This window comes from Schistocerca americana, chromosome 2 (genome assembly GCF_021461395.2).
Source record: "Schistocerca americana isolate TAMUIC-IGC-003095 chromosome 2, iqSchAmer2.1, whole genome shotgun sequence".
Classification (NCBI taxonomy): domain Eukaryota; kingdom Metazoa; phylum Arthropoda; class Insecta; order Orthoptera; family Acrididae; genus Schistocerca; species Schistocerca americana.
Genome location: NC_060120.1, coordinates 657854207 through 657926295, shown reverse-complemented (window position 1 = coordinate 657926295; position 72089 = coordinate 657854207). Strand labels below are relative to the sequence as shown.

At 41.0% G+C, this 72089-nt stretch overlaps 1 protein-coding gene across 1 annotated transcript; it reads right to left on the bottom strand.

Annotated features, from left to right (window-relative positions):
* Positions 1 to 38863: 38863 nt before the first annotated feature.
* On the bottom strand, positions 38864 to 66688 carry LOC124589926. The gene is made up of 3 exons (XM_047131609.1): positions 66562 to 66688; positions 49697 to 50579; positions 38864 to 41394 (listed from the first exon to the last, which is right to left on the bottom strand). Exons 2-3 carry the CDS (start codon positions 50558 to 50560, stop codon positions 40999 to 41001), a joined length of 1260 nt encoding a protein of 419 aa, XP_046987565.1. The 5' UTR covers positions 50561 to 50579; positions 66562 to 66688; the 3' UTR covers positions 38864 to 40998.
* Positions 66689 to 72089: the final 5401 nt, after the last annotated feature.

Genomic DNA, 72089 nt, shown 5'->3' with positions numbered 1-72089 from the left:
TTAGCCAGCTTTCTGTACCTATAACTCTTTGAGCTTGAGTGCTTTCGATTAGGGCTTGGAGCTCTGGTTCTTTCCCAACACAGCTACGACAGTTTACAACTACAATACCGATCATTTCGACAACTGACTTACTGTGTTTTACCTGCCCCCTTTTAGACGGACGTCCTTTCTGTGGTTCCCTGAGGCCCTCTAATCTAAAAAATTGCCCAGTCCCTACCACACAGCCCCCGCTTCCCGTGTAGCCACTTCCTGTGGGTAGTGGACTCCTGACCTGTTACGCAGAACCCGGAAACCCACCACCCGAAGGCGCAAGTCAAGGAATCTGCAGCCTACGGGTCACAGAACCGCCTGAGCCTCTCATTCGGACCCTCCACTCAGCTCTGCACCAAAGGACCACAGACGGTTCTATCGATGATGCTGCAGATGGTGAGCTTCGCCTTAATCTCGGAAGCAAGACTGCCAGTCTTTACCATTTCCACTAGCCGCCAGAAACCACAGAGAATCTCCTCCGATCCAATGCGACATAAGTCATTGGTACCGACCTGAGCCGCCATCTGCAGTTGGCTGCACCCTGTACTTTTCATGGCACCCGGATGCAGTTCTTCATCGTGAAACACTTCAACAACCCGACTTTGAAATATCTGGAACTGCCTTGCAATATCACGGGTACTTCACCGTGGTGATTGGTGAACGGTTTCAAGAATCACGTCCCACGTTCGTGGATTACAGTTACTCCTTGGACGACCTCTATCCATTACTTGGGGGGCGAAGATTGCCGGTTTGCTGATGCTATTGCTCCAGGCGATGAAAAACATTCTTATCGGGATGGCGCCTTTGAGGGTACCGTGCAGCATACGCACGAGCGGCAGCAGCACCTTGGTTATCCAGCACTAAAAACATATCTACGTATTCATTGTCTGTGTTCTCCATCGGGTAGCCGACCTACATTAACCTGACAGGACCAGTTATGGTTATGCACTACGCAGTTAGTAGACAAATGCATGCAGTTTAATGGATCACACTAACATCGGATAGGCTGTTGTCATGTGACAAAATGATGTCCTGTTTATAAACGCCAAGAACTAAGGAATGGACGTCTAAAAGCAAAAAAGGAAAAGAGAAACCTGGCGAGGATTTGAACCATAGGTGGGTGGGGGTTTGATGTCACAGCAGCTTACTCAATAAGCTACGACGGCCGGAATGGCAGTGAGAGGTGACACATGTTCCTCTGTAGACTCCTGTGCGCTCTGCGATATGACAGTGTTGCCAGCCCCTCGTTTTGATATATGCGTTTTAAAAGTGCACCCGATCTGATTTTGATAGGTGAATTTTTGTCTTGGATCTGGATGAGGAATCTCATGCCGACCTCGAAGTGGGGCGTTTTCCTTTACCCGGTATATTTTTGTACTCCTTTCAGTTTTACAAGAACAACCACGTTGCTACCAATGTCTACATTTCCTGTACACTTAATCAGTTCCTTTATCTGGAGCTTTGCATATTGAGCAAATCAAAGGAGCGATCTATATTTTAGTTGTCATGTAAAAATCATATATAGTAAAAAGCACCTTGTGCAAATGGGTATGTTCACACATAGCACTCCACTGAGACTTATTAGTTATTACAATGCAAGACATATGGTAAAACAAGCAAATTTGTACAAATGCTTACGTTTACATGACATGATGTCATTAAGCACCGCGTAGCTCTTCTCGCCCCCATGTGCCAGAGCTTATCCCTCGACAGTCACGTGCATAGAGCCAATTTACGCAAAATTCATATCATTCACATACTTTTGAAAACGGTGCAAAATTCTGATCGCTGGATACTTTCGAACATGTCAAAAATTTACTCAGAATTTAGTTCTTTCGGACACTTGGGGACATGGCGCGGACTTGCTTCGCTAAAGGCCAGTGAAATGCGTAAAACTGTACATTAGGCTTCATATTTGTCTTATTCTTTACTGCTTTCCAGTCATTCACCTAGAACAGTTTTTAAAAATACAATGCTACAAGACGCTGATCCTATATAGCTGTTATGGCCACTTTGTCTCCCTCTGTCTGTTTAAACTCAACCTGCAGGTGCACATCGCCTTGACTAAGTTTCCTATTCATTCTGGCACCGACTCGTTGATGCGTAGACGCTCTTTGATGCGTAGACGCTCTGTGTATAGAATACGAAAATGGCTGTGACTATGACTGTGCCAAAGAAATACTGGAAATTTTGTCTAAATTTCCGGATGCATACGATCGTATTCCGCAAGGATGCAGCTAACAGACATGTTGAACACCCTGAAACCACTAAACCAGCTAACATGTCGATAAAGCAACCATTTCCTCCGTCGATATAGTAAATGACGTTCTATCAGTTGATTGCAGCCACTATTCGAAGAAAAATGCTGTCTAGTTGGTACCAGCTGCCATAACTAGACTCCATTCTTGCCACAGCTTCATAACGTTGAGACCATCTCTGAAGGGAAATCACCAAGCTAAGAGACTTACAAAATGCAGGACGAACTACCACTGGTTCACCACATGTCTTATATTACGCAGAGCGCTCTGAACCTTTACTTTAGAGACATAAAATGCATGGTGGGGCAAATGCTTCCTTACCGAAAAGGCATTGAATGGTTCTGCCGAGAAACACAGAATGACTATAACATGCTGTGGTGTACGAAAATAGGAAATTTCTGCAATAAGAAAGTTCTACTGTTACTTAAAATAATGTTCCTTTTAACACCGACAAATACTGTACGGACTTTAAACAATGAGAACACAGAAACAAAAATTGTGTTCATTCAAACAGCTGCTGTCTAATTCTGCTATGAACCAATGCACAAAGTAGCACTTAAATTAGCACGCTACCTGTCCCGTATATTTAATCATCAAACTGTTGCCACTGCATCTGGTAGTATTAATGATCTCTCCAAAGTGCTGGTATTGACAGTACTATTGGAACTACGCTCTGGTGCCGATGGGCTCTAGAAATGAAAGAAGCAGTTTAACGGTAAAATTTATGTAAAAATTTTATTATGATTTTCTTGTTTACTACACCAGTACGAATACTGTTACCCTTAGTTTGAAATTCACCGATGAGTCAATTACGACCACCCTACCTAATAGCGTGTTGGTGCATCATTAGAACACAACACAGCAGTGAATCTGCCCTGCATGTGTTCGAGATATGCATAGTAGATTTCCGGAGGTATGTGTCTACGTATAGGTCACACAATTCCCGTAAATTACGTCATTGTGGATACGATACTGGCTTCCAGTAGGGTCCCAGATGTACTCCATCGTGCTGATATCAAGCGAATTTGGGGATCAAAACATCAACGTGAGTTAGCTAGCACACTCCTCAAACCACTCCGACGCCTTATTCGTCCGCGACCATTGACGTAGTGCAACAAGAAACGTAATCCATGCGAGCAGACAGCATGTTTCCAACCATCTTGTGTCTCACTGCAACCGTAACTGACGACATTTTTTGGTCAACAAACGTACACGATGTCTGCTGCGGAAGTGTGCACTCAAATCTGTGCTCGGAAAAACTTGGGCCTTCACCTGCATTATACTTGGTCGTCAGATGCGCCACAAAGCGCCACCTCTCCTACTTTACAGAGCTGGGAAACTTTTAATCTCCACGTTTTGTAATGAGGTGTGGACGTCCACACCTTGTCACTTACTCGTGATTTTACATCTCTTCAACAATTTTTCATAAATTCTCATCCCAGCAACATACGAACAGCCGACTAGCCTCACCGTTTTCGGGATGCTCATTGTCAGACATCCAGCACTGGAAACCTATCCTCTACCAGAGTCGCTTATGTCAGTGTATTTTACTATCTGCTCGTCACTAGAATGTGTCCTCATTCATCTATACTCCGAGTGTAGACCTTCCTCGTTGCATGTTCCCGCAACGCTAGCAGCCTGCAGAAAATTTTGCGGTGGGTAGTGATAGTAATCTTTTCGCTTATCAATGTATGAGGGTGAGGTAAATGAAAACTTTAAATATACTTTAAATAGTATTCATTGCGCAGAAGTGGTACAAAGCTGTATCACTTTTCAACATAATCTCCCCTACGCTTAATGCAAGTCCTCCAGCGCTTACAAAGTGCATAAATTCCTTTAGAAAAAGTTCTTTTGGTAGTCTGCGCAACCACTCATGCACCGCGTGGCGTACCTCTTCATCAGAACGGAACTTCTTTCCTCCCATTGCGTCTTTGAGTGGTCCAAACATAGGGAAATCACGTGGGGGCAATGTCTGGTGAGTATGGTGGATGAGGAAGACACTCAAAATGCAGGTCTGTGACTGTTGCAACTGTTGTACTGGCAGTGTGGGGCCTTGCATTGTCATGATGCAAAAGGACACCTGCTGACAGCAATCCACGTCGCTTTGATTCGATTGAAGGCCGCAGATGATTTTTTAGGAGATCTGTGTATGATGCACTGGTGATAGTGGTTCCTCTAGGCATGTAATGCTCCAAAATGACGCCTTTTTCGTCCCAAAAGAGAGTCAGCATAACCTTCCCTCTTCGCAACTTCTTTGGTTTTGGTGATGAGGAATGGCGTCATTCCTCGCTCGCTCTTCGTTTCCGTTTGGTGGCAGTGAACCCAGGTTTCATCCCCAGTAACCATTTTTGCACGGAAGACATCACCTTCTCGTTCAAAGCGCCGAAGAAGTTCTTCACAAGCATCAACACGTCGTTCTCTCGTTTCAGGAGTCAGCTGCCGTGGCACCCATCTTGCAGACACTTTGTGAATCTGGAGCACATCATGCACAATGTGGTGTGCTGACCCATGACTAACCTGTAAACATGCTGCAATGTCATTCAGTGCCACTCGGCGGTTTTCCTTCACTATGGCTTCAACTGCTGCAGTGTTCTGTGGAGTCACAACTCGTTGTGCCTGATCTGGACGAGGAGCATCTTCCACTGAAGTCACATCATTTGCGAACTACCTACTCAATTCGTAGACTTGCTGCTGTGACAAACATGCATCACCGTACTGAACCTTCATTTGTCGATGAATTTCAATAGGTTTCACACCTTCATTACGCAAAAACCGAATAACAGAATGCTGTTCTTCCCTGGTGCAAGTCGCAAGTGGGGCGGCCATCTTTATACTGATACTGTGACGGTATGAGCGCATCTGCACTGTGCTGCCACCTACAGACCATTCTGCATGCTGTTTGTAGCACACTTACCAACTTACAGGATAACGGCGCGAAATTTCGATTTGTTACTTCAAATTTAAAGTTTTCATTTGACTCACCCTCGTACTATTTGTCACGTATATCCTTATCTCTTACACATCATGTAATTTTTTATGTCGTTACATTTTCATTATACGCATTAATTATGAATTTGTATCACAACATAAATACACTGTCCAGTCACAGTGTGATCTCCTGCCTAAAGCACGAAGAACCATCTTTTTCGGCACGGGTCGCTACGAGACGTGCAGGAAGAGACTCAATGGGTTTCTGGAAGGTACCGACGCGGATGTGGAGCCATGCCGACTCCAGCGCTGTGGCCGGCTGCGCTAGGTTTCTCGATTGAGGATCCATGAACTGAACTGCCTCATCGAAGTGGTCTCACAGACTCTCGACTGGGTTTTAGTAGGGGAGTTTGGTGGTCAGGAAAGTACGGTAATCTCAGTCTGGTGGTCTACGAGCAAAGCACATTCACTGACAGCTCTGGTAGATGCCATCGCGAGGAGCAAAAACAAACTGCGTGTGGGTTTGGATTTGGTCCCCAATGGTATATAAACGTTAATCAGTTATACCTTCTAGAATTAGAAGCTCACCCAGGGAATGCCACGAAGATATTCCTCAGACCATAACCCTCCCTCATCTAGCTTGGACCCTCATGACGATTGCTGTTGACGCCAACGACCATGTGTCCAATCGACCATTCACCTGAAAAGGCCGCCACTCGTCACTCATTCAACATCCAGTTGTGGTACTTGCGTGAAAAGTCCAGCCTTCGTGACCGATGAATAGCAGTCAGTGTGGGTGCATGAATCGTTTGCCTGCTGCAGAGGCCTATATGCAACAACGTTCGCTGAACGGTCGTGGAGGAGAAACCGTTGGTAACCTCTTGCTTCGTTTGGGCGATCAGTAGCTCAACGGCTGCATATCTATTCGCCTACACATATCTCACCCCTGTCATCTATGACTAATGGTGCGCCACAGTTGCCTCGGCGCTGGTTTTGTATAGTGTCACTTTGCCATGCACCATATACTTCAACCAAGGCGACACGAGAACTGTTTACAAATTTAGCAGTTTCGGAAATATTTCCACCCTTGGCCCGAAAGCCAAAGATCACGCTCTTTTGGACCTCAGATAAATCGACCAGTATCCTCGTGACGGCAGCGACTGCACTGTTGTCCGCATCCCCCCCAACACACGTCCGACACACTCAACTGCTAGTGCTGCCAGCTGCCGTCTGTGAGTGATCATTGCACGTCGACGTGAAACATAGGCGATGGTCACGTTAGTGTAACTGTACAGTGTAAAAAACGCCTTGCGCAGGGTGGTCCGTTGATCGTGACCGGGCCAAATATCTCACGAAATAAGCGTCAAACGAAAAAACTACAAAGAATGAAACTTGTCTAGCTTGAAGGGGGAAACCAGCTGGCGCTATGGTTGGCCTTCTAGGTGGCGCTGCCGTAGGTCAAACGGATATCAACTACGTTTTTTTTTAATAGGAACCCCCATTTTTATTACATATTCGTGTAGTACGTAAAGAAATATGAATGTTTTAGTTGGACCACTTTTTTCGCTTTGTGATAGATGGCGCTGTAATAGTCACAAACATATGGCTCACAATTTTAGACGAACAGTTGGTAACAGGTAGGTTTTCTAAATTAAAATACAGAACGTAGGTGCGTTTGAACATTTTATTTTGGTTGTACCAATGTGATACATGTACTTTTGTGAACTTATCATTTCTGAGAACGCATGCTGTTACAGCGTGATTACCTGTAAATACCACATTAATGCAATGAATGCTCAAAATAATGTCCGCCAACGTCAATACATTTGGCAATACGTGTAACGACATTCCTCTCAACAACGAGTAGTTCGCCTTCCGTAATGTTCGCAAATGCATTGACAATGCGCTGACGCATGTTGTCACGCGTTGTCGGTGGATCACGACAGCAAATATCCGTCAACTTTCCCCACAGAAAGAAATCTGGGGACGACGCATCCGGCGAACGTGCGCGCCATTCTACCTGTCATGAAATATGCTATTCAATACCTCTTCAACCGCACCCGATCTATGTGCCGGACATCTATCATGTTGGAAGTACATCGCCATTCTGTCATGCACTGAAACATCTTGTAATAACATCCGTAGAACATTACGTAGGAAATCGGCATACAGTGCACCATTTAGATTGCCATCGACACAATGGGGGACAATTATCTTTCTTCCCATAATGCCACACCATACATTAACCCGCCAAGGTCGCTGATGTTCCACTTGTCGCAGCCATCGTGGATTTTCCGTTGCCCAATAGTGCATATTATGCCGGTTTACGTTACCGCTGCTGCTGAATGACGCTTCGTCGGTAAATACAACGCGTGCAAAAAATCTGTCATCATCCCGTAATTTCTCTTGTGCCCAGTGGCAGAACTGTGCACAACGTTCAAAGTCGTCGCCATGCAATTCCTGGTGCATAGAAATATGGTACGGGTGCAATCGATGTTGATGTAGCGATCTCAACACCGATGCTTTTGAGATTCCCGATTCTCACGCAATTTGGCTGCTACTGATATGCGGATTCGCCGCGACAGCAGCTAAAACACCTACTTGGGAATCATCATTTGTTGCAGGTCGTGGTTGACGTTTCACATGTGGCTGAACACTTCCTGTTTTCTTAAATAACGTAACTATCCGGTGAACGGTCCGGACACTTGGATTATGTCGTCCAGGATACCGAGCAGCATAAATAGCACACGCCCGTGGGGCATTTTGATCACAATAGCCATACATCAACACGATATCGACCTTTTCTGCAATTGGTAAACGGTCCATTTTAAAACGGATAATGTATCACGAAGCTAATACCATCCGCACTGGCGGAATGTTACGTGATACCACGTACTTATACGTTTGTGACTATTACAGCGACATCTATCACAAAGCGAAAAAAGTGGTCCAACTAAAATATTCATATTTCTTTACGTACTACGCGAATATGCAATAAAAAATGGGGGTTCCTATTTAAAAAAAACGCAGTTGATATCCGTTTGACCTACGGCAGCGCCGTCTAGCGGTCCAACCATAGCGCCAGCTGGTTTCCCCCTTCAAGCTAGACGAGTTTCGTTCTTTGTAGTTTTCTCATTTGATGCTTATTTCGTGAGATGTTTGGCCCTGTTACTATCAATGGTCCACCCGGTATATTTGAATAAAATAATGTGGTGTAAACCGTCGGGCTTGGCGCTCAAGCGAAGCAACACAATATTTAGTAGCACAACATGGAACTTTAAATTTCTGTGTGGTCACAGGAAAGAATTAAAAGGAGAAGAACAGTTATTTTGGTAAACAAAAGGAAAACATGGTGAATAAATGAGCGTACAGCAACACGGGGACAAAGCTTAATCCAATGACTGTCCTGGGAACAAAATAACAAAAATGTAAACTTTCACGGCCGGAAATATCATGTCCATTATAATTATGCGGGCTGTTATGCCGTGGTCGGTTGATGAATTCTGTGGTGATTCCCAACGTTTCGTCTCCGACTGCGGGAGACATCTTCAAGGGGGTCCGTAGCTCGATGGAAGGTCCAACACACCCACTGGCTCGCTAGTGACTGCCGGTAAATTCCGTGTCCGCGCGCCCCCGCGCCTCGGCGTGACGTCACGCGTTTTGAAAACGTCAGTGAATTGGCCGCTGTCCGTCGCCGTCGATCGCCGTTGCCATCACCCAGTAGTGGACGAGTGGTACTCATCTTCTTTAACACCGGCATCCATATACCGTTTAATTTGACGCCCTCCTCCTTTCGGTTGAAATTATTTGGGTGTTTAGCGATTTCGATTGCCTCCCTGTAGAGCCTTTCGTAGTATCCGCTCGTGGCCGCTAGTACTTGCGTCTCCTCGAAACGAATATTGTGGTTCCCTGGCTGGAAAGCATGCTCCGCAACAGCTGATTGTTCCGTTTCTCCTCTTCTACAATTTCCCTTGTGCTCTTCCAAACGTTTAGAAACAGTTCTTTTGGTGGCACAAAATAACAGCATTTGGCTTTCGTGCTGTGTCTCAATCACGTTCTTAATTGAAGTACGTCACGTAATCTTCTAAGAAATTGCAGCTACAGGCGATGCTACCAGCCCTGTTGTTGACAACGGCTCCAGGCGTGTCTAATCGAGTAACGACCTACAGAGAGAACAGATAAACAAGCAAGAGCCGGTACTAATGAACGTTCATTCACTGCCAGTCTATGATTGTCGTCGTATTTTCGCAGAGCATATAATATCCTGCGCAGTATATCTCGAGTTTCCGAATGTGACAGACCAGAATCAGGAGGAGGGAAAAAGTTGTTTAATGAAGTTTTTTCACCTACATGTGATTTCAACATTTGAGAGCAAGTTTATTCTTTGTATGAAATTATTGTCGTCTGTAACGGCACCATTTCAGAAGTGAACTGTGGCTGGGAAAAAGACCAGTCCCACAAGAACCCTCAACCATTGTAAATGTACTAGTTTCACTTTTCTTACTTTTATTGAGTCACTAGGTGAGTACGCGGCGTTGCCGGTTATGCATCTATTCCACTGTTCTATTAGTCCATTTTCTTCTTCCCCCTGTCCCTATCCATTTCCTCTATCACCCCCTCCCTGTCCACCTCTTTCCCCCTTCTCTCACACCAATCGGAGGCTGGTAGTTTTAATCCCGGCAGTATTTCTTTCCAGATTGCAACTAATATATGTACCAAATTTGACTGAAACCTTTCCAGGAGTTTAGGCTTGGCTTTTTACCTGTGAAGTTGCCCGCGTACGCACATTTCAAATTCAGTTCACGTTTATGTAACATATTTCACACGTATTGGTACACATATTTACTTGTATCTGTGGCGAATTTTGCCGTGCAGTTTCATTTTCATGCAACTCAAAATTTATGATACCTTATCCCCTGAAATATGTGTCATACAATGAAATATTTTTCCAGGTAAATTCAGCGGCATATGTTGACACTGTCTGCGAAATGTGCTGCAAATAGATTTACTACCTACGAAGTAATAAATTAAAAGGTCTTGTATGATTCAATATTTTTTCACTCATACCAATGTTTATGATTTCACATCTTCTGAACTATGTGTCGTACAGCGACATAATTTTTCTGGTACACTCGATGATATATTTGAATAGTGTCTGTCAAACGTGTCGCGAAAACCGTGAATGGTAAAGAAGTAATAAATTAAAACGTCATATTTCTGGCGGCAGTTTTATTTCATAACCAGCGAAAATTTGTTCTGCAACAAATTTTTCATTTCATCATTTTGTGTGGGTTTTCAGCAAAAATAGTTCCGTAAAGGTTTGAAATTATGTGTAAAATTTTTTGAAAGTCACTGAGTGCTCTAATTGTGAAATACCGGATGAGTAAAGTGTGGGTAGTTGCTCGTCGAAGGCTATACAATGTTTTTTCGCCCCCACTTCTCATACCTTCATTAAGTAGGTCGTTCTCATGCCAGCGGCCTTTTTTTTTTTTTTCAGACAGTAACTGATATGCGAACTAAGTCTGGTTCACATCGGTCTGGTGGTTTACAGTGGTTTATTTGATGTGGAACATACATTCACTTTTGTTGTATGTATGGATGAATACAGAGGCATTGTGCAAAATCTGTTTACGAGTTCTAGAAATACAGTGTAGCCAAATTGCCTCGAAAATTGAGTTATGGCGTCAGTCCCTCTCTGCTTATTCGGCTTTCCATGCATTTTTTTCCAACGACTGGTTACTTGGCTGGGAACATGATAGTATATGTGTGAATCTGGATCGGTCAGCTGTTCCATCTCAATAGTCACCTCGTCATCATTCTGAAAACGTTGATAGCTGAAAGAAGCAGCATGAGCGATTGTCTCCTTTGCCAAGTGATTAGGGGCATTGTCCTGTACGAAAACCTTCCTCATGGAAAAGTTCTTGCCACACTTCACCATGACAGCCTCCCATAACCTCGTCAAGTGATTTCGGTAGTGTAGTGCGTTTTATGTAAGTTGCAACTTTTTATCTTTGACTCACCGGAGGGGTAGCGACGACGTTGCCCAGGTAACGCCAGTGACGAGCCGGCTTTCCTACCACGTCGCCTACGGTTCGGCTGGTAAAGCGCCCCGTTGCCACGCGGTGGATAAAATAACGCGTGATGTCACACGTTAAATCCATCGTGTGCGTCAGCTCTCTTTGAGAAATGGCAATTTTTAGTGTCGAAGTGTTATGTAGTCATAAGGTGCTGTGAACGAGTGTTTTTTGTTGGGGTAGCATTAATAATAACAGCGCAGCATGTCTGAACACGAGATTAGAATAAAAGCGGTCGTTCAAGGACACTTTCATCGGCTGCGAAGATATCGAACACTGGAAGGGGAATTCCGCTCCGTGGTCAAGGCTGCAAATTTGTGTGGTTGGCTTGTACACAGTTATTTTGAACCTGAGGGCAATAGTGGGAGTCCGATGACAGATGTTACAAGAGTAGTGGACAGAACTGCTGTGAAATGGGAAGGAAAAGGAAAGAAGGTTATCCACTAGAAACTCCAGGTAAGAATATAAGTTCCAACAGATGACCAATCAAGAGGGACGTATTCCAGCACGATGCAATGATCAGACATTTATATCCTTATTATCAATGCAAGGGATCCCTCACATTCAGTAAACCTCTTTTCAGTCTCTAAGAAGGGGAGCTTTAATAGGAATAAATCGTCACTAGAAAATTATCTTCACATGCTTCGTTTCCGGTACGAAAAATTTTTTCGTCTCGGACGTTTATCACTGAGAGGTGTGACATAGTGGCCCGCAGATGCCATATATACGAGCCGTGACGGCATTTGGTTCAAAGAAATTGTGTAGTTGGACGAGACTGGATTCATGCGTTCACACGTCGACATTTGGATGGACGAAGCGCACAGCAGGAAGGACGACAAAAGCATCGTTAGACAATGGTGAAGTCGAACATGGCACGAATAAGATGGTGTTAAAGTAACGCTGTACAAGACAAAAACTCTGCGCCACCTGGTCTACAAACTGCCTAATGCTAATGGGCAGAGTGCAGTCAGGCTTCCTCCATGTCACGCTCATCTGAATCCGATTGAGTATACATGGGCCCAGGTAAATGCTAATGAGGCAAGAAACAACAAGAAGTTTACCTCCCAGTGCGGTTGAAAGGATGTTAAAGCAAGGCGCTGCAAATTTTACCCCACACGACTGCTCTCGATTTGTCACCCATACCAAGAATGTACTTTAGAGACATGGATTCATGAAGGACTGCTGAAGTAATGGTCATTTCAGTCAGCTCCCGTAAGCTCCAGTACCAGTCTAGTCCTGAGGAAGATGACCGTCGATTCTTCAATTGGTGTCGCTCCATTTACACTATGATTATGAGTATGTATACAATATTCATTGATGTAATTGCTCTGCTCAGTATTGTCGTCTCCCAAGAATGTTTGCCTGGCGAGCTGCTAGCAGCAGCGACCTAAGGTAGGCATGGTGTTATCGCTGCCTGCTGGCCTGCTCGATAAACACTGGCAACTACACTTCCCTGCACTCTCACCGTAGTGCACTGCCGGAAGTCGCAACTTAATTTAAACGCACTACAGCCTCGGTTTGTCCCTTACGAGTATACCTTGTTGGCACCACGCGATGACAGTGCAAAAAGAAAAACCACAAGCATCACCTTGCTAGATGACGGCTGGGTCTTTGCCTCTTTCAGTGGTGGTGTACCAACACATTTCCACTGCTTGCCCTTCTCCTTCGTCTTCGTCACCCAGCATTCATCCATGGTGATTAGGCGACTGAAGAAGTCATCTGGATTGGCCTGACGCAGATGCGACATTACCTGTGAAACCTCGGTTTGGTGGGCTTTTTGAACGGCTGTGGCTAGTGGCACAACCCAGACAGAGGCAACCTTTGTCATGCCCAAAATGTCATACAGGTTTCCCCACTTTCGCCTCGATAGAAGTACGCCAGTCTTCGGGTACCAGGACCTCTACCTAACTTGAGATTCCTGGTTCTTCACAGAGTGATCATCTGTCACTTTGTTGTTCGTCATTAAGATGTACTCATTATAGTGTTCATTACATTCGGCATATCATGTAATTCTTCTTCACTTTCAATCAGGATAGCAATGTCATCAGCCAATCGTATCATTGGTATCCTTTCACCTTAAATTTTTATTTTACTCCTGAACCTTTCTTTCATTTCCATCATTGCTCCTTCGATGTACAGATTTAACAGTAGGGGCGAAAGAATACATCACTGTCTTACATCTCTTTTAATCCGAGAACTTCGTTCTTGGTCGTCCACTCTTATTATTCCCTCTTGACTCTTGTACATATCGTATATTACCCGTCTCTCTCTATACCTTACCCGTATTTTTCTCAGAATTTCTAACATCTAGCACCATTTCACATAGTCAGACGCTTTTTCCAGGTCGACAAATCCTATGAACAGATCTTGATTTTTTTAGTCGTGCTTCCATTATCAACTGCTACATCATGCTTGCCTCTCTCCTGCCTTTACCTTTTCTAAAGCCAAACTGATCGTCATCTAGCACATCCTCAGTTATATTTCCCATTCTCCTCGATACTACTCTTGCGAGCAACTTGGAAGCATGAGCTGCTAAACTGACTCTGTGATAATTCTCGCACTTGTAATCTCTTACAGTCTTCCGAATTGTGTGAACGATATTTTTCCGAAAGTCAGATGGTATGTCGCCAGACACATACATTCTACACACCAACGTGAATAGTCGATTTGTTGCCACTTCCTCCGGTGAGTTTATAAATTATGATGGAATGTTATCTATCCCTTCTCCTTATTTGGTCTTAAGTCCTCTAAAGCTCTTTTAAATTCTGATTCTAATACTGGATCTCTTCTAATACTGGATCTCTTCTAAATAGACTCCTGTTCCTTCTTCTATCACATCAGACAAGGCCTTCAATGTTCTCTTTCCACCTATCCGTTCTCTCCGCTGCATTTAACAAATGAATTCCCATTGCACTCTTAATGTTACCACCCCTTATTTTAATATCTCCAAAGGTTGTATTGACTTTCCTGTGCGCTAAGTCTGTCCTTCCGACAATCATTTCTTTTTCGATTTCTTCACATTTTTCATGCAGTTATTTCTTCTTAGCTTCCCTGCACTTCCTATTTATGTCATTCCTAGGTGACTTGTATTTCTGTATATACTGCCCACTGAGCTATCCCTTATTGCTATATCTATAGCCTTAGAGAACTTCAAGAGCATCTCGTCATTCCTTAGTACTTCCGTATCCCACTCCTTTGCATATTGATTCTTCCTGATTAATCACTCAAACTTCAGCCTACTCTTCATCACCACTACACTGTGATCTGAGTCTATATCTGCTCCTGGATATGCCTTACAATCTCTGACTGGCCATGATGTACTCTAACTGAAATCTTCCCGTATCACCCGGCCTTTTCAAAGTTTACCTTCTCCTCTTGTGTTTCTTGAACATAGTATTCGCTATTACTAGCTGAAATTTATTACAGATCTCAACTAGTCTTTCTCCTCTGTCATTTCACGTCCCTAGCCCATATTCTCCTGCAACCTTCTCTTCCACTCCTTCCCCTACGACTACATTCCAGTCCCCTATGACTATTAGATTTTCATCGCTCTTTACGTGTTGTTACCCTCTCAATATCTTCACATACCAGCTCTTCATCTTCATCTTGAGACGTTGGTTTTCGGTGTTGGTTTTCGTCGATTCTGAGAACTGTTCTCAGTAATACACTCTCTGCCCTACCTTCCTATAAATAACGAATCCTATTCCCGTTATACCATTTTCTGCTGCTGTTTCTATTACCCTATACTGATCTGATCAGAAATCCTTGTCAGCGACCGTAGCGGTCGCGCGGTTCCAGACTGTAGCGCCGATAACCGCTCGGCCACCACGGCCGGCTGCTGATTATTAATAGCAGCTTTAGCAGTGGAGGGTTTCAAACATGTCACTGAGGACGTTTTGATTACTAATCGTAAACGCTATCCCTACACCTCTCGCAGTAATTACTGTACGATACCTCGAATTGCCATCAGGCCCCGTGCTGATTTAGGTTGATGGTGACCACCTTATATCTATTACGGCACATGTCAGAATCAGCCCTTTGAAAGGTCACAGACAACTTCCTACCTCATCCTTCCCACAGAGATTCTGCTTCGCCTCTAATCTCGTTTTCGACGAGCTGTACTGTAATCGTCCTTCCTTTCTTTTACTCTTAATATAACTACTGAGGGTAAGTGTCCCACAGAGGATAATTGGTAGTCACACTTGCCAGTTATCGGATACATTGTCGTTGACAATGGTAGTAAACTGCAGAAACGTCCTTCGTCAATGACTGTTTGTTTCCTGAATGTAGTGGCTCATTTATCTCAAAGCTATCGTACTTGAAACGATACAACTCGACTTTCTCGGTAGCATTCATTATACATAGGATGCAGGTGGTTCGAATTGCCTCTATTTCTTTCACCCTTTTAGTAAACACAGACTGAACACAACGTCACAAATGTTAGACTTTACTCCGTTTCTGCGAACGACAGCATTCATAACGTCACAAATGAAAATATTCAAGTTGTCAAGGCACAAGCTACGCTACAAAATAAAATAAGTCCATAGTTAAATACACTTACAGCAACTAACCATAAAAAACCGCCACGGAACGTGTTAAAACATACTATTATATAATACGCAACGCTACGTAATGTCCATTCGCAACTGACTGAAACAGAGTTTGATTATTTTTTTACTATCAGAGGCGGAAGTCGATGCTTGCACAAACTCAGTTTCTAGCACTCTTTCTTACACTGGTAATGTTATTTTAGTTAGTTGAAAATATTGGCACTGGAGTGGGATTCGATCTCTGAGTCCAGTTTTTCAGTGGATTTGAACCATTGGAGACGATGCTACTGCATCATTTCGTTGCTTCCTCCCGATGCCAATCTCCTCCATGTCTCTATGAATGGCGCGATCCTAACTACTAGTGAAAGAGAATTTGATAGTTGACACCTCTTCGTGTGGGGTCGGCAATGCCAGTAGGGTTGCACTCCGAGGAGCACAGAACTACACTCCTGGAAATTGAAATAAGAACACCGTGAATTCATTGTCCCAGGAAGGGGAAACTTTATTGACACATTCCTGGGGTCAGATACATCACATGATCACACTGACAGAACCACAGGCACATAGACACAGGCAACAGAGCATGCACAATGTCGGCACTAGTACAGTGTATATCCACCTTTCGCAGCAATGCAGGCTGCTATTCTCCCATGGAGACGATCGTAGAGATGCTGGATGTAGTCCTGTGGAACGGCTTGCCATGCCATTTCCACCTGGCACCTCAGTTGGACCAGCGTTCGTGCTGGACGTGCAGACCGCGTGAGACGACGCTTCATCCAGTCCCAAACATGCTCAATGGGGGACAGATCCGGAGATCTTGCTGGCCAAGGTAGTTGACTTACACCTTCTAGAGCACGTTGGGTGGCACGGGATACATGCGGACGTGCATTGTCCTGTTGGAACACCAAGTTCCCTTGCCGGTCTAGGAATGGTAGAACGATGGGTTCGATGACCGTTTGGATGTACCGTGCACTATTCAGTGTCCCCTCGACGATCACCAGTGGTGTACGGCCAGTGTAGGAGATCGCTCCCCACACCATGATGCCGGGTGTTGGCCCTGTGTGTCTCGGTCGTATGCAGTCCTGATTGTGGCGCTCACCTGCACGGCGCCAAACACGCATACGACCATCATTGGCACCAAGCCAGAAGCGACTCTCATCGCTGAAGACGACACGTCTCCATTCGTCCCTCCATTCACGCCTGTCGCGACACCACTGGAGGCGGGCTGCACGATGTTGGGGCGTGAGCGGAAGACGGCCTAACGGTGTGCGGGACCGTAGCCCAGCTTCATGGAGACGGTTGCGAATGGTCCTCGCCGATACCCCAGGAGCAACAGTGGCCCTAATTTGCTGGGAAGTGGCGGTGCGGTCCCCTACGGCACTGCGTAGGATCCTACGGTCTTGGCGTGCATCCGTGCGTCGCTGCGGTCCGGTGCCAGGTCGACGGGCACGTGCACCTTCCGCCGACCACTGGCGACGACATCGATGTACTGTGGAGACCTCACGCCCCACGTGTTGAGCAATTCGGCGGTACGTCCACCCGGCCTCCCGCATGCCCACTATACGCCCTCGCTCAAAGTCCGTCAACTGCACATACGGTTCACGTCCACGCTGTCGCGGCATGCTACCAGTGTTAAAGACTGTGATGGAGCTCCGTATGCCACGGCAAACTGGCTGACACTGACGGCGGCGGTGCACAAATGCTGCGCAGCTAGCGCCATTCGACGGCCAACACCGCGGTTCCTGGTGTGTCCGCTGTGCCGTGCGCGTGATCATTGCTTGTACAGCCCTCTCGCAGTGTCCGGAGCAAGTATGGTGGGTCTGACACACCGGTGTCAATGTGTTCTTTTTTCCATTTCCAGGAGTGTAGTTAACTCCATACATAGCAAAATTAAAAAGAACATAAAAAGGAGCGAGAAACGGTAGGTAAAACCGACATCAAAAAAGGTAAGTACGCCACTATGAAATACACAGGCAAAACATCAGATAAAATCGAACATATATTCCGAAGAAACGGGGTTAAAATTGCATTTAGGACTTACGATAATTTAAAAAGACTAGTGCGTCATACCTTGCCACGGAAAAGTAATAAATATAGTAAATCGGGGATCTACAAATTGTCATGTCATGAATGCGAAATAAGCTATATCGGACAGACAGACAGGTCCTTTGATGTAAGGTTTAAAGAACACACTCAAGACTTACATATGCAAGAGGAGGGTGGTGATAATGGTAACATCGACGAACAGCTCCAAATTCTACATGAAGTTACAAAAACTAAACGAGTGGATATTTTAGAACAACTGGAGATTTATGTTACGAGACGCAGAGAACCTGACAAACTCCTCAATGAACAGAATGAATTTGCAACAGACGCATTCTTCAACATTTACAACGATATGTTCATCTCAGCGAATCGTTTTTACTACATACGTGATTCAGCTGAGGATGGAGCCTTCCGGCGGTCGAATACTGCACTGTGCAGTGCGGGCCGCAGCAGATGTCAACAACCTGTAAGGCGGAGGAGCGTGCCAGCCACCTGCAGCAGAGCACTGCACTCGTCGTCCTGCCCGTGTCGTCCCTGCCGTACCTATGGACAACGGCATAAAAGGCAATAGCCGGAAATACAGCGCCATCGGGCGTCAGAAACACACTCTACAAGTGCTACTACTATTTTCATCTACAGTAATTTTTTCTCCTTGTACTCAAATGTTATTTTACTGATTTAACTATCTATTCCGTAATTTTAAATTTTATGTACATTTAACCTAATATTAAGAGTAGATTTGTATATTTTAGACTTTTGAAAAATTAAGCCTATCTTATAGAGGACGCGCGCATCTAGCGGAAAGAGAGTGAACAAATTGTAACAAAATTTTTATAACTATATACGACCGGTGTTTTACATTTTAAAGCTAGTTTGACAACACATAAAATTGTGTTCAGTGTATGCCACCTTTAGGTATGAACTATATGTATTTCGCATAAATTCAGTTAGATTATCAATAAGCGTGGTTAAATATTGAATTAATTTTTAGGTTTTTATATAAATTTTCTTTTGTATTGTTTTAGAATCTGAACATGGTCATTGTACGGCCGAAACAGGTATGACTGTGTCATAAACATGTGATTGCATCTATAAATAAACAAAAAAAATTTACAAAAGGATCAGTCACTTGGCAAACAAATGGTAATGAGATGGGGAGCTATTAATATCAATGGGGGCTACTCTGGGAAGAAGGTAGAGCTGGCAGAGGCTGCAAGTAAGATGGGTCTGGACGTTTTAGCTGTTAGTGACATTCGGGTAAGGGGTGAGAAAGAAGAGGAAGTGGGAGAATACAAGGTCTACCTGTCAGGAGTCAAAGCAGGAATAGCACAATGGGGTGTATGGCTTTACATCAGGAAAGAAATGTAACCCAGCGTAGTTGCAATAAGGTATGTAAACGAACGACTGATGTGGATAGATTTGATTGTGTCTAGCAAGAAAATTAGGATTGTGTCAGTATATTCGCATTGTGAAGGGACAGATCAAGATAAGATGGATAGTTTTTATGACGCACTCAGTGATGTAGTTGTTAGAGTAAAGGACAAGGACAGTGTTCTGCTCATGGGTGATTTTAACGCCAGGATTGGAAATCGAACAGAAGGGTATGAAAAGGTTATGGGTAAATTTGGAGAGGATATGGAGGCCAACAGGAACGGGAAACAACTCTTGGATTTCTGTGCCAGTATGGGCTTAGTAATCACAAACTCCTTTTTTAAACATAAGAACATTCACCGGTATACTTGGGAAGGCAGGGGAACCAGATCTGTCATTGACTATATAATAACAGATCAGGAATTCAGGAAGGCTGTGAGGGGCACACGTGTATTCAGGGGATTCTTTGATGACACTGATCATTATTTAATCTGCAGTGAAATTGGGATTGTGAGGCCGAAAGTGCAGGAGGTCAGGTCCATATGTAGGAGGATAAGAGTGGAGAAACTTCAGGATAAGGAAATCAGGCACAAGTACATAACAGCGATCTCAGAAAGGTACCAGTTAGTTGAATGTAGTCAATTACAGTCATTGGAAAAGGAATGGACAAGGTACAGGGACACAGTACTAGAAGTGGTCAAAGAATGTCTTGGAACAGTAGTGTGTAAAAGTAGGATGAAGCAAACAGCTTGGTGGAATGATACAGTCAAGGCAGCCTGTAAAAGGAAAATGAAGGCGTATCAAAAATGGCTACATACCAGAACCCCGGTAGATAGAGAAAGTTATGTTGAAGAAAGAAACAAAGCCAAACAGATAATTGCAGCATCGAAGAAGAAATCGTGGGAAGACTTTGGAAACAGGTTGGAGACTATGGGTCAAGCCGCTGGAAAACCATTCTGGAGTGTAATTAGCAGTCTTCAAAAGGGAGGCAAGAAGGAAATGACAAGTATTTTGGACAGGTCAGGAAAACTGCTGGTGAATCCTGTGGATGCCTTGGGCAGATGGAGGGAATATTTTGAAGAGTTGCTCAATGTAGGTGAAAATGCGATCAGTAATGTTTCAGATTTCGAGGTAGAATGGGATAGGAATGATGATGGAAATAGGATCACATTTGAGGAAGTGGAAAAAATGGTCAATAGATTGCAGTGCAATAAAGCGGCTGGGGTGGATGAAATTAAGTCGGAACTCATCAAATACAGTGGAATGTCAGGTCTTAAATGGCTACACAGGATAATTGAAATGGCCTGGGAGTCGGGACAGGTTCCATCAGACTGGACAAAAGCAGTAATCACACCAATCTGTAAACATGGAAACAGAAAAGATTGTAACAACTACAGAGGTATCTCTTTCATCAGCGTTGTGGGTAAAATCATCTCAGGTATTGTTGAAAGGAAAGTGCGAGTATTAGTTGAGGACCAATTGGATGAAAATCAGTGTGGGTTTAAGCCTATTAGAGGTTGTCAGGACCAGATCTTTAGAATACGGCAAATAATGGAGAAGTGTTGTGAGTGGAACAGGGAACTGTATCTATGCTTTATAGATCTAGAAAAGGCATATGACCGGGTTCCTAGGAGGAAGTTATTGTCTGTTCTACGAGATTATGGAATAGGAGGCAAACTTTTGCAAGCAATTAAAGGTCTTTACATGGATAGTCAGGCAGCAGTTAAAGTTGACGGTAAATTGAGTTCATGGTTCAGAGTAGCTCAGGGGTAAGACAGGGCTGCAACCTGTCTCCACTGTTGTTCATATTATTTACGGATCATATGTTGAAAACAATAGACTGGCTGGGTGAGATTAAGATATGTGAACACAAAATAAGCAGTCTTGCATATGCGGATGACTTAGTTGTGATGGCAGATTCGATTGAAAGTTTGTAAAGTAATATTTCAGAGCTAGATCAGACATATAAGGACTATGGTATGAAGATTAGTATCTCCAAAACGAAAGTAATGTCAGTGGGAAAGAAATATAAACGGATTGAGTGCCAAATAGGAGGAACAAAGTTAGAACAGGTGGACGGTTTCAGGTACTTAGGATGCATATTCTCACAGGATGGCAACATAGTAAAAGAACTGGAAGCGAGGTGTAGCGAAGCTAATGCAGTGAGCGCTCAGCTACGATCTACTCTCTTCTGTAAGAAGGAAGTCAGTACCAAGACTAAGGTATCTGTGCACCGTTCAATCTTTCGACCAACTTTGTTGTATGGGAGCGAAAGCTGGGTGGATTCAGGTTACCTTATCAACAAGGTTGAGGTTACGGATATGAAAGTAGCTAGGATGATTGCAGGTACTAGTAGATGGGAACAATGGCAGGAGGGTGTCCACAATGAGGAAATCAAAGAAAAACTGGGAATGAACTCTATAGATGTAGCAGTCAGGGCGAACAGGCTTAGGTGGTGCGGTCATGTTACACGCATGGGAAAAGCAAGGTTACCCAAGAGACTCATGGATTCAGCAGTAGAGGGCAGGAGGAGTCGGGGCATACCGAGGAGAAGGTACCTGGATTCGGTTAAGAATGATTTTGAAGTAATAGGTTTAACATCAGAAGAGGCACCAATGTTAGCACTGAATAGGGGATCATTGAGGAACTGTATAAGGGGGGCTATGCTCCAGACTGAGCGCTGAAAGGCATAATCAGTCTTAAATGATGATGATGATGATGATGATGATCAGTCACGCACTCCATAGACAAAATGTCTTTTTTTCCAAAAACGCTCACTGATCTCATGTGTTACGTACTCATACTACTCTGCAAGCAACATTTCTTGCAATAATTATGTGGTATGAATATAATATCATATTCAGTGTTCGTATTCTCTGTATAGCCCAAGAAGTGACAGAGATTCCTAAATGTAATGGGTTGCTTTGGATATAAGGGATGCATACGGACAATATAAACAGCGCTGCCAACTCGGGGTGAGATGTGCACAAAGATTCTGAGGTGTTCAGCATGCACACAGCATGGGAAGAGGAAAAGGATGAAATTTCACGGGTTGAGAGAATACGCGATGTTATTTGAGATACGACAACATCAACTCCCACCTACAAAAAACTTGGCAGCATTAGGTACTGGATGCTGACGCTGGGGACGAGTTGACGTCCGAGTTGATCGAGTACATGTTCTATAGGGCACAGACGGCCATCCTGCTGGTGTCGGGAGTACTTCAACATCATGCAGACAGTTCATAGGGAAACATGCCAGGTGTGGACGATCGTACGTATGTAAACAAACTGGTGTAATTTATAACCATAAAGCAAACCAACTGCTCACTTGCATTCTTAATATGTTTATTTAGGATGTAATTAACAACCCATAATTGTCATTTTAAGTACCGTAATTTGTGATCCAACATGGCCACTAAGTAATCTATTTGCGCACACATCAGTGAGTGTATTAGGAGCGAAGTAAGAAAATATTCTTGTTTCTTAAGGGCAATATATTTTCACGTGAATCTCTCGCATCAAGATCCTTGAGGTGTCTCGGCTGACATGAAACTGACCGACCAAAATTTGATTTGCTAAAATAAGATTGCAACATGAATTTCAGAATGACTTGAGTTTCAGGAACGTTAAGAACACTGTAACTGAAGTCAGGGCAACATGTAATTAAGCTAACCCTACAAAGTACGAAGACAATTTAATAAGAATTAACACCAAAATAATTTCAGACAAGTAAATGCAAGGTAAGTATCGTAGTTCAGAGGAAGAAAGGACAAGCATTTTTATGATTAAATAAGAAGCAGCAATTCTATGGCTTTAAAAGCAAATGAAGATACCACTGCCGTTATCGTTTTTGAACAGCAATTTGTCCAAAAAACGACAGAGTTCGGTAGTAATAATGATACTGGAGGCTATAAAAGATCATTTCAAGTAGTTTTGTGCTCAGACACAAAACATGATATGTGTAGATGCGTCATGTTTCTTGTTCGAGCCAGCTGATAGATGAACACTTAAAGAAAAGAATCCACAAATACTGACAGGAGGAGCGCAGATAAAGTTTCACTAAGAAAACAGACCAAAGCGCCTTGTTGGAAGTATCGGAGGGGTGAACCAGGAAATTAATAAATCGCTCGATAGCAAGTTGAAGAAGGTATCTGTTTTCAAAGAGTCACACAATATTAAAAACATTACTGTTTTCGCTCATAGTATTAAAGATAGCAAATTTTCGTCAGTAGCTATTTTTCCGTTAATCGATGTGGTCCATTAACTTAGGAACGTGCCAATAGACGAGATAGTCTATATTATTGGACATAATCTGCTTAAGCGTAACACCATGAGCATAAGGGTAGATTACTCAGGTAATGGAGACGGTAGAGTTGTCATATTGAGTTACTTCAGTTTTAATACCAACATTTAGCAACAGAAGGAGGTCTCTGTCGTGCATAATGGCTGTAAATATTATGAATGATTTGGACAGTAACGATCTCCAGCCAACACCAAGAGATTAAGGAAAAAATAAGCTCCTACTGTGTAACAATTAAGTCGACGTTAATCATATTGCAAGATGTTAGTGTAGAGAAATTAATGGAGGCTACTGAGAAGTTGAATACACTTCCAACTATAATCGAATTTACGTCAGAAAGAGAGAAAGAACAAGATATTAATTTCTTAGATTTCTTAGGCGCAAACAAGATAATGGCGTAGCTTCGTGGCCCACCCTCGGGCGACTCTTCAGATGCTATCAATAATGAGGAGTCTTATGTATCCACCGGAATAGAAGTGGAAATATTTATGGTGTAAGGTACACAGATTAGACAGTAAAGCCCAAGATCTGGACCAGTACAGTGACGAACTTGATACATTAAAACAGGTAGCAATGACTAATGGATATAAAGCAAATTACCTCACTGACATGTATAAGAAATTAATTAAGAAGTGGACAAATAATGTAAAAGATAAACTCGGAACCCAGAAAGCAACCACCTATCGTATGTCTAGTGTATGCCCAGCTTACCTGTGCCAGTTGATTGTTGGTTGTTTACTAATTTTCACTTGTCTCGCAGTCTACAGGGTGGTAGTAACTAAACTTTTGCTACTTCGCCACTTAAGAGGATACCCAAGGGAAACGAGTGATCGTAGGGCAATATAACCTTGTGGTATTACTTTTTTACTTTCTTCTTTTTATTTTTTATGTTTTTTAAAGAAATTTTCAGTATTTGACTGTTAAGTGCGTAAACATTTCTAAGCATATGCATAAGCATATGCAGAAGAGAAATAGCGAATAAACCTTTGAAAGAAATACGTTTTAATTTCTTCATGAGGGTAACATTTGTTAACTGTACATTACGTTTGTGAACTAGATCAGGAAAGTTGATCAGTATGACGACAATCTGCATCCACGCCAGCCTGGAATCGCACTAGTGACTTGCGTCACTTCCACCTAAAACATCCCAGGTGGGATGTCGGACCACTGAGTGTTCAGCTGCCGTCACACAGCTCGGGCAATGCTTGAATATCGCGTACTGCGTCCAGCATCCTCAGCCGTGGCAATAATAACTTCTTCGACCATTTTTGGCACTGCTTGTCGTCGGCCTCTGCCAGAAGCAATTCCCAAATCGCCAGTTACTTCGACCCTCCGAATCGTGTTCTTCAATCCCGGTGCGGAAACAGGACCTCTCAGTATTCTTTTAATGTGCCGATACTCGCGAAGAGGAGTGGCACTATTCCCTTTGGTCCGATAAAACAACTGTAAGTGAAAAGTCCTGCTGACCTCGGTCGGACGCATGTTAGCTGTCTACAACTGTAATGCACAATGATGTGTTTCAACCCTATGTCGCCGTACCAGTACTGGAGTCTAACGGCAAGTCAAGACACTAACACTGTTAACAACGCAAATTCTGCAACGCACGGTCTGAACATCATTTCTATGATGTGCTAAATAGCTTTGCGTCTACACTGAGTCAAATGCCTACAATTTAATTATAACTGTCCTGTATTCATATTGTGAATAATATTCAATCTTGTTTGCATAGTAAGAGTTGCCTGCTTAATACTGCCACGTAATTTATTGTAGTCTTTAAGTTTCAACTATACGAGTATGTTGTTCTGTTGATGTGTTACTATGTAACTCATTGAAGTTCATATACTTGTATATGCAAGTTGTATTAATTTATTTCTAAGTTTTCCACTATTTTAGTCTCTCACTTTCCTTTCTTCATCTGATGATGGTTTCCTAAAAATTTAAAAATAGGTAAAGATATTATTTATGTAACTTGAGTCAAATACAAAATAAACGAATTTTGTCCCCCTTAAGCAGTGTGGCAAGTGTGTGTAAACTAATAGAGCTTGGCCACCATGGCGAAAGAATTATTTGCTATTGTGCCTACTATTACGACCAGTCCATCACACGTCAACGACAAATTAGCGCTCTTCACTGTCGTGCCACCACTTTGCCCGTATTTCAATTGTCGTGAGTCGAAACGTGTTCAGCGTAGCTGCATTCCTTTGATATTAGTAGTGACCTCCACACAACCGAGTACTCAGAGTTAAGTGTTCGGAGCAGGGCCACCGATTTTTCATTTGCCAGGACAGCTGACGGTGGTAGTCCTGTGAAGCACCCCATTACCTGCACACACCTACTATACAGCCGTCATTGTCCAGTGCTAAAAAGAAAAAAAATGTTTCAGCACGACACAGTTACCCACGGAAATCACATATGGAAGGGATATCTGAGCTTTTGCAGTGAAATACTCTGTTACCGATTTCTTGTTTGTGTTATCTTGTGAAATTCGTTCAACGTTTTGTTTGTCTAAACTCGCAATGTTAGTCATTGTAGTTTTTCTACACTGACAATGTTACGCATGAGCATCTTTTGTCAGACAGTTGAAAGTTTTGTTTTAGAGTCGTTCCTGTTTAGTTTCCACGTTAGTCGGTGCAGATACTGAGTGCAGGAAAATCTGTTACATTATTTACTCCACTGTAAATTATAATTAAATAGTTGTCAGAAGGCGGAGAATATAGCCTGTAGAGAACAGTGAAATAATGTGGAAGTGAGCACAACACAGAAGTTCGAGCTGAAATTAGCTCACCAAGCCGTGCGAGCACGTGCATATTGGAGAGATGTTGCCTGATGTAACTGGTGAGAAATTCTGAGCTGCCAGTTATCATTGCGACAACAGAAGCTATGTTTCAGTGTGTTTTCTCATTAAAAAAAAAAAAACGCTGCGGTGTCAGATTGTTAAAGGAGGCGAGCGCGGATGGTTTGGAACCACGTCTCTGTGACGTGTCTAATATTAACCACGACGCTACTGCGAGGCTATTAATATTGCGATAATTTGTTCAGCGGGCTAGCGAGAGGCTGTAACGTCGCAAATAATTTGTATAGTGATTCTCATAAATCGACGAGAACTGTACGCGCCACCTTGTGTTCCAAGCTGCAAACATAAAAAGACAATCTTCACAGATATAACATGCCGTCGGCTGCGCATCATAGCAAGGTAGGATCCAGAAACATGTACCTTATACGACTCTATCCTGTGTACTGCTAACGGTAGGTGATTGTGATAATTCAGTCAGTCCATGTCTCATCATTAAAAGATTAATGTGTTGTAAGTAGCTATGATAGTGAACGTCATTTTTATCAGTTCTATATCCTCAGACTTTGGTTCAAGAAGATTTTCCATCCAGTTACGTAATGGTAATGGCTGATGTGATGCCATTTCTTGGTGCGCACTTTAATTGCATTCTTTTTTGCACTATTTGTAATCACATTTTCGTTGATTTCGAAAGAAATTATATTTTCAATACTTGCTGTGTTTCAGAAACAAAATACTAACTCTTCTGTTTTGCAGGGAATTAATTTAGTCAATTTATCAATACTTTTATTTATAATTATTTTTTTAAAACCCATACTGTTTATGGGTGTCCCCATATATTTTTTACAGTACTCGATTCGTATTCTTTCCGATGTATAGTTAAAGTTATTGTGTAATAACCGTTTGTATCAACTACTGATGCGCACATACATATATTCTTAATCATGTATCGTAAGTCTCTCTTGAATTATATAGCTAAAGTGTACTTATTTATGATAAGAACAAATATTTCTTTTAACTCTTACTGTGTATGGCTGTACACTAAGAAACTACATGGCAATATGTCGATTGGGCTTTTTTCCGACATATTCCTTTTTGTCAAACCCTTTTGCAGTCAAGTATCGAAAAGTAAATATTTCAGATAGATTATTTTCAGTTACTACCTTAGATTTACGACAACTCCTTTTTTGATTGGTTACTGTGTCTTGTGAAGCCGTTACAACTGCAGAAAATGTTTCTACGATACTTGATTTGTTTTCTTCCCAAGAAACGCCCCTCCAAATCCCTGAAGTTTCTTCACAACACTAAGAAACTACATGGCAATATGTCTCGCAGTCGACTATGTATCCCACAATCATTAAATATAGTTGATATGCTGGTGCTATAAAGTTGTATTTAGTGATCATAAACGGAATATGCTTGCACATATTGGATTGATTAGATTCATAATGGCGTACCGAAGCTTAAACATCAGTCCACAGCCATGCGAGGCCACCCATCTGCTTGATAGGAAACGATTTCGATCCCGTACAGAAGCTTAAACATCAGTCCAGAGCCATGCTTGATAGGAAACTAGAAATCGAGTTGACACAAATTGTTTCTGTCCATAGGGAGTAAGTATATTGTCCTGTGATCCGCCATTATTAGTGTCCAAATTATGATGATACATAGTGTCCGTTTTTTAGGAACGTCTTAGGGCTGCACTGTACAGTATTTATTTTGTTAAAATATCCGGATATATTCTATATTTTTACTTATGAACGGTTATCTTACTGTCATTCCAGCAATACATACTATGGATCATTAAAACTATCTCTCCGTTATTGCGTAAAAGCTCGTAGAAAACTATTGCTGAATACAATTTTATAAATGCGTGTTGATGTTTCTTAGTGTATTCATGAATACAGGGACAAATATTTTTTTAAAATATTTCCATCGATATTTTATTTCACTTTTTATACAGCTTGCGATATACCCATACAAAGAAGTAGCAGTGTATCAAGATTATAATATTTTAGTGATTCGAAATGTACTGTAGAAAACGGCGTCTTGATTCCCCGGTAACCGGCCTGAGTAGCCGAGCGGTTCTAAGGCCCTTCAGTCTGGAGCCGCGCTTCCGCTACGGTCGTAGGTTCGAATCCTGCCTCGGGCATCGATGTGTGTGATGTCCTTAGGCTAGTTAGGTTTAAGTAGTTCTACGTTCTAGGGGACTGATGACCACAGGTGTTAAGTCCCATAGTGCTCAGAGCCATTTGAACCAATTTTTGATTCCCCAGTACTTAAGAAATCTTGATTAGAGCCACTGAGTTTCATCTAGAATATATTATGCGAAAACAAGAGAAGACTGGTTACTACTTCAATGATAAATATCCCAGTTGGAAGTACTAAAATGAAACAAACCTATGTCTAACTGGTCATAGTTACTTACAGAAAATGGAATTATGTGACTGTTGTTGTTGTTGTGGTCTTCAGTCCTGAGACTGGTTTGATGCAGCTCTCCATGCTACTCTATCCTGTGACTATTCTTTCATTAATTGTTCCATTCATCGGATATGTACAGACAGCGATTTGCTGTAGAACGTTTCATTTTTAATTCGTTTAAATACATACCTTAATTTAAATGTTGTTTCCTTATTGTTATCAAACAATAAGTTACAAATGCCGTTTTGCCATTATCAAATCGCTAAACGCTTATTGTCATTGTGTGACTGCATTTCACTTTACGACGCTACTTAACGTACAGGGTGTACCAAAAAGAATCATTCGATTTGGCACATCTATATTTCTGAAACTAATGAATGTATACAATGAACTTTGTTTTTTGATGACCAGGAAACTCAACAACAATTTTTTTCATACCTCTTAATAGGTGTTCAATATGCCCCCTTGAGATTCACGGCATATGTCAGTGCATTATTCAAACTGTTCTGACACTGCAGGGAGCATGTCTTGAGTTATGGCTTCCACAGCAGCTGTAGCGCGATGTTTCAGTTCATTCATTTTTGTTGCTAAAGGAGCCACATAAACAGTCTTTTATAAACCCCCACAAGAAATAATCATATACAATCAAGTCCGGTGACCTTGGAGGCCAGTAGTGTAAGACTCAATCATTTGGTCCAGTGCGACCGATCCATCATTCAGTAATCTTTTGATTTAAAAATTCTCTCACCTCCAGACGCCAGTGTGGCGGTGCCCCATCCTGTTGGTAAATGAAGTCATTCAAACCAGTCTCCAATTGTGTAAAAACAACGTTCTCAAGCATATCGAGATATCTGCTTCCTGCAATAGTATTCGCGGCAAAGAAAAATGGACCATACACCTTTACCCTGACTGCACAAAACACAATAAATTTTGGAGAGTCCCTCTAATGTTGCAGAACTTCATGTGGTTGTTCTGTGCCTCATATTGTCACATTATGGCGGTTCACCTTTCCATTTAAATGGAATGTTCCCTCGTCACTAAATACTAAGCGTGGAAGAAAACTGTCATCCTCCATTTTCCCATGAAAGAAGTTACAGAACTCTTCACGTTGTTGTTTGTCACCTTCACGGGCACCTTGCAGTAGCTGACTTGCTTGGTTTCATGTGTAAACGTCGACGAAACACACGCTAGACGCACATCGGACGCATGCTGAGCTGTCGAGCTGCACGGAAAAGGGATTTCTGCGGTTCTGCGGACTCCTTGATGAACTATGGTGGGTACATTCGAAGTCTGTGTCTGGGATTTGCCGTTACACAAACAACACGTTTCTCGAAATTGTCCATGATATCATTTAATGCTCTGCTGGTGGAGAATCCACACCACACCTAGTATGAAAGTCACGTTGAACGGTTATTACTGACCAGAACTGCGCAAAACGTAGACAACAAAATGCTTTTTGTTGTCCCGACACCATTCTTGCTAGAACTGAAGTGTGCGCACACTGCTGGTACCTAGCGGGAACTGTGTAAGTTTGCTCTTTCGAACAGTACATTGTTCTTGTACTTATCTCAAATAACATAATAGTTAGATTTTTTAAATTATGTGATTCATTTTGATACACCGTGTATATCGGGAGTGCAAGCTGTGAGAAACATGGCGGACTATTCTCCAGTCTTTCTATATAGACTCTCCAGTGTCACTGCCTGAACATCAGAATACGTATTATGAAGAAGAAACGGGGAAGTAAGAAGCGAGCTGTAGTGCCGTTGTAACATGCCTTAACTTCTTTCTTCATTGAGTCATTGGTTAAACGTAGTGTTCATTCCGTTTATCTTGGTTTGTTTCAGCAATTTTCCCCACCTTATTATTTTTCCTTCCAGAAAGAGATAATATTGGCTGACGGATCTCGACATTCAGTACCTTGTGTCAGATGGTTGAATTTACTTGCTGAAGAGACTTCAACAGTTCGATCGAGTTATTTGAGAATTTTCATTTGCTCATGAAATAACTGTGATGAGAGACCACACTGTCAGCAGATCATCACGTTTATCTTGGTTTGTTTCAGCAATTTTCCCCACCTTATTATTTTTCCTTCCAGAAAGAGATAATATTGGCTGACGGATCTCGACATTCAGTACCTTGTGTCAGATGGTTGAATTTACTTGCTGAAGAGACTTCAACAGTTCGATCGAGTTATTTGAGAATTTTCATTTGCTCTTGAAATAACTGTGATGAGAGACCACACTGTCAGCAGATCATTACGTTGCAGTCGATCTACACATGATTTTACAGTTGCTCGCAGATGAGGTACCGCGTCGATTATGTAGGGATCATTGCTAACATTTTATTACAGTTAACACACAGGTGTGATAAACACCTGTCTAGACATTTTATTTCAGTACCTTTAGGTACTCCTCAGTTATGTTTTTCAGTGTTATATTCAATATGACAGCAATGTTTTGAAATGATGATGTGATGTAGGCACCTGTGTCATATATATGAATGGAGATTACTATGTACAATAGTGATATTTGCTATATAAGTTGATTTTGCGCTGCCATGAAATGGAAGGAAATTTACTATAGAATAATAATCAATGTCAGAGTTCTGCATTACTCAGACAGCATAATACATATACCATGTTTCCAACTTTTCCGTCAGTTTGCACCACCATCTCAAATGCTAATGTTCATAGCCAGGGTCTAGTTTCTTTCCGCTAAATGTCCTGGTTGGCAGAGTAATATTACTGTAGAGTCGCGAATTCTGTCACTCGGAACACTAGTTATGTGAAAATATGTACATCGTCATTGTTTTTGTCTTATTTCTCTGTTGTTGTGTGAATGAATCCTGTAACGTGCGATAGTGCTGTTTGAACTTCTTTTCTTCAACAGACTTTTTACGTTGAGAAAATATGAGATTGAGGAAATATAAAGGAAAAATATCTACAATAGACGACGCTCACAATGTGGAAAGCATCGCTTTCATTACGAAAACATAGATAATCCCAAACGACAAGAATCTATTACAGTAAAGGAAGGTGAAGAAGGTGAACCGTATATCTGTTCGGAGTTTTTCTTTTTGGGTATGTTCTTTTCCATATCAGAGTCAGGTGATTGTTCATTTATAGGCTCACACACAGAATAAACTCTGCAGTAGGTTCGTTGGCTTCTGAGGCCTAGACTGCTTCAACAAAATTCTTCTGAGTTACTGACTAACTTATTTTGCCCTGATTAAGGAACGTGGAGTGATAGGTCAACGACCCAAAATAATTTTATTGAAAAAGCTGTAGTATCCCTTTATGTGGAACATTCAAATACTCGATACTCTATGCGTACTGTAAAGTAGATACCTATTTACGTAAACTTCAACACTTGGGTTTATCAGTGCTACAACCTCTCAAAACATTTAAAGTTACTGCACTGTATTTCTTAGTTGTACGGGTGGAAACATCTTTTTATTGAATATCCAGTTGCATATTTGGTTTACAACGTTTCAGTCTGTTGTAGGCAGAACTTCTGCGGCTGAATGCATTACATATCAGACACGTGACAATGCTAGTCGAACTCACATGATGCCAAATTACACATTCTGTTGTTCATTTATGCCTGTATATTCCTGTTTTAAACAATTTGTAAATCACACGAGAAACTATGATACATCTTGGATTAAATATGTCACAGGACTTCATGGTAAAGAAGGAGTTAGATTTGTGATAATACAGATAGATTTTTGTTAGCATATTGGAAAAGTTCCTACGCAGTATTGCCATTATTCATCAGTATTATACACGTTTGGTGGGCTATGATTGGTAGTGAAAATCGACATTCTTCGTTCCTAGAGTACTATACATCCTGACGTACTTTCTCTTGATTCTTACAATATGAGCCTGAAATTGGAGTCATTTTATAACACTAGGAAAATGCATAGACGACTGTTTTTGGCACAGATAAGCTGATCATGTGCTTACTATGAGGGTAGAAGTTGGCTTTCAATATTATTTACATTTTGAATGTCGAGATGATAGCTATGAACATTAGACTGCTTTCGAAAAAGGAATAAAATATTCTTTGTATAACTAACGGAATAAAGTCATTAGACCATTTATATTTTATGCTGGAATGTAACTGTGCCGTAAAATCTTAATGGGCGGGAAATTATTACTATTTGAGTGCTATCATGAGGTCAACGTCGAAATTAATCTTCTTTATCCGTGGTTACACACAGGGAGAGAGAGAGGGGGGGAGGGAGAGAGAGGGAATAAGAGACTCATTATTGGAAGGAATTACGTCGAAAATCCAGTGGACATAGTGATACGGACGAGGATAAATGAAGAGACGACAGTGACTCGAGTAATGAAAACTATGGTTCTTGTCGGAAAGAATAGCAGCAGGACGGAAGACTTAGAAATCTTGTTTTACAGCAGAATGAATGGAAGCGAAAATCAGCGAATGAACATTTGCAGACTACTCGCTAGTGTTCACTACCGTTCACTTGCTTCTGTGAACAAGCTTTTAGACTAGAGGGAACGTAGAGAAAAGAAGGTAACGAACAAACGCTGCTTTATTCTTTCTGGACGCTAATATTCGTCACAAAGAGCACTGTTTTCGATGAAGTAAGCAAATGAGCATAGGAAAAGAATAATTTTTGGTGTCATAAATTCTACGTAAGCGTCAAATGCGTGGGAGTAGTGCACTTAACACTGAACTGCAATTCCAGCTTCCTCTAACACTGTTCCACAACTTTGCGCATAGGTCACTTGTCGCTTTTCGCTGGCTTCTCATTACAACTGAGGAGAAAATTTAAAAGCAGAACACTGATTGCCGACAGCTTGCATAATCTGAAGAAAGGCTAATATTTTTATTCTGGCTGTTAGCAATTGGAGACGTTTATATCAGTGACGGTTTCGCATGTGAGAAGCTGCTGTATCTCAGACAATTTCTGATATCTGCACTACGGAAACGACAGATTTGAAGCACTACTTTTATTGATGTATGAGAATGAAAGATAACGTCAATAAAATAATGAAATACGAAATATACTAGGGGTATCCAGAAAGATACAGACGTTTTGAAGTAAAAAATTAACAACATGGAAAAATCTAAGATTTTTATGCACATTTTAAAGTTACACTCTTAAGCTATTTTTCTACATAGTCGGCATACAAACTGAGGCACATATCATACCGTGGCATAAGATTTTCAATACTGTCTCTGCAGATATCTGCCGCTTGTGATTGCGACCACAGATTTATACCGGTATGCAGTTCGGCATCAGTATAAAATCGTTGTGTAGCGAGCTATGTCTTCATTGCTGGGAATAGGTGGTAGATGCTCTGCCACAAATCCGGGCTCTATGGCGGATGATCAGACACCTCCCATCCGAAACCCCGTAGGAGATCTCGGGTATGATTGGCCGCAAGTAGTCGCGCGTTGTCGTGAAAAACTAAACTTTGGCGCTATATTTTCCCCGACACTTGTTCAGTATCGACTGCCTTAACTTCGTCAGTTTTTGACAATTCTCACCATGTTCAGGGCATCAGCAAGAATCACTCCCTTAGAGTCCCAAAACAGAGCAGCAAAGGCCTCTCTTCCTGACAGCGTTTGCAAACATTTCCCTCTTTTCTTGAAAGAATTCGTGTGTCACTATTTCGTTGACTGCCTTTTCTTTTCAAAACTGACATCCTTCACCCAAGTCTCGTTCCCAGTTACGATAGGACCGATAACTTTCTTACCATTTTTCTCGTAATCTTCGAGGAAGGTCGGTACTGCAGTCAGTCTAATTTTTGTATGGGCTTCCGTTAGCATTTTGGGGACCCACCTAGTAGAAAATTTGTGGTAACCAAGCTTCTCCGCCACAGTTTTATGCAAAAAAACTCAGTGTGGTTTGGGGAAAATGTTGCGAAAGTTCCGTAATCGTGAAACGACGTTTTTCACGAATTTTGTCGTTGATTGTCGTCTCCAATTCGTCAGTAACAAGGCTAGGCTTACCACTGCGGTCTTCATAGTGAATACTGGTACCACCATACTTAAAATCAATGAACCATGCATCACTCAACTTTCACTCATTATTCCGTTTCTGCACACATCACAAACGTCACAATGAATTTCCGTTAGTTTGCAGTTTTTTTCCCAACAAAACCATAATCACAGAACGCACCTCACAGGTAGTGCCGGGCTGGGTGGCGGTGCGGTTCTAGGCGCTACAGTCCGGAACTGCGCGACCGCTAAGGTCGCAGGTTTGAATCCTGCCTCGGACATGGATGTGTGTGATGACCTTAGGTTAGTTAGGTTTAAGTAGTTCTAAGTTGTAGGGGACTGATGACCTCAGCAGTTAAGACCCATAGTTCAAAAAATGGTTCAAATGGCTCTGAGCACTATGGGACTTAAGAGCTGAGGTCATCAGTCCCCTAGAACTTAGAACTACTTAAACCTAACTAACCTAAGGACATCACACACATCCATGCCCGAGGCAGGGTTCGAACCTGCGACCGTAGCGGTCCAGACTGTAGCGCCTAGAACCGCTCGGTCACTCCGGCCGGCGAAGTCCCATAGTGCTCAGAGCCTCACAGGTGGCGTGGTCTTCTATTGCAGCGTACATTTTAACATGTCACAGAAAACAATGTAGCTGAAACGCAGACCACACGCTATCACCGCTGCATGCATAAAGCGTATAGGAACGTTATGGCACCAAGATGGCGTCTCTAGCCACGCTCACAGCCTCGATAGACTAAAAGGTCTGTTATTTTCTGGATAGCCCCTCGTACATACGACCTATGAATGTTAAGCAAAGCAGGCTCCGTATTTGGCCCTGGAGGACTAATCGGGGCTGACTGACCGCCGTGTCATCCTATGTCAATGTCGTCATTGAATGCGGTTGGGGTCGACAGTCAGCACAACACTCGCCCAGCCGTTGCCAGCTTTATTGAGCTAGAAGCTGCTAATTCTCATTAAGCCTCTCCTCAGCTGACCTCAAGAGCTGAGTACACCCGGTACCAGTCCTCCCAACAAGGAGAAAACTTCTGGCAGTTGTGGGAATCGAACCCGAGGCCTCTACATAGGAGTCAGACATGCTGACCACAGACCTACGGAGCCGGACACTTGTCACATGTACTTTATTTTTTATTTATTTAATGGGGGGTGGATAGGATGTCACAAATTTTAAAAAAATCGATTTTTCAAAAATATGCCCATTTTGTAGCCCACATCTTCATGAATAGTTTGATGTATAAAACATATATATTTGAGAGAGTATAAGGCACGTTGTTTGGTCCTATGCGTACCAAGATACAGCGCCAGACCCCTCTGCACACCATTCTTCTGTCATTTGTAAGTGAGGAATATCATCACAAGAATTCTCTACCAACTGCTGTAATGGAAGCCACCGAACCTACATTCAGGGACCTTGCATGTGAACTTATTGAAGAAATGAAAGTTCTAAGCAATGCGTATGGGAAAGATTGCCAAAAACGATTTTTGTGGGGTTTTTGTGGGAAGAAACGCACTTGCTATTGGTGTTTATGATGCAGTTTCATATTTTAATGGTGATGTGCAAAGCAGATCATATCTTTTAGAGAAAATGGGAACTAAGCTTGGAATGAACTGCATCAAAGCTTTGTGTGCAAGAGACAGAGAGCGTGTAGTGAAAGCAGATAAATAATTTTGGAGGTGATAAAATCAAGAAGAGTGGAGTGCATCACAGGAATGTGAAAAGGAAGAAAACTGATCTATAAAATGAAAAAGAATCTGCTTATGGTGCTGGACAGTTCCAAAAGAATGCCAAATACAAGCAGAAACTTTAACGGCCACTTTCCGTAAAACTCAAATTTTTATACTAGGTCAATGTAACAGGCAAAATAAATATCCTATTTCTTTCAAACTTGGTATGCTTATCAAACACATACTCGTTAATGCAAAACTCTAGAATTTCCCAAATCAATTAAAACCCGTGACAGAAATTCAGATAATTAACTATAAAATTTGAGGTTTTTCTAAACTTGAAGTTTAAAATGTAACAGCTCATTCATTTTTTCATAAATTACATACTATAGTTTCACACACCTGTAAGTATGATTTGTATGCTGTGCAAAATTCATCGCAGAATCTCTCTTAGTTATGAAGGAAAGTGTATCTATAGCAACAAATGCAGCCAATAGTAAGTGAAAAAATAATAAAATTTCCTTTGCTGTGAGTGTGAATCCTGAATCCTTCCTATTTATGCTGACAAAGTTTTATGAATTTATTTCTAAAATAACAGACAGTGGAAATTAAAATCTCCTGTGCTGCCTGTCCTGCTCCAAGTCGGCCCGTATGATGACCTACCCACTTAACCTGATAAAGGGCATCAGACCATCTGTTACATCGGGCCGGGGTTTCACAGATACAACGCCTCTTTTGCATCACAGATATCTAAGAAGTAACAATGTTAATATGACAAACAGTATTAAAATTATTTAAGTGTCCATAGCGTAGTGTGAATAAGTATACTATGAATTAATGAAGTTAATACTGGCAGTATAGCCGGCCGTTGTGACCGAGCGGATCTAGGAGCTTCAGTCCGGAACCGCGCTGCTGCTACGGTCGCAGGTTCGAATCCTGCCTCGGGCATGGATGTGTGTGATGTCGTTAGGTTAGTTAGGTTTAAGTAGTTCTAAGTCTAACGGACTGATGACCTCAGATGTTAAGTTCCATAGTGCTCAGAGACATCTAAACCATTTTTGAACTGGCAGTACTTGTACTACTACTGCCACTAATAGCGGTAATACTAATAACGACAACAAAATAATAACAATAATGATAGTGGCAGATATAATGAGAATTTATAGGTATACAAAACAGATGTTTTCCGACATACCACGTTCTGGGGAAAGGACATTTAAGACTGCACCAGCTAAGAATACAGAGAAAGGAGAGAAATCTGGTTTGAAACAAGGATGTACAACAGTAAAGAGTGTGTACAGAAACAATGGTAATCGTTATTGTTGCTTTAGTAGGTATATCATTAACTGTCTTCTGAAGCTGTAGATGTTGTTCAGTTTATTCCGAAGTCAGGTTGTTGCTAATGAGAAGGACTTCGAGAAAGTAACTGAAGATGCAGTTAGAAAGGATTTTTCTCTGATGAGAACTGTTGTTTATGCCATGTTGTTCATACAAGAGCGTTAAGGTCGAGGAGAGGTATGAGGGACAGTGTTCGTCCATAAGACAGAAGGTATGGAAATCTTTGCCCTTGTCTGCATGCAGCAAGGTTAGCTGTGCATATTGTGATGAAATGTGATCAAAGGGACGAACATAAGTAGTCATAATCAGTTCCAGGCGGCGTGGGCTTCCCTGAGAAAATCTTTGCAGGATAGCATGGCTTTAATCATTAATTTCAAGTATAAATGTCTGTACAAGTTTCTTTTTCAGCTCAAGAGGGAAGAGCCTTTAATATTTTTGTAGCGCATGGAGAGATGCTTATGCTTTCTTGGACATTGTAATTACGTGCCCAGTCCAATTTAGATTTTAAACGTTTATTACTTCTACAGTCCACAGCTCGTGGTCTCGAAATAGCGTTCTCGCTTTCCGATCACGGGGTCCCGGGTTCGATTCACAACTGGGTCAGGGATTTTCACTTGCCCCGAGATGACTGGGTGTTGTTGTGTCGCCTTCATCATCATTCATCCCCATTACCGTCGGAGGAAGGCAACAGCAAACCACCTCCATTAGAACCTTGCCTAGTACGGCGATGCGGGTCTCCCGCATCGTTCCCCTACGCTCTGTCAAGAATCATGGAGCTTCATTTCTATTACTTCTAGCTTTGCTGAATGCCAGTACTTGATATTTGTTCCATTTAGGGTTGAAGATGGTAGGGATTCCCGATAATTTGGGCTAATGAGCCTAGAATGGCCAACCAGTACATTTTAGGTTCAGTATGGATCGAACTTTAATACTACGGGCTACTTGATAAAATGTGGTATATAGTTTGCTAGAGAGAACGTACAGTATTCTTACGTAAATCATATCTGTTCATCACCATAAATCTCTAATGAAACAATCACATATCAGCCATTCAATTACAGCTATCATCAACATAAAGAAGAGAATGATCAAATCTTACTTAATTTTTAATTTATTTTTAATTTGAAATAGCATACTTGATACAAAATTAGCACTTGTTTACTTCAAGAAAATTTATTACATTTATTCTCTTTGATAAAAAGAGCTACAAAGGTAGTGCTCATTCACTCCGTTCCCACCATATTCAGGTATTGACAAATTTACAGCCATTTTTAACTCCCCTCTTGCATCTTTGAGTGCCTCGGAAATTTTGTACCAGCCATATTTATTTTCCTTGGGCTTTCGTGCTGTGGATTATTTGGGTTCCAGAAGCTCCCAAGATATCTATACCTTTCTATCAGGAAGGCCATGTTTTCTTCGTACCAATCCATCGCTCACGCAACTGATGTAAACAACAAAAGTAGACAAGATACCAGACGAAAATCTTCTATACTGCTAGCTCCGAAACAAAGAACAGGCGAACTTCCTTTGATGGTTCGCTATAAGACAAGCAACCAGCGGAACACGGGCGAATTCCAATGAATGCGAACCGAACACGACCGAATGCAGTTCGCTCGCGTTAGCTTACCATTTAAAGTTAAGAGAAGTTTGGTTCAGTGATGCTTGCTCGCTTTTGTTTGCCCCCGTGTAAGACAGGCGTAAACTGTCTTCCTGCCATTAAGAGGAAATGGCGGCATTGGACACTCGATTTTGCGACGATACCACAGGTAGGCAAAATCAACCACTTTTACTCTGTACACAGCTTATCCGAAACTGGCTAAAACTATTCATGGATTTTAATTTAAAACAGAAATTCTGTTCCGTATTGTTCCGGCTTCGTTACTCGGTGGCAGTGAATGTTGTGCCTGCTAAGCAATAGGGGACAGTGTTGCGCGTTGGAACATTCCAGCCTTTCGCCTCCAGTCACCCCTGTAATAGAGGTTTGATATATTTTCTTATTCCATTATGAAATGATAGCATTCAGTTTATATGTCCTGCATTTTTTCTGAAATTAAAAATAATTACTCCGGAAAAATAACTTTTGTTTAAACATAAAACACTGTTCCAAGGTACAACATGGTGATGTATCCAAGGACCAAATATTCTATTCAAATTTAAAAGTGTTTCAGTCGGGAAGGTCTTGTCAATACTGTTTTCAATAGTCTTTATGTTACATTATTTCTCTACTTCACATCAATAATCTGTAAGTGAAATCAAATTAAGAAGTATTAGTAGGAACTAGTTATAATTTAATAATATGTTGAAACAGAAGCTATTGGCAGCGAACATAGATTTCCATTTTCAAGAGAATGAAGATTGATAAGACACGATACGAACTCCATTCATTTACAAATACCACTTTTCCATGATAGAAGATCTTATTACGTTTCAAGGTACAAGATGGTGCACGACCTACTATGTACGGCTTCACTGTCCACACGTTACATGACTGGTTTTGAAAATATACAGAATTTTACTCAGTGTAGAACTCTGTTAACGAATTAACAATAGCCATTAAATAGCTTTAATATGTATTACGCCCACAAATATGTAGAATTCTTAATATTTATAAACGCTGCATACAGAGCACAATCTCATGTCTCACGATAACAAGAACAGTGGAAAATGCCGGAAACATTTATGACGGTTTCTAGTGCACAGTCCTTCGGTTTCTAAACTCAGTCACTAGATTAAACCGCCGACCAGGACGTGTTCCTAGATACACTATCCTCCAGGTACAACACTCTCCCTAACTTTCGCTTTGAATGATTGACGTACAACATGAGATTTATTCTGTTACTCTGTATACGATTACTGTTGTACCAGTGCTCACCAGCATAAGAAATGGCGACAATATCTTTTCGACAACCGTTGAAGGATTCGTAAATGATAGCAACGTTTGTAATTATTTCATCCAGAACTCTCTCGATATCAGTATATTCAAATATAACCCATGGAATAAAAACATACCAAGCATATTTTAAAGGGCTTTTGGAGTACAAGAGTTGCCCTACTACTTATATACAAATCCTCAAGAAATAAATGCGAATTAATCACGTAACACAGTAGGCACGCCTCTGCAAGACATCATATCCACTTACTCATAGCCTACAGTGAGATAGAAGAACGTCTAAGACAGAAATTTAAAAACTGTTAGATTATTTGAATCTTAATAGCTATACGTGCTACAAATTGTCATAAAATTCCTTTACTGTCAAAAATTGGCGTCAGGTATTTCATGTAGGATAACGAATAAGGATTCTTGAAGATCTTAGCGAGAGCTTCGTCGGCGTGCTCTGGGTCGTTGAATGCCTTCACGTATTCTACACCGTACTTTTCAGAAGTCAGAGCAAAGCCGCTCATGCAGCTGAAGAGAAATCCCATAACTAGACAGCGGTCCATGTCCCGTTTCAGCTCCTCTAAAGTGAAGACCTCAGCTTCCTGCTGCATACCCAGGCACCGTAGGATGCCCGACAGCGTGTTGTGGTACTCGCACAGAAGGTCATCCATATGGTGGCGATGGACCCCCTCACTGGCGTTCGCGTACAGGAAGTACTGCAGGTCCGAGGCCGGGCTGGTCACGTATGACACCTGCAAACATTCCCATTAACGCTCGTTAAAAGTACATATGCTAAAATGTAACTACACTGATGGAAAAAAATCACACAACCAAAAAATACAATAGTGTAGGTAACATGTTTAAGGGGGGTAGGACGTCAAACGGGCCGACTTGGAGCAGGAGAGGCACCACAGGACATTTTATTTTCTACTGCCCATACTTTTACAAATAAATTCATAAAACTTTGTCAGCATGACCAGGAAGAATTCAGGATTCACACTCATAGCAGTGGAAGTGCAAAAACATAACAAAACATTTTTTTTTAGATCTGAAATTTCATCTATTATTCACTTACTGTTCGCTGCATTTATTGCTAAAGGTACATTTTTCTTCATAAGTAAGAGAGATTCTCTGATGAATTTTGCACAGCGTACAAACCATACTTACAGGTGTATGAAACTCTAGAATTTTCCAAATCTATTAAAAGCTGTGGTAAAAATTGAGATAATTAACTACAAAATTTGATTTTTTTCTAAACATAAAGTTTAAAACGTAACAGCTCATTCATTTTTTAATAAATTAAATAAATTCTAGAGTTTCAGACACCTGTAAGTATGGTTTGTATGATGTGCAAAATTCATCGAACAGTCTCTCTTACTTACGAAGAAAAGTCTACCTATAGCAACAAATGCAGCCAACAGTAAGCGAAAAAATGATGAAATTTCACAAGTAAAAAAAATATTTTGTTATGTTTTTGAACTTCCGCTGCTACGAGTGTGAATCCTGAATCCTTCCTGGTCATGCTGACAAAGTTTTATGAATTTACTTGTAAAAGTATAGACAGTGGAAATTAAAATGTCCTGTGGTGCCTCTCTTGCTCCAAATCGGCCCGTTTGACGTCCTACCCCCCTTAAGCGATTTACGTTACTAGATCAGAGGTTAATGCAATCACGAGATAAGCCATTCCGAAGGTGAATTGACGGTTCTGTAACAAACAGTGTAACCGCCAGAATGCTGAATGCAAGCACGCAGATTGCGTACATTGTGTCGTGCAGGTCCCGGTTGTCGATTTGTGGAATGGAGTTCCTTGCCTGTAGCATTTGGCGGTCAATACAGGGACGCTTAATGCTGGTTGTGGATGACGCTGGAGTCGTCCTCCAATGACGTCCCATATGTGCTCGTTTGGAGACAGATCTGTGATCGAGCAGGACAAAGCAGCTCTGTAGAGAACGTTGGGTTACAACAGCAGCGTTATACCATTGTAAAACAGACTCTGGAAAGCTGTTCATGAACGGCACCACAACCTGTCCAATCAGCGAACTGATGTACAAATTAACAGTCATGGTGCGTTATTTATGCATATTTATACATTCCACGTATGGTTTATACGATTAATCTTAGTGATGTGGAATGAGACATTTTGCACTCCTATTACACATTCCTATATACTTGTAAATATGGCTGCGAACTAACCATTTACAAATTGTTTCTTCCTATAATGCGGAAGTGAATTAGTAATTTCCAATACACCGTCTTTCACGTACTAAATAAACAGAAATTCTTCGACGGAATACAAAATGTCAAGGACAAACTTTTTCATTTTGTTTTCTAATTTAATTTTGCTGTCTCTAAGAAGCTTTATACCGTGAGTAAGCGAGCAAAAATTATATTAATGGAATTATGCACCTCTTTTGGTGCTAGCGAAAATACACTACTGGCCATTAAAATTGCTACACCACGAAGATGACGTGCTACAGACGCGAAATTTAACCGACAGGATACGATACTGTGATATGCAAATTATTAGCTTTTCAGAGCATTCACATAAGGTTGGCGCCGGTGGCTACACCTACAACTTGCTGACGTGAGGAAAGTTTTCAACCGATTTCTCATACACAAACAGCAGTTGACCGGCGTTGCCTGCCTCGTGTAAGGAAGAGAAATGCGTACCATCACGTTTCCGACTTTGATAAAGATCGGATTGTAGCCTGTCGCGATTGCGGTTTATCTTATCGCAACATTTCTGCTCGCGTTGGTCGAGATCCAATGACTGTTAGCAGAATGTGGAATCGGTGGGTTCAGGAGGGTAATACGGAACGCCGTGCTGGATCCAAACGGCCTCATATCACTAGCAGTTGAGATGTCAGGCATCTTATCCGCATGGCTGTAACGGATCGTGCAGCCACGTCTCGATCCCTGAGTCAACAGATGTGGGCATTTGCAAGACAACAACCATCTGCACGAACAGTTCGACGACGTTTCCAGCAGCATGGACTATCAGCTCGGAGACCATGGCTGCGGTTACCCTTGACGCTGCATCACAGACAGGAGCGCCTGCGATGGTGTACGAACCTGGGTGCACGAATGGCGAAACGTCATTTTTTGGATGAATCCAGGTTCTGTTTACAGCATCATGATGGTCGCATCCGTGTTTGGCGACATCGCGGTGAACGGACATTGGAAGCGTGTATTCGTCATCGCCATACTGGCGTATCACCCGGTGCGATGATATGGGGTGCCAATGGTTACACGTCTCGGTCACCTCTTGTTCGCATTGACTGCACTTTGAACAGTGGACGTTACATTTCAGACGTGTTACGACCCGTGGCTCTACCCTTCATTCAATCCCTGCGAAACCCTACGTTTCAGCAGGATAATGCACGACCGAATGTTGCTGGTCCTGTACGGGCCTTTCGGGATAATGTTCGACTGCTGCCCTGCCCAGCACTTTCTCCAGATCTATCACCAATTGAAAACGTCTGGTCAATGTTGGCCGAGCAACTGGCTCGTCACAATACGCCAGTCACTATTCTTGATGAACTGTGGTATCGTGTTGAAGCTGCATGGGCAGCTGTACCTGTACACGCCATCAAGCTATGTTTGACTAAATGCCCAGGTGTATCAAGGCCGTTATTACGGCCAGAGGTGGTTGTTCTGGCTACTGATTTCTCAGGACCTATGCACCCAAATTGCGTGAAACTGTTATCACATGTCAGTTCTAGTATAATATATTTGTCCACTGAATATCCGTTTATCATCTGCATTTCTTCTTGGTGTAGCAGTTTTAATGGCCAGTAGTGTATTAATATGAAATAATGAATACTACTTCTTCTTCTTCCGACATTGTAACTCTGAATACCATTGTTCTTAGTGAAGTGTAATGGGTTACTTACAACAAACTTAATGAGGGAACAGAAATACAGTGATGTAGTAGTAAAAAAATGTAGCCCCAAGAGCAGATGTCTAAAACATAATCATGAGTGAGTGTCACATATTATCCTCACAGCGCGTGAGTTGTGAAAACTTTCCTTCTTAAAGATGAGCCATCCCATGACATTATTCCACTGGACATTATTGAATGGATATATGCAAGATACGTCAACTCATCGATTTGTCTCTCCCCAAGATTTGCAACGTTTGTTAGTGCAAACGTGGCAGAACTGAGCTGTTTATGACGCTAAATTTGTTTTCAGTTTAAATTGTCATCAATTACCTTTGAAGTTTCAAACCTACTTATCACCTTTTTTTGAATTTACCGTTGGTGTAGTATCTATAAAAGTGAATATGCCGTCTTTTAGAAATTTACCATAAGACCTTTTATAGAATACCATTCAATAATGCGCTTAAAAAAGTATCTACCATTTCTTCTTTTTCCCTAAGTATCTTTAGATTGATTAACATGCAAATGTCTTCTGCAAAAAGAACGAATTCTGCTTGTTACGTATTAGGTGGGAGTAATATGTAGTTTTATTAATGGCATTAATCAAATAACACACAAACAGAATACCTCATTCGTCTTCAGAGTGATGTCTACTGGCCACAACTCATTTTTGACAACGTTTTATATAGTTGCTGGACATAGTCAGAGAAGGTTTATTTTTCAATTATTGGTGAATGTCAATCAAAATTTGATGCAGACGACTGTGCACTATGTCTGTCTGCAGTGATCTGTTTTGAACTGAATATAATTAGCCAAAACTCGTTATTCTTAGTTAATTAACAGTGGAGGGATATCTCCTGCGCCCACAATGAAAGCGATTACAGAGCTACCTCGAATCTAAGAACCACTCAGGTGTTCATTGATCATGTTCTCCCTTTCCTACGTAGGTGGTGCTGGATCAGGCAACAGTGTTGTGATTGCTTAGGCATATATGGTCTTTCGCCTATATGAGTAGGGGGAAGGGATTTAAAATGGTAAAAATAACTTCCTCCGTGACTTGGGGAATTGTCCTGCTAACAAAATGAAATTAAAAAGGACGAGAAGTAATTCTGTACTTCGCTCTAGTATCCCGACCTGGTGACTTTCAAAGCCTGCTGGAGAGCATGGATTTGGATCTCTGGCACAAGACGGAGCTGTTACAGCTATGAGCGCTAGCATCGCTTTCCCGCAGCGCCACACACGATTCCGCTGGCCGATATTGTAGCTTGCGACCGCTCTGTAAGTTACCGCGTTTCAGCGACACGGGGCTTACAAGACAATGTTCCCAAGTGTAAATAAACGATCTTGATGCCACTTGCGGATATGTAGAGCGGTCAAAGTAATGCAGTACGTTGTTATTCGTTTCTGTCAAATATCGCTTTTAAGGGATATAACGCTACCTGAAAGATAGTTTACCATTCAAGGATTAGAGGAAATATCTTCGAAATCATGAAATATGAATAAAAGTCGTTCATATAAAGGCTGCAATGTAATTATCGTTCTTTATAAGAAAAAAGTTGTTCATATAAAGGCTTAATTGTAATTATCGTTCTTTATAACTGTGTAACTGTAATTTTGCGAAATATCCCACCACTATTAATTAATTTTCAAAAATTATTATTATTATTTTTTTTTTTTTTTTTTTTGCAACATAAATCAAAGAAGCTTTCACGGCATATCCATCCATTTGTAATAAAACTGGTTTCTTAATTTAGTTTTACGTTTCAAATTGTTATTTTACTTTTAAATTTACATTTTTGTTTCTTATTTTATCATTTCACAAATATGTGTTTTGTTAGTTGATTATAATAAGTAACTCATTATTATGATACAAAATCATTAAAGTAATGTTAATCTGTAAATAAATGCTTAAAACATAACGCTTCCTTCACACCACAAAAATAAAATGAACGAAACTTCTTCACGTAATACACACGATGGACTACACAATATAAAACAAAATTCAGCAGAATTCCCAAGTAATTGTGGGCAATCCTCAAAGTACCCTACTTTGTTTCAGTACGTCGGAAAACCTTGGCGGCGAAAATTTATTATGTTCCAGTGACAATAGCTAGAATATAATGTTTCTCAAGTCGAGACTGATCTCATAACATTCAGTGGAACCAGATCCAAAATTTTTCTCACAAAGTTGTTCCAATATCGAAAGCAGTATACATCCCGTAGCTATATGTGTTCTGTCAGGCCATTGGGTATCACCAGATGAACAGCTTCCCCGTCCTCAGGTATGAAGCTCAAATCGGTTTCCTCTTACTGACCACATCTTTTCTCATAATTTTAAAAGAATCTAATGGTGAATTCGGGCTAAGAATTCGAGGATCTTTCTTTGAAGCCCCAAATGAACTTGTGATTGCACCGAAGTCTAATAAACTAACGTCTGACCACGTCAAAAGATATTTGACAGAAGTTTTCTTCCCCAGTCTAGGAGAAAAATCTGTATTATTGTTAAATTCTAGTGGTGGTCAGTTTTGAGCATCTCACCCGAAGACAAGGAACTTGTTCATTTAATGATCACAAAGCGTTCGACGCCGCTTGCACAGCCGTGCGACATATAAGGCTTCAGTGTTGGAAGAACTTTCTGAGAAGATTTTGAGATATAGTTTTGTTTAATGATTAGGCAGTCAGTCTCTGGTTGATAAACAATATACTCTAGCTTGAGTCACTAGCATATAACCATTCCTCGTAGCACGGGTTTACCAACATATTGAAATATGCCTAATACAAATCAGAATATTTAGAGTACCACCCAAGACAATTTGAAATCCTACTGAATTTTTTATCATATTCTATTCTCCGTCGTGTATATTATGTACGGAAATTTCGTTTATTTTATATGACAGATATAAAAAACTTTATGTTTTAACCATTTATCGACAGATTATCATTATTTTACTGATTTTCTAACATGATAACGAGTTAGTAATTGTTTCAATTAACAAAATATACATTTGTAAAACGGCACACTAACAAACAAACAAAAAGAGTAGAACATAACATAACAGTTTATTCATAAAACAAGAATAAATAAAACAAGTAATTGGCATAATAATGAGGTTCCAGTTAGGTATTTTACTGATTTTCTAACATGATAACGAATTAGTAATTGTTTCAATTAACAAAATATACTTTTGTGAAACGGCACACTAACAAACCAAAAAAAAAGAGTAGAACATAACATAACAGTTTAAAATATAAAACAAGAATAAATAAAACAAGTAATTAGCATAATAATGAGGTTTCAGTTAGGTATGTCGAAAATACTCCGACAGTACATTGTGCACAGATTATTTTCAAAAACCGTTATTTCATAAACCAGCTTCGTTACACATGGATGGATGTGACAAGAAAGCTTCTTTCATTTATATTATAACAAAATGTTTTTATTTTTCAGTATTAATTGATTATGATGGGATATTTTGTGAAATTTCGGATTATTAAAGTAGTTGGTTACACAGTTAACAAGAAAGTAAACTACGTTTTAGTTTTTGTATGATTTTTTTTATATTTCATGGTTTTTAAGATATTCAGTCTTAACACAATATTCCAAATTACCAGTGGGGATGTCTTTTATGCCTTAAAAGCGAAATCTGGTAGAAACGAAAAGACATGTAGCATTATGTTGACCCCTCTACATACCCGCTAAGTTTCATCGAGGTCATTATTTTTACACCTGGGAAAGTTTCCTTATCAGCGGTGTATGTGCTTCGCGATCATCTCTTTATCGTAATATCCTTTTTGTTCTTGGTCTCCGCTTTCGCTTTGTCATAGGTGGTCTTTCCCCTTCCAAGTGCAGTGACAAAAATTTCAAGGCATATTAGCACCGCCAGTGCCAAACACAATTCGTGGTTTCAAGTGGCCATACTCAGGTCGTCCACTAAAAATCAAAAAGCGATGGCCATCAGCTACAACAGTTGACGCACAGTGGGCTTTTCCCGCGATTATTTGTATCTACACACGCTGCAAACACTGTAAAGTGCATGGCAGAGGGAACTTAGCATGGTATCAAAGGCTAGACTGTATGTTTCAAGTCCAAAAACTTAAGGCATTTACTTGCTAAAACGTTGTGATCGCGTCACCAACAGAGCGAAACATGTTAAAAACTGATACATCATTCTGGCATATTACAGTGCGTCATAAGGTAAACATTCTGAGGCCTCAACATCAAACGAACAATTATTTGCAGCAGAACACAATTTTTATTTTTGGCAATGCGTGAGTATGCACGGCGAGGCAGCTCGGACAGACCATCACAGACGTATTCAGAATGAATAAATAAATAAATCGATCTAAGTTAAAGCGGGCAAATCGGCGAATTTTCTGACGCATGTAAGTAATTTTAGCTGTCGTGGGGACTTTTAATTTCTTTTAATTGTACGCTTTTTCTGTGGCTTTGGAAAAGCCTAAAAAGATGACGCTAGTGACATATTGCATGGAAGTTGACATTAAGAAGAGAACAACGCCACAAACTATCGTCTTGTCGTCTAGAGAAGGGGTTTCATAAACGTCGGCCCTACTGCCTCAATGCGTGAACACACGCAGCTCAGGCACGGTTCGCGAGTTTAGTACTGTGACTGCCAAATGAAGTTCTCATAATGTTGACTTTTTGCGCTGTTAGATGGCTTAAAGCGATTCGAGGGATTCATTACTGCACATTGAATTTCATCTGGACTTTGCTTAGGTCCGCATTGTATGACATTTTTTATCTTCGGGGGAGGTCACTGTTCCCTTGTAATCAACTTATTAAATGTACCCCACACGTAAAAGTCAAGAACTGTTAACGCTGGGAGACGTACAGGCCATTTTGTATGTGCCGAGCGACGTCTCCAACTATCCGTCTAAATAATCTATTTTATTAGAGACATGGTACAAAAAATGTTCAGATGTATGTGAAATCTTATGGGACTTAACTGCTAAGGTCATCAGAACCTAAGCTTACACACTACTTAACCTAAATTATCCTAAGGACAAACACACACACCCATGCCCGAGGGAGGACTCCAACCTCCGCCGGGACCAGCCGCACAGGAGACATGGTACGTCTACTCATACAGTAACTGGAAAAAGAGTTAAGCTTCATGAAGAAAGAACGTGTAACAAAAGTTTTGAGGTATTCTAACCTGAAAGTCAACAAGTCTGACATCTGACAGTGCTCCCTCCACGTACTTAAACATCACGTTGTTCTTCCAGCAGTCACCATGGACCAGTACATGTAGCTTGGTCTCCTCCTTCATTCGCTCAAATAATTCGAATATACTGTCACCATATCGGTCTATAAATCCCCGGAATTTTTCAGAATACTTTTCATACCCTGGACACTTGTTCAGTTCATCTGCCAGTGCAGACATGATCTTAGACCCTATTGATCTGAAATAGTCCTGAGTACGCTTGTCTGTGAACGCACTACTAGCGAACACGCTCTTGTAATGTGGCTGTTTGTCGAGTAGAAACGCCGAGGCGGCGTGTAATCTGGCGTATGCTCGGAGGACCATCTTGCAGTGCTGGTAGTCCAGAGGCCGACCTCCCTCAGCCATCCTGAAGCCGGCTGTTGACAGGTCCTCCAACACAAGGAAGTCTGCCGGCTGCTGACCCCAGTCGTAGCAGCGAGCTGTCAGCAGCTGGAAGTCCTCACCCTCCAACGACGCCAAGATTTTGTGGATCTGCGGCAGCACCTCATGCAGCATCTGCGTCTCTATTCTGAACACCTGACAATTTTCCATCAGTTCCTTCATCGGACCAAAATCAAGAACCGTTTTGACTAGTAGTGATTCCTTTTTCGCCTCTTCTTCGTTGTCTTCCCCCTTCAGAAGGACAGTTACTCTGAACAGCAAACTTGTATAGCCAACTCCTTCCGGACAAGCGTACTGTACTTTAATTGAATCTACAGATACTTCTTTTCCAGTTTTATTTATCATTACAGATTCTATGAATTTTTGATTGATCCAGGAAGGAGGCGGTGGTCGAGCTTCGTTGGGCGATTCCATACTGTTGTGTACCCTTCACCTGAAAAAATAACAGACGATTCCAGAATAGTAGTCAACATACTGAGAGCTAACTTTAGTACATTTAACATCAGGCAGTTTTAAACAGAGTGAAGCACGTAACTATTTCATCTCAAACAATGTTTAATGAGATATTCAAGCTTTTTTTTAATCATTAATAAGTAAGGTTGTCCAAGGCTAACTGGATCCAAATACCGTTCCTCTTATTCAATATAGATGCTTTGGTTTCTTAAAGTTCGTAAACTGGAGTTACAATCCTTATCAGTGAGATCTAACAGAGGAAGTCTGACCTATGCAATTTACCTCACTCATGCACTGGTTCTGGCGAAAAGTGGTTGCAACCTAACTTCATGGTTAGCTTACCAAGATATAACAATCTCAGAAGTCAGGAATGGTAGAAAGGCATCGTCCTGTTTATCGATGAAATTGTATCATGACAGTAATTAATAGCACTGCGTAAGCTACGGTCCCTACTTCAGTTCATGGCGCCATGTATAGAACTACCAGATACTTCACTTACAGTCATGTCTCTTAAATTTCTACAGACATCAATTACATCAGATCTTCATAGATCAAGCTGAGTTATTTAATTTCTGTATTTCACATGCTATGGTGGTTGAGGAGACAGGCCATAATGTCAAAGTTATTATTTCACAAGTAGAAGAGCAACTATAATTATTAAGAATTATCACGTCACGCGCCGTGAACCACGTCTCTGAAGACGCACAAGTCAACGAATGAGTGGTATTAATCACATGGAGCAGGCTTCCTCTGTTACATCTCACTAATTATGTATTCGATAGGAGATTTTAAGCCCCGTTCAAAACTCAGCACTTCCAACGTAGTACAGGAAATTAATAATACTCCCAGACCCCTGAGCGCAACTTCTGCAAAGAAGCAAATATGCACACAGTACGTCAAGGAAGCAGATGCATTTCTCAGGTTCTTCCTTTTTTTGTTTGACTTTTGGCCTGTGGGCGATACAGTCATCTTTTAGTGTATTAGGTTTTTCTCAGGAGTTACAGGGCAAGGATATGCATCTTTAAAAACTGTACTATACTTATGAAATAGCACATCACGTTTATGGAGGATTGCCACATCAGTGTCTAGTGGTTAATAAAGTCTGATCAACTAGTGTAAGAATTTCATTAGCTGGTTCGCATAGAGCCTAATTGCGAAGAAAATATGATTTATATCTGATATAGCTGCTCTGAGTAAGATCTGTTTGCGTTCCTCGTAGCACTGGAACGAATTCCGAGATGTGTATGAAGCTGATGTATAATTTTGGTTTTTGGGTGGCATATATTTTACTTCCATCAAATTTCTCATTCGAGTGACTGTGTTATCGGGTGCTTAATTGGGGTTATAATTGAATTTTCGTTACTTGAACCACGTAGACTGTAAAGACAGTAAACTGTTTGCCGTAGGGGTACCCAGTTTTGTAGGAATGACGTTCAGACGGTGCGCTGCAGGATGTTAGATGTTAACAGAGTTAGTTATATGACTTGCCATTATGCGCCGATGGTACTGGTACGACGACGTGGGATTGGAACACCAGTGTCAGTGTGCACTAAAGTTGCAGACAGTCAACATGAGTCTGGACAAGGTGAACTGGACTTTATTCGTAAAGTTGTTTTACCAAAACAACAGCAACAATGCTATCGCTATTCGCGAGGATCGACCGCTAAAGGAATTCGGAGAGGTCCTCTTTCCGCAGCGGGATAGAAGAACATGATTAGGAGGTTCCAATTAACGGCGATAAATTGGTAAAGGAGTTAACGGCTAAGAATGTTGGACGCAATGTTCGATCTGAGCAGAGTATCAGCTGTGTCACAACAGAACATTCCATGGTCCATTGTTGTTCCGGACAGAAGCAGAACAATCTCTAGTGCGGTTCCAGGCTGTCATGGATACAGAGAGTCGTCACGTTAAGGAACGTTCCTAACGCGAATCGTAAATATTGTACGCAATTAACAAATGTTAATAACTCATGTGTAAATTAAAATATGTTTCTTTCAATAGTGTACTCGTTATTTCTCTTCCGCATGTCCTTACAAATGTATCCATTATGTTTCACTGTCCCACGATCAGTAGTTTGTCATTGGAGCCCTCTCAAATAGTGAAAGTTTAATTACAACGGTCTCTTACATTTTTAGAGAAATACGTCTGACATTAATTTGACAGGACATTTCTACAGCCTTCATAAGCACGGCATTTGTTCGAGTGCAACACAGTGCTCTTATGCAAGTCCTGGGACCAGGAATCTGCATGTTTATAGTTTCGAAATAGCTTGACTGTTGCCTCTGCAGAGGTTCTTGCAATCACAATCAGTTCCATCTAGACGTTTAGGGCTCCTGTAGATTAGAAGCAAAATATTAGGACACATTTGTAACCAAGAGCGTTACGCTGAAACAAGGGCTTATCTGTACTATGACATGAGCGATGATAAATATCAGTCTGCCTATCGTAAACACCATAACACGATCACTGCAGTAATTAAGGTAACAGATGACCTAAAATATGTAATGACAACGGTGATGACACTATATTTACGCTACTAGACTTCAGGAAAACACATATTTGAGACCGTCCATTCTGACATACTGTTTCGAAAAAACTGACAGCTAGGAGTTTCCAAAATAATGTGCTTAAGTGGTTCGAAAGCCATTTGAGGAACAGTGAGCAGTGTATTGTCTGTGGAAACGAAAAGTCTTCCTAGAAGCACGCTATCTTAGGAGTGCTACAGGGGTCAGCCCTGGACCCACTCTTGTTCCTCTTGTCTGTCAATGGTATTTTGTAATTTCTGTGCGCCTGTAAACATACTCTATCTACATGCCGACTACCTCCAATTTAAGTGCCCTACCTGAAGGTGTCTTACTACTATCATTCGGAGGAATGACAATCTGTCGTCAGTGGTGAGATGGGCGCAATACCCAGAACTAAAATGAAATATAATTGGGTTACAAATAACACTAGTATCCCAGTAAAAATAATTTTATCTGACTTCTGCCAATAATTATCTCCTACTGATCTCGATTGCACCCAATGGGTCATGCCAGTTCAACGTAGACTAGTAAAGCAACATTTTCAACCTGACCATCTCAGGTTTCTTTCAAATTTGGTGGATTCGATGACCCCGATAAGAGATGGAAAAATACCAATTTGCAAGTGTGTGTTACAACTGTGAAGAAAGTTATACGTCTGTAAAGTTTGGAATAAGTGCGAAATTTACATGCGTCTGTCACAACATAACTGACTGAAATTCTGGTTCTCATTCAGTTACAGCAATGAAAATGGTACCATCGGAAAGCTAACGAATAGGCCTTTGCATTGATATGCTACATGGAGAGGTCCTGAGGATTTTCATACTTAAGTTCATTGACCTTGACCTTTGCCCTTGAATATCTCAAAATACCCCATCTTCAATTTTTTTTGAAAAAATATATTTAATTGCTCCAATATGTTACTATAAATATGGGAAATATCAAGATGGCACACCAAAGGCATCAAGCAGAAAAATTATTTTGTCAGGATGAATACACTATCGAAATGAAGAAGGTAACACACATATATGAAACACAAATTATGATAAATACAATCCACAAGTCTTATTGTACAAAAATATGGTTTACATTATTATAGCAGTATTATGAATTATTTACATTACATTATTTACATTACAGTTGTAATGAAAAGGCAATGAAAGTTATTAGATCTCTCCTCACAACTCTCCAACTAAATTGTTAATGTTTTCCAAATCTTATGCAGGGAGACTGTATGTCCTTCCAGTTGGTGTCACTGGATCCATCCTTGTGATAATGTCACGTTTTCTGATGACACAAGTGTCTGGTTTGGCAGAAAACACAAATGACGGACATGGTCCATGTTGATGCAAGAAGTTGACCTTCACTTCATCCGTTTCTTCACATTTTTGTAAGACATATGCACCCCACCAACGACTGTCGTACATACAGGCAACAAATCCATGTATATTTGTTAACAGCATTTCATTCACCATAGCAATCACTGACTCTTCTCTACTCACTAAAGAAGCAGAATAGGTCTTTGTCTTTACTAAACCTTTGTTAACAGGTATTACACAATGAAACTTACGGGTACCTGGAATCGCCCTTGTATTTTTGAAACGTTGTTTCATCTTGGCTGTATCTGTATCATGATGGGAAACCGATGTATAATGGAAGACACATGAAAGAATATTTTCCTTGCACCACTCAAACAACTGTCGTGAAGTCAAAATATGATTTTCGTAAGGTCACTTGAGGCTGGCAAGTCTTGCTAATCTCTTTACAGTCCCTGCTACGCCATCACAAGGTCCTTTACCATGCGCTGTAGCAAAAAAAAAAAAAAAAAAAAAAAAAAAAAAAAAAAAAAAAAAAAAAAAAAAAAAAAAAAATGCCAGTCTGCTGTATCATCAAAATCTTCCTGATGGTAGGACAGATCATAAAGCTCTTTCTGTTTTTGTATTGGGTAGCACATCCATCCGAAAAGTAATTAATGTGCTTTGGATTTGAAAACTGACATTTTAAGAGATTGATGAAATTTGTCTGGAAAGAATAAACACACACTGTTTTATGCGGAAGGCAGTCAGATATTTCCACGTATGATACACGTCGTATTTAATTAGTGCTTGAGTCTCTTTAGTAAGCTACTTGACGACTTGTAGGCTGTGAATTATTTCAGTGGAATCCTTGTACCTCATCCTGACTGGTGAAGGAGTAATTTTCTGCAAAATCACAAAGAACAAGAAACTCATTTACTTTGAGACATTTTTTAATGATTTTACAGAAATGTGACTGCTGCTGGGAGATAAATGAGTGCAGTAGGAGCTGTTGTAACCATGATACTGACACCTCAATAAAATCACCTGTTAATTTTGTTATAGCCTCTAGAACTACCGTGCCTCTAATTAAACAACATTTATATGCAATTTCATAAATGCAGTTCTTACCAAACAGACCATACAGATAATCAGTCTTGTCACGCCTGGAAAATAGGGATATGAACCTAAGAAACATGCTGGTAGTGCAAGATTACATGTAACAAATGGTACACAGTGCTTGTATGATGGTAATGTGTATTCTTCACTTATTTGTTAGTGCTTTAAGTTTACAACCTGCCATTATTAACTTGAAATTTTGGTGCAAGACACACACAAAAAGCATGAGTTCACTGTTTAAGGAACCATTTGCACTCGAGCAGAGACGATATTTAAGTTACTTAACTTAGATTATATGTATCGATTTTTTAAGGCAAGAGAAAGCAAAATAAATGAATTAACACCGCTCTCTTGTCTCAGCCAGTAGGCATCTACACTCTTATGTCATTCGTTGTCCAAGAACGTAATATATTGTGTGGCTCCACAGTTAGCCATATTGATACTTATTTGCAGAAAAGAGGCGCAGAATTAATAAGTCGCTCTCATTTGTGATTTATCTGTACTTATTTACCTATAATTTTACGTAAGTGACATTCATATCGTAATGTATATGTTGTAATGAATATATGTTTTATTTAATCGTATGCTTTTCTCTGTTTTAGTAGTTTTAGTCACTCCATTGTCACGATTGAAGCTGAGGTCAGATATCAGACTTTGCCTACAAAAAATATATAATGAGCCCTGGCTACGTTCCGTACATCTTCGGACGTGCGAGGCTCGATAAACTCACGGCGTAAATTTTAATCTCTCAGTTACTTATCCAAACAAACCACAATAATTATTATTATTACTAATTTTTAGTATATGTTATTATTTTATTTTTATTTGTTAAAACTGGCATTGGCAAAAACACAGTGCTTTGGTCGAAACTCACAAAATTTGGAGAATCCAATATTTATATCTAGGTATTTATCTTTTAAATATGCATACAGGTCCTCAAGGTTGGCCGGCCGCTGTGGCTGAGCGATTCTAGGCGCTTCAGTCGGGAACCGCGCGGCTGCTACGGTCGCAGGTTCAAATCCTGCCTCGGGCATGGATGTGTGTGATGTCCTTAGATTAGTTAAGTTTACTTAGTTCTAAGTCTAGGGGACTAATGACCTCAGATGTTAAGTCCCATAGTGCTTAGAGCCATTTGAAACTTAAGGTTGCGCAACGCTAGCTGCTTTTGTTTATGCACTGTAATTCCGTTTTCTTTCACAGACACAAAGTCTTTTCTTCCTGGCATCATACGGCTCACGTCACGATCACAGTAAAAGTCACATACACACTGAACAGCTTTCTCACATAATGTCTTAACTGGCTTTGGATTTGGTGTCACTAATATACGATATTCGGCTACCGCTTTGCTCTCCATACCATGCAATCTGAAGAAGAAAATCTTTCATAGTTTTCTTTATACTCCAACTCTTTGGCAGCACAGTTAGAATTTGTGTTTTATCGCATACACGGTCTGAATTGTGAAACTTATCTTTCAGCTGGGTGATAATTTCACTTTCTCCATTTTCACTCTCTTCTTTTTCCGGTTGTGCCACATAAGTACGTTTCAACACAGAGGCTATTTTTTCTGTTTTTGCTTTGGGTACTTTGTCTCACGCTGAAGCCTCTTTTTCTTCACAGGAAATTCACCTAAATATTGAAGGGAAACTAAAGCCGTAATTTTTCCCGAGGGCATGCAGCTTTACTGTATGATTAAATGATGATGACGTCCTCTTGGGTAAAATATTCCGGAGGTAAAATAGTCCCCCATTCGGATCTCCGGGCGGGGACTACTCAAGAGGATGTCGTTATCAGGAGAAAGAAAACTGGCGTTCTACGGATCGGAGCGTGGAATGTCAGATCCCTTAATCGGGTAGGTAGGTTAGAAAATTTAAAAAGGGAAATGGAAAGGTTGAAGTTAGATATAGTGGGAATTAGTGAAGTTCGGTGGCAGGAGGAACAAGACTTCTGGTCAGGTGACTACAGGGTTATAAACACAAAATCAAATAGGGGTAATGCAGGAGTAAGTTTAATAATGAATAGGTAACTAAGAATGCGGGTAAGCTACTACAAACAGCATAGTGAACGCATTATTGTGGCCAAGATAGATACGAAGCCCACACCTACTACAGTAGTACAAGTTTATATGCCAACTAGCTCTGCAGATGACGAAGAAATTGAAGAAATGTATGATGAAATAAAAGAAATTATTCAGATTGTGAAGGGAGACGAAAATTTAATAGTCATGGGTGACTGGAATTCGAGTGTAGGAAAAGGGAGAGAAGGAAACATAGTAGGTGAATATGGATTGGGGCTAAGAAATGAAAGAGGAAGCCGCCTGGTAGAATTTTGCACAGAGCACAACATAATCATAACGAACACTTGGTTTAAGAATCATGAAAGAAGGTTGTATACATGGAAGAACCCTGGAGATACTAAAAGGTATCAGATAGATTATATAATGGTAAGACAGAGACTTAGGAACCAGGTTTTAAATTGTAAGACATTTCCAGGGGCAGATGTGGACTCTGACCACAATCTATTGATCATGACCTGTAGATTAAAACTGAAGAAACTGCAAAAAGGTGGGAATTTAAGGAGATGGGACCTGGACAAACTAAAAGAACCAGAGGTTGTACAGAGATTCAGGGAGAGCATAAGGGAGCAATTGACAGGAATGGGGGAAAGAAATACAGTAGAAGAAGAATGGGTAGCTTTGAGGGATGAAGTAGTGAAGGCAGCAGAGGATCAAGTAGGTAAAAAGACGAGGGCTAGTAGAAATCCTTGGGTAACAGAAGATATATTGAATTTAATTGATAAAAGGAGAAAATATAAAAATGCAGTAAGTGAAACAGGCAAAAAGGAATACAAACGTCTCAAAAATGAGATCGACAGGAAGTGCAAAATGGCTAAGCAGGGATGGCTAGAGGACAGATGTAAGGATGTAGAGGCCTATCTCACTAGGGGTAAGATAGATACCGCCTACAGAAAAATTAAAGAGACCTTTGGTGATAAGAGAACGACTTGTATGAATATCAAGAGCTCAGATGGAAACCCAGTTCTAAGCAAAGAAGGGAAAGCAGAAAGGTGGAAGGAGTATATAGAGGGTCTATACAAGGGCGATGTACTTGAGGACAATATTATGGAAATGGAAGAGGATGTAGATGAAGATGAAATGGGAGATATGATACTGCGTGAAGAGTTTGACAGAGCACTGAAAGACCTGAGTCGAAACAAGGCCCCCGGAGTAGACAATATTCCATTGGAACTACTGACGGCTGTGGGAGAGCCAGTCCTGACAAAACTCTACCATCTGGTGAGCAAGATGTATGAAACAGGCGAAATACCCTCAGACTTCAAGAAGAATATAATAATTCCAATCCCAGAGAAAGCAGGTGTTAACAGATGTGAAAATTACCGAACTATCAGTTTAATAAGTCACAGCTGCAAAATACTAACACGAATTCTTTACAGACGAATGGAAAAACTAGTAGAAGCCAACCTCGGGGAAGATCAGTTTGGATTCCGTAGAAACACTGGAACACGTGGGGCAATACTGACCTTACGACTTATCTTAGAAGAAAGATTAAGGAAAGGCAAACCTACGATTCTAGCATTTGTAGACTTAGAGAAAGCTTGTGACAATGTTAACTGGAATACTCTCTTTCAAATTCTAAAGCTGGCAGGGGTAAAATACAGGGAGCGAAAAGCTATTTACAATTTGTACAGAAACCAGATGGCAGTTATAAGAGTCGAGGGAGATGAAAGGGAAGCAGTGGTTGGGAAGGGAGTAAGACAGGGTTGTAGCCTCTCCCCGATGTTGTTCAATCTGTATTTTGAGCAAGCAGTAAAGGAAACAAAAGAAAAATTCGGAGTAGGTATTAAAATTCATGGAGAAGAAATAAAAACTTTGAGGTTCGCCGATGATATTGTAATTCTGTCAGAGACAGCAAAGGACTTGGAAGAGCAGTTGAATGGAATGGACAGTGTCTCGAAAGGAGGATATAAGATGAACATCAACAAAAGCAAAACAAGGATAATGGAATGTAGTCTAATTAAGTCGGGTGATGCTGAGGGAATTAGATTAGGAAATGAGGCACTTAAAGTAGTAAAGGAGTTTTGCTATTTGGGGAGCAAAATAACTGATGATGGTCGAAGTAGAGAGGATACAAAATGTAGGCTGGCAATGGCAAGGAAAGCGCTTCTGAAGAAGAGAAATTTGTTAACATCCAGTATTGATTTAAGTGTCAGGAAGTCATTTCTGAAAGTATTTGTATGGAGTGTAGCCATGTATGGAAGTGAAACATGGACGATAAATAGTTTGGACAAGAAGAGAATAGAAGGTTTCGAAATGTGGTGCTACAGAAGAATGCTGAAGATTAGATGGGTAGATCACGTAACTAATGAGGAAGTATTGAATAGGATTGGGGAGAAGAGAAGTTTGTGGCACAACTTGACCAGAAGAAGGGATCGGTTGGTAGGACATGTTCTGAGGCATCAAGGGATCACCAATTTAGTATTGGAGGGCAGCGTGGAGGGTGGGTACTGGGAGATGAAAAAGCTTGCACATGATAGAGTAGCATGGAGAGCTGCATCAAACCAGTCTCAGGACTGAAGACCACAACAACAACAACTACTTAAAGCATCGAGTGCCAGATCTCATGCTACTTCATCTTCACTTAAATCTTCTCTGGAAGTATCTGGCACAACTGAGGTAACATCAGCATTGACTATTAGGTTTTCCGAGGTTTTTTTCTACATTTACTGCAAATTTTTCCATCTAACAATACATTAGGATATTTGTTTATCGTCCACTCCTGAACATCCCTTAAATTCTTCTGCAATCTTGCATAACCTTCTTTCCTTAACGGACTTGAAATCCATTTTTTACTAAATATTACTTTACGACACACTTACACTGCACTTTGTTAAACAAGCCACAGCCATAAAACACACGAAACAAAATTTGCATAATATAGAGATCAGTGGACTAATGGTGACTAGTTTAAATAAGAGTCTCTCTGATTGGCTATTCACTAAAACAAGTTACTGTTGACTGGTTGAAATAAAAGTGTCTCTCATTGACTGCTCACTAAAACAGGCTAATGTTGATTGGTTGAAATAAAAGTCTCTCTGATAGGCTGTTCGCTAAAACAGACTAATGTTGTTTGGTTGAAATAAAAGTGTCTCTCATTACCTGTTCACAGCTAGGAATATTAAAGAACTGGTCTGAAGAAAAGTAACTGCTATTTGCTGGTGCTATAGAAAAAACTGGATACATATCTGCTTACTGCATGTTGATGGTGTAGTTAACAAAATAATTTTTTGTGCATGATGCCTTTGCTGTTCCCTCTTGATATGTACCATATTTATAGTAACATAGTGGAGCAATTAAATATATTTTTTTTCAAAAAACAATTGAAGATGGGGTGTTTTGAGATTTTCAAGATCAAAGGTAAAGGTCAATGACCTTTAGTATGAAAATTCTCTGAAATCTGCCATGTGGCATATCAATGTAAAGGTCTATTCGTTAGCTTTCCAATGGTACCATTTTCATTGCTGTAACTGAATTAGAACAAGAATTATAGTCACTTATGTTTGACATATGCATGTAAATTTCGCACTAATTCCAAACTTTGCAGACCTGTAACTTTCTTCACAGTTGTAATACACATCTGCAAATTGGTATTTTTTCATCTCTTATCTGGGTCACTGAAAGCAGCAAAATTTGAAAGAAATCCGAGAGGGTCAGGTTGAGAGGTGCGTTGAATTGGCATGGAATGAGCCCAATTTCACATCAGAAAACGGTGGATGAGCACGTCCAACTGGACAGAAAATACTGTCGCTAAATGGAGGAAAATTTCAGCTTGTCTCTAAGGCCTCCAGAAATTTCGGAATACATTTCCATAGGAAGTGAAAGTACACTTGCGCATTCACTCGTTCTACCGAACTTCACTATTCCCCATATCAACGGTCAGGTACCTTCCATCTCATCATAGTCTTAACACAAGGTATCACTTATGCAGTACCCTAGTTCAGCCCGTCCAAGTTACAAAACCATTCGCAAACTACTGCTCTGCTGTTACTGTCCGCCTTTCGTTCAAGCTATCTTGAACTCCGCGCGCAGTGGAAAGTCTTATGTCACACGACAAAAAAGCTGGAGGATGCACAAAAGCTTATTTTCTCTCTGCCAAACAGTAAGACGAGTGCCTTCATTTTATTCCAGTTAACCTTCTTTCTCTTTACACTTCTCAATCGTCCCCGCCACTTTCTTTTTCCTTCTCTTCTTCTTTCTCACCCTTTCGCTGACGTTCATTGGCTTCAGAGACGTCACTTTAAACTTTTCGTGACCGTGTGTAAATGCTTCTTTTCTGCTGCAACTACTACTGTTATCCACCATTTAGGTTATGTTACCTCTACGTCTTCATGCCATACAAAGTGTAAGTCATCTTACGATATCCGTTTCGTCCTGTCGACATAATACAAAATATTTAGAATGCTTAGTTAAAGTAAAAGAGGACAGGTGTGTACTTTCATTTATTTTGAAACTATAAATAGTAGCGTAGCTAGTACTATCTATCGATTTACCAAACTGAATGAGCGCGACACCATTGATGAATTTTCTACCTCGAAAGAAGTTCATTAATACCAGTTAGCTGAAATAAAAAAAAAAACTCATCCAATTCAGAAGTCACTCACAATTAGAGTAATTAGTTTCTGATGTGAGTGTAGTGGTCATTGATACTTAAAAGATCGTTTCAGTAATCCTATCCCTGTCCGTTTATGAGTTGCTAAGCAACGTATCAACAAGCTGACTATGCAATGATTAATATTTGTCGTATCCCGACAGTAAATCGCTTCTCGTTTGCTTTAAGCATCAAGACGATTATTATGCCACTCATATAGGCCTTGGTTGTTATTATCAAGCTAATGTCCGTAAATTGTGATTAATGTTACTGAATCCTACACACGACGATAACGCCCGATGTCCAGCGGCGTGTCTTAAACTCCGCTCCGATATTTGAGAATTCACGCGCGATTTGTTTGCACCAAAGTCGGGCCGTGGTTCCCTAGAATAATTTTTAAATCAACTCCGGCTGTAAATTAATAATTCTATGCCCAGTCACGAAAGTTACAGAAGATCCTCACTCGACTTGAATATTGTACACAATTAAAGTCTTTACTCTGCAAATAACCAATAAAATTTAGAAATGAATTACATGTATAAAAAAATCTCAAGTTGATATGACGTCATGGGTCACTACTTGTTTCGACTCCCCTACATTCACGTGACGCAAAGTAGATCCAACTGTATTGGACATACTCATGTAATGCTACACTATCTTCGTTCTGAGCGAGTTCCTATTGCTGCCTCTACGTTACTGGAGCTTTTGAAGCAAGTGCCGCACTTTTAACTGACGGAGTACAGCAACGAAAAACTATTACTCGCCGGAACTGCTTGAAACACTCAGAAGCGTTATTCTGAGCCTGATAATGAAACCAAACATAGAAATCAAACGCATGTATTTCCTGACGGCCAATACCTTTGATAATTATTTTTTCTGGGTGTACACAGTGACACTGAGTAAACTTTAGTGTCATGTCACAACAGAAAAAGTAAGAAGAAAATATAAGATAGCTCTCGCTGAAACATAACGGTGTGATAACAGCCGCGTAGTACCCTGACTTTGAAATTGTATGCTTAGTTTCCTCAAACTCCTACTTTTACTTTGTGATAGATTATTTGCACTTAGCCATTGAGGGCCTTTTTGTGCTCGTACAAGCAGTGTTACAGACTTAATTATTAAACAAGTCACAAATATTAGTAAACCTTTTTAACTCATTTGTGTGACTTTATTACTAATTTGTTGGATTATTGTAGAACCTTCGCTCTCCTAACCCGTTACCTGATCCTGGGGAATAGCTGTGTAATTGTGCCAGGAAGGAATTGTCTTAGCTGTGTACTGCACCAGATACCGTGTCACGAACTCACTAACTCGGCCGGCCAGGGTGGCCGAGCGGTTCTAGGCGCTACAGTCTAGAACCGCGCGACCACTACGGTCGCAGGTTCGAATCCTGCCTCGGGAATGGGTGTGTGCGATGTCCTTAGAGTAGTTAGGTTAAAGTAGTTTTAAGTTCTAGGGGACTGATGACCTCAGAAGTTAAATCCCATAGTGCTCAGAGCCATCACTAACTCGGCCTACCGTAACAATAGTGGCCACTCGGTCTCCACAGCAGTAGCGACGAGGCCTTTACAAAACTGGCGAAGAGGTTAGTAAACCTTTTTAACTCATTTGTGTGACTTTATTACTAATTTGTTGGATTATTGTAGAACCTTCGCTCTCCTAACCCGTTACCTGATCCTGGGGAACAGCTGTGTAATTGTGCCAGGAAAGAATTGTCTTAGCTGTGTACTGCACCAGAAACCGTGTCACGAACTCACTAACTCGGCCGGACAGTTCTGCTGTCCTCATTATGACTCGTGTAGCGGTCTTGATAACGATACGGGGAAAGAGCTGGGTGCTTAAGCAGGCAGTAAGTTACTTTACTGTCGCTTCAGACACGAAAAGAGTACGACAAGGGTAATCTAACGTTGATTTGATTTACCCTATGCCTTGCGCTGTATAATGGCTTGAGGACTATTTGTCTATATGACGATATATGAAGGCAACAGAAGTGACCAGTACGACCCTGAAAAAATTCAGACACCGTGCGACAATACAGTACCTTCCTCTAGTGTTACCGCGCAGACATTGCCTATAGTTTGAAAGAGATGAGAGGAAAGAACTTGTTGTTCAGAATGGACATGAGTTTCCCATTTTGCTATTATAACAGGGCAATGTACTTAACGGCAAAAGAAACAGAAGTTAGTCAGTTTCTAAATTTCTGTAAAGCAGTCATTTCACTCAAGATATTTATTCGTATGAATTGACCCCCATATAGCACCAACTGTTTGATATTTAAGCGGCATACTGTGTATTAAGACATGGTGCAACCAAGTTGCAATCACTAAGCAACGCACTGTCACACATCTGTGCGAAAAATGTAGAGTACAGCTGGATTACCGGTGTTGGTGACCAAGATAAAATGTACAGTCAGCCAATTGAATTCTTAAATTTGTTAACCTGTGCCTGTAAATATATGCCATAGTCAAAGCGCCACTTACTTCTCTACGAAATGTGAGAGCACCAAACTGCGCAACGGTACGTCAGAAAGCTGCAGCTCTGCCGTACAACACAATAGGCAATTACTAGATCATTTTTAAGGACTTACTTCAGCGTCTGTTTCGCTTGGTCCGTTGGTAAAGTCAGTGGTGAGAGAGTGTATGTCAGGGTCAGCAGCTTCTTAATTGACCTTTTCTACAAGGTTTCCTCACGAATCAACTCTTTTCGCCTAGATCCCAAGAGACTCAGCATTTTAAATTTGTCACAGAGAGGGTTTATATCGAAGTTTTACCTTGTATTCAACTTTAATAAAAGACGCTTCTATTTATCTGTAAAAATGTTCTGGCCCACACAAAATAAGTTAAATAATATTGCAGTTATATCCATTATGTTAACGTAACTCAATTGTCCTTCAACAATTTTTTTCTCACTAAATGGTCGATGCTTTAGAATTACTTGAAACGAAAGAGGAAATAAAAGTATGTTTTTTATGAAGAAGAAACACCCTGCGAGCACAGGAACCTCGTTTTGCCTCTTGCGTTACGTAACGTGGTTGAAGGCGTTCAAGAAGACGCTGGCTACATAGTGTAATTTTACGTGAGATTAAACTGTAAGATTGAACGACGAGCCTATTGTATTGTAGCGTAATATATTCTACAGTTGTATGAACGATTGTAGATATTCCCAGCTATCTTTCAACCAGAGCACTTTACCATTCGCTCCATGGTCTTGACTCGCTATTTTACGGGATTCAAGGTGAAGTAAGCCCGACTCCTCTCTCAAACCTAGATTAGGAAAAAGTAGAAGCTTATGACAAATACGTTTGCCAAATTACCCGGGAATAGTATGAGCGAAGCAGGTAAATGTTATCTGTGATGTTTTCCAAGCAAAAAATAATAATTGTCATTTACAAAACCTGGTATTTCTACTGTTACGGTTATAAAAGCATCTACATTTAGAGGTTTTTAAGCACGTCAAATATCCAAAAATAGCTCTGTTACTTTCCCAATGCTTTGTCCAACGCATACGGACAAAGAAAATTGTCATTCAAAATGTGCAGCAGACCTTCAAACTTTTGGGAGGAAAATGTTTAGTCTTGAGAGCTTTATTCAAGGACTATAATTCTATAATGTCTTCCTATTCAAATTCTAAATTAGACCTCACTTTCTCCTGTTTAGGAGATATTCCAGCCACCATGAGATTGCAAATGCAGTTCTTAGTTAACTATTTCTGAGGTCTGCTTTGATTCCAGTTCCGATCTTTTGACAACTGGCAAAATTTCAAGAATCACATTACATGCTTATTCGGAAACGTGAAGGCTGCAAATGGTAATAAATTTGAGATCCAAAATAAGGAAATAGAAAGTGATGACGTCTAAGGTACAACCTTGAAAAAGTGATGATGTTCTCTGTACGCGGGGAAAATCGGAAGAATCACTGTCAGCTCTTGCCTGACACTTTTATCTACAACTAATTTTAACCGAAAGAGATAGGCATACCTTTTTTTCTGAGGAAAGAACCTGAGCAACGGGTCTGTGAAATCCGGAATAAGCGATGTTCGAATTTATAGCGAGTCTATTCAGCGTTCCGTTTCAATCTGCACTCGCGTGTTAGCAAACGGCACTGCGTTCTTGCGTAATACATCCGTTGGATTTGCTTTTAAATTCGGTGTAAGAAGCGGCAGATCCGGATATTCTGCTTGTGACAGCCACTGTTGATTCGCTACACTTCTTTATTTGAGAAGCACCTACCAATGCAACGTCGCATATCAGTATTACAGGGTGCAAACGACTATGATGAGCGCAATAAGAAACAGATACCAAACAAACATCATACTTCACTTGCTAGGTACCAGCAAGGTGCTATGATCAGAGATGCTTCTCATACCTCAGGCTGTGCAGGTTTCCTCCAGAGATGAGACGACGCAAACATTGGGCGTTGCCAGGCGCGCAGCAGCCAACACTAGCAGCGTTTGTGGTAAGCGGGACGGAAGTCAGCTGACCTCGAGGCAATGGAAGCCGCGTTTGAAGGCCGCCACTTCATCCGCGCCATCTAGACCCACGGACATCTACAAGCGTTCATACGTCAGCCTCCGAATCATGTTTCTGCTTCTTTTTCTACTCGCCTCCACCTCCAGACATTCTCGGTTGTTATTTTTCGCGCAAACCGCCATAGTTCGCATTGTTTAGGTATACAATTTTTAATTTTACTGCAAAGGACTAGAAGTTCGATGACGGTAAGGAAGCACATAGCATATTAAGCTCCTGAAATGAGAGCCATTACATGGAATTCATTGGTAGGTAGATGAGGCGACTTCAAAATCGCGGACACAAATACTCTAACGATATAAAATTTCAGGGACAACACAAGGAGTAGGTCAACATGAACAATACACAAGAAGGTACAGTCAACACGAACTAATGGATGCATTGTATTGTAATGTGGCCGGCCTGTGTGGCGGAGCGTTTCTAGGCGCTGCAGTCTGGAACCGCGCGACCGCTACGGTCGCAGGTTCGAATCCTGCCTCGGGCATCGATGTGTGTGATGTCCTTAGGTTAGTTAGGTTTAAGTAGTTCTGAGTTCTAGGGGACTGATGACCTTAGATGTTAGGTCCCATAGTGCTCAGAGCCGTTTAAACCATTTTTTTTATACTGTACTGTATAGAACCGGGGACCTAGAAACGAAGAAGAGGCTTCGTCCTCGCCGTAGCCCTCAGGGGCTCACAACCCCACAACAGGCTACAGCAGTCCACTCACCCCACCGCCGCCCCACACCAAACCCAGGGTTATTGTGCCATTCGGCCCACAGTGGATCCCCCTGGGAATGTCTCACACCAGACGAGTGTAACCCCAAATGTTTGCGGTTTGCGTGGTAGAGTAATTATGGTGTACGCGTACGTGGAGACAGTGTTTGCGCAGCAATCGCTGACATAGTGTAACTGAGGCGGAATAAGGGAAACAAGCCCGCATTCGCCGAGGCAGATGGAAAACCGCCTTAAAAACCATCCACAGCCTGGCTGGCACACCGGACCTCGACACAAATCCACCTGACGGATTCGTGCGGGCCCGCTCGAAAACTAATAGATGACAGCTAACGTTTACATCACCCGTTCCTCTTCTTGTTCGTATTTCTATGTCGATGTACCTAATGGCTTAGAGTTAAAAAGAAAGAATACTCATGTCATTTAAGTGAGATACACGACGCAGGTGATAACGTTTAGGCGTGGTAAAGAAATAACGATGACCAGGAGCGTGCACGGGAACTGAGCTAGACGGTGTAGCTTAAATTAGTTACGTTGAAGCAGGAGAGGTAGAGGAAAAGATACATCGTTTCTTATAGAATAAATCTCAAAAGTATTGATGAACTGTGTTTACTGATCACCAAACATAGTAGTGCTACCACTATGTAATGTGTCGTTACTATCTACAGTCGATACAAGCAGGTTGAAACTTTTAGTGCTTTATTCGTATGGACCATAGAGTGAACTGTTCAATAATAACCTAAATTTACCAGAACTTTCCCCTCATTTAATTATCCTCACAACTAACCTAGACAGGGTCCTTTCCAAATGTTGTGCAATCCGAGTGTCCCGAAATGAAAAATTAAATTTTGTGTTAATAATAATTACTTGCAGACCTAGTTATGTTAGAAAGATGTTTAAAGAACTGTTTTGTTAATGGACCAGTAAATGAATAACGAAGGTCTAACGAAGTTGAAAGATAACTTTAATATTGATATAGTAATGAAGTTTAATTATTTCGAGACAGATATAAAGGTATTTAAATGAACAGTAAAAAAAAAAAAGAGTAGTAACTCATATACTGGAACTCTTGAACGCATAATAATTTCAGTAATCAATTTTTTTATACAGTTTCAGAGTCCCTCCCCCCCCCCCTTTTATTCATTTGAATTTTGAAGTGTTCTAAATTGGTTTGACCAGCAAAAGTTAAAGTCAGTACTACCTCTCAATAAGGTATCTCCCTAATCTACATTACGTCTAAGTGTACTAAGGTCCCCAGCAGTAACGGGAACCGAACTAGTGAAGCTGTCAGTTGTGCTGTTTGGCTATAATTTTTGTCAAAGTACTTGAAAGGGATGGGGAAGGTACTTACGTAAATTTTGTGGTGGCACTACTTGTGGAAACATATAAGCAGTACTATACGAGAAGCTGGTGCCGAGCATATACACACATCAAAGAAAGTTTTGCATCAATTCGGTTCCGAGAGCTCCGAAACCTGTACAGAAAATTGGAATAGAGATCAACATAAATTTCATTTACGCCCTTCTTGTTGCTCATGAAAACCACACTTTGCATGCTGTACCACCATACAGCGAGACCATCACTGGTGCTGGTCCAGATTGCTGTACACACCGGTACCTCTAACACCCAGTAGCACGCCCTCTTATATTGATGCGTGCCTGTATTCGTCGTGGCACACTATTCATAAGTTCATCAAGCCACTGTTGGCCCAATTGTCACACTCCTCAATGGCGATTCGGCGTAGATCCCTTAGAGAGATTGATGTGTCACGAAGCCGGCCGGTGTGGCCGAGCGGTTCTAGGCGCTTCAGTCTGGAACCGCGCGACCGCTACGGTCGCAGGTTCGAATCCTGCCTCGGGCATGGATGTGCGTGATGTCCTTAGGTTAGTTAGGTTTAACTAGTTCTAAGTTCTAGGGGACTAATGACCTCAGCAGTTGAGTCCCATAGTGCTCAGAGCCATTTGAACCTTGTTGCACTCTCTGGACAGTGTGTCTAAGGCGTTCAGCCTGACCAGATTGCCTCCAAACATGTCTACGACGATTGGTTGAAGGCATATGCGACACTAATCGGTGAAGAGAATGTGATGCCGAGCCTGAGCAGTCCATTTGGTATGTTGTTGGGCCCATCTGTACCGCGCTGCATGGTGTCGTGGTTGCAAACGCGGACCTCGCCATGGACGTCGTGAGTGAAGGTTCGCGTCATGAAGCGTATTGCGCACAGTATGAGTCGTAACACTCCGTCCTGTGGTTGCACGAAAAGCGTTATTCAACTTGGTGGCGTTGCTGTCAGGGTTCCTCCGAGCCATAATCCGTAAGTAGCGGTTATCCAATGCAGTAGTAGCACTTGGGCAGCCTGAGCGAGGCATGTCATCGACAGTTCCTGTCTCTCTGTATCTCCTCCATGTCCGAACAACATCGCTTTGGTTCACTCCGAGACGTCTGGACACTTCCCTTGTTGAGAGCCCTTCCTGGCACAAAGTAACAATACGTTATTGACTGTGTAGGGATGGTTGAACTACAGACAGCTCGAGCCGTGCACCTATTTCTGGTGGAATGACTGGAACGGATCGGCTGTCGGACCCCCTCCGTCTAATAGGCGCTGCTCATGCATGGTTGTTTACATCTTTGGTCGGGTTTAGTGAAATCTCTGAACAATCAAAGGGACTGTGTCTGTGATACAACATCCACAGTCAACGTCTATCTTCAGTAGTTCTGTGAACCGGGGGTGATGTAACACTTTTTTTGATGTGTGTATTTAAAAGATGTAAGTTCACAAATCATTGTGTAGCTCTCAATAACTTAAAGATGTAAATTCCTTTCTATTAACCCCGCATCGAGATAATAATAATTTTGATTGTTTTTATTTTATTTCATCTAATTATAACGAATCTGATATTAGACTCCTATGCTGTTACTTAGTTTGATGTTTTTCCCCACCCGTGGTTCCGAAAAAGAAGGTTTGTAGATTTGATCCTGTTTCATTGTTTACAGCAGATAATCTGCATTACAACACGTATTTCAATTTTTAGGCTATTGCATCAGTTTATACATTGGAGAATATTTTGGATAATATTTAGAAAACTCTTTCTGTGGCTCGATAATTCATCTGTTGCTGAACAACAGTTGGTAGGTGTGGTTCATTAGATATAGCAGAGAGTTGAAACATCCCAAGTGGATGCAAGGCGACAGCGAAAGATCTGCACGATTGAAAATATCGATAAAAAGCACAATGTAGTATTGATAGAGCAGGGTTCAAAAGACTATGAAATAATTGACGCTATGTGGATGGAAGCACATGTCGCATCAGATATGGAAACTTAACTGTAAAAAAGTTTGCTGTACAAATAGTGCACAATATATCAGCAATTATGGGGCCGTTTTAGCAACAGCTCAAATGATTTAGTTGGTCAGCTAGTGACTTTAGGTGTGGCGCATGTTTCATTTGGATGTCGCAGGGCATGTAATGTAGAAGATATTTTGTGTGGGATTTGAGCATGAACTGCTGGTACGATCATAACATTTCCAAGTCTGGCATTCACTGACTTCTACTATTCCCGTAGCACAATTTTTGGCATTCAAGAAGATGCTGTAACGCACGTAGATGGGTATTCTGCGAACGTTTCAGAATCGTATTTCAAGAATGGAGACATGTGCGGGAAAAACGATGGTCGGAGTCAACTGACTAACAAGAGATTTATGTAAACGAAGATGTTCTGACAAACTATAACATATTCTCGTCAACTTCGTATAGAATCTTTAATTTGACTGGGGATTTAACCACGGATATAAAAAAATGGAGAGCGCCATTTGGTGAATCTCAAGTTACAGGACAATGTCTAAAATCGATAATCGTTATTAAACCTTGGCATCGTCAAATGTAAGAAGTAACTCCTGAAAACTTCTGTAAGGTCAAATACAAGAACAGTCGCTTGTGAGTCATGGCCGGCTTTATCCGATTTTTGTTGCTGCTATATGTTCGACAAGACAAAGAGCGTTTGCAGAAACCCTAAATGAAGCTCACATAGGCAATAAAAGTGACACAAATCAAAAAACGGCAATTTCTAGTTTGTCACTGAAAATTGCGTTTGAAGGAGCACAACGGAAACGAAAAATATAATGGCATTTAGTGCGAACAATATTTATCTGAAATTTAGAGGAAATTTATGCTGTTTCAATTCAGGTTTCATAGAGTAAATTCTATAAGTCGTGTTATCTCATGTATCGCATTTTCTATTTGTGTCACTGTTCTTGACGGAGTGCGATGCGATAAAAAGTGTCTTTATTTTGGATTACATCGGAAGCCTCAATGGCTAATAATTTACTAACTGTATTGGGTTTATTATCTTGTACCTTGATATAGAGCTTAATACCTAACAGTTCTGCTAGTTTCCCAACAACCTACTGTGTAATAGTAGTTTGTAACTTTTGCTAAATATACCAAAAAATTATTAAATACAGAAAGTTTCATCATAACTGAACATGTATACAATTACACTAATTATGCAGAAGTCCAGTTATTTGTTATAAAAGTATGTTGTTGTGGTCTTCAGTCCAGAGACTGATTTGATGCAGCTCTCCATGCTACTCCATCCTGTGCAAGTTTCTTCATTTCCCAGTACCTACTGCAAAATACACCATTCTGAATTTGCCTAGT

Bases quoted from the DNA above. Each gene is read 5' to 3' on its own strand.
- LOC124589926 (XM_047131609.1), bottom strand. From the start codon at position 50,560: ATGGAATCGCCCAACGAAGCTCGACCACCGCCTCCTTCCTGGATCAAT. The intron at 41,395-49,696 runs GTTAGAATACCT...GAATGTTTGCAG, and splicing joins TCAGACTTGTTGACTTTCAG to GTGTCATACGTGACCAGCCC.